At 32.0% G+C, this 72,089-nt stretch overlaps 3 long non-coding RNA genes across 3 annotated transcripts in view; 1 reads left to right on the top strand and 2 right to left on the bottom strand.

Moving 5' to 3' along the window:
- The window catches only part of LOC108459850 (uncharacterized), a 940-nt gene extending 907 nt beyond the window's left edge, over positions 1 to 33 (bottom strand). The window contains exon 1 of the long non-coding RNA XR_001867427.2: positions 1 to 33. This exon is cut by the window's left edge and continues 174 nt beyond it. This is a non-coding gene — a long non-coding RNA (uncharacterized LOC108459850).
- Positions 34 to 14,044: 14,011 nt separating this feature from the next.
- LOC128295272 (uncharacterized) lies at positions 14,045 to 16,168 on the top strand. The gene is made up of 3 exons (XR_008285619.1): positions 14,045 to 14,165; positions 15,036 to 15,278; positions 15,976 to 16,168. It is a non-coding gene; the product is annotated as an uncharacterized LOC128295272 (long non-coding RNA).
- Positions 16,169 to 21,443: 5,275 nt separating this feature from the next.
- Positions 21,444 to 22,918, bottom strand: LOC128295131 (uncharacterized). The gene is made up of 2 exons (XR_008285450.1): positions 22,790 to 22,918; positions 21,444 to 21,814 (listed from the first exon to the last, which is right to left on the bottom strand). It is a non-coding gene; the product is annotated as an uncharacterized LOC128295131 (long non-coding RNA).
- Between the last annotated feature and the right edge of the window lie 49,171 nt (positions 22,919 to 72,089).

Raw genomic sequence — 72,089 nt, 5'->3', positions numbered from 1 at the left:
CCATTTCATTTCCTTTAGTTAACTAAAACGGTACCGTTTGAAGAAGGAAAATCCACGTGGAAACCCAATTCAAAAGCCAAACCTGCACCTTTTCATTTGAAATGGAAAATTTTCGCGTTACATCCTTCTCTTCATGCAAGAATTCAATCGCGCCACATTTGTTTTACTTGGTCTTTTTTAATTTGGATCTTTAATTCGTGTGTGTTTACGTTTTAGTCTGCAGTACAGCATTGTGTTTTGGTCTTGGGAGTATTTCCAATTCTAGTCCTCATACGTTTGTGTGGATTGTTTGTTGATCTTGTCAAATACCTTAATGTAAAGTGTTGTCAAAATATTTATATATATATGTTGATACATAAATTATTCAAAATACTCCTTGATTTATAATACACTTAAACGTTTTATGTACATATGATACGATTTCGAACTCTATCTTTGTATTTATAAAATTGTTATTTTAAAATGTGTCTCCATGTTATGTTATCCAAGTATGTTATTTAGTATTTCTTATAAATATTTTTAGGTAAAATGATATGTATATAATCTATATGATAATATAATTTCACGTGTATTTATTTTTATATGTATGTTTTTTGAATTAGAAAATCTATTATGTGCGCTATACCTTGCCATGTATTATTATTTCTTCATATTTAATATATTATTTAAGTTATCATTAAGCATATATTTTTGTATTTATATTGAATTTACATACATTATCAAAATCATGATATTTTTAAATATATAGTTTTTAAATTTGTACCTAATTATTTTTATTAAATGCATAGTATGTAATAAAATTAAAGTTAATTTTATAATTCACATTTTATTTCCATGTTATTTAAATATACAATTATTTCTAAAGTGTCTTCACATGTATATAATCTATATTAAATTATTTTTACTATGGTGCATGTTATTATTCTCATATAACTACATGTAAATATTTTTATATGTATATATCCTCTTTTAAAGTTATTTATGTGTATAATATATTTCTTTTAAGAACCATATTTTAAATCATATAATTTATTTATTGTATACACTCTCATATTTCATTATCCTTATATGTATTATTTATATGTTCCATCACTCTAAATCAATTTGTTTCATGTAAAATTATATATTATTTGTTTCCAAATTCTCTCTATAAATATAATTTTATAAATACATATCACTAAATTTATGTGAAAATATAGTTTTGCTTTTTGTATATGACCTTGTTTTTTAGAAATTTTGTTACCTATATAACTTATATATTTACTTTGTATTATACCTAATTTTACTTGTATATACATGTTTCATAAATTTATTATGTATATTATTTTATATCATGTATTGTCATTCCTTCATATTTAATACATTATTTAAGTTCTCTTGTGGATTATCAATTTTGAATGAATTTGTGTTTTAAATATTTCATATATAATTTGATTTGAACTTTGTATTTTATAATAACTATTTCAATAAGCATGTATCCCAAGTTTTTATGCAAATTTGTCAACTTATATATATATATATATATATATATATATATATTATGTGATCATTAATTCAAGATTATGTTGAAAATGTCTTATATTGACTTCTAATTCCATTTTGCTTCATACAATTTTTTGGCATCATTTTATTTTGTGTCATGTTAATTATTGTGTATATTATTTTGTATTAATTATTCACTATCCATGCTTAAAGAATTTTTGGTTACATTATACTTAGAATAATTGTATATAATTGTTAGATGTATTAAGTGAGGTTTATTGTACTTTATGTATATTATTTCATATTTATGAACCCTTTATATATATATATATATATATATATATATATATATATATATATGTTTTGTTACAATGCATTAAATATTTCATCTATTTTAAAACAAATAAACGTGTTTTTGAGCAAATTTCTAATTTTCTGTTATTCAACAATTCTGAAATAAGGCAATATCTAATATTTGGGGAATTCGGAAAATCGTGCTCAATCGTACTGGGTATGACTTTTTCGGTGAACCAAATATTTGGATAACCTTTTATAATTTTAATGTATGAGTTTTTCAAAAGTCGAAAATCAATCGCATCTTAAAGGTATAAGGGATCGTATCCAATCGTACTGGGTATGAAACCGTATATCTTTGAAACGAGAGATTTTTGACTGCTAATTTGAGCTATTCAAACATTTTAAAAAACAATCATACTTCGGAAAATCTTTTCTTTTAAAACTTTTGACATAAGGACAGTATCAAATCAATTTGGTACCAATTTTTGGGCGTAATGAGGGTGCTAACCCTTCCTCATGCGTAACCAATTCCCGAACCCCTTTTTTTTATTTTACATGAACCAAATTTATTTATCATTGAATAAAGCGTTTTAATAGGTGGTCCAATCACACCTAAATCAAGAGATTGGTGGCGACTCTACATTTTTGTTTTCACAAGTCGATCCCTATTGTTTTCAAAATAAAAAGGGTTTCGACAGCTTGGCGACTCCACTGGGGATTGAACAAAGAGAGTTAGGCCATAAAATTGATTATTTGTTGTCCTTTTGTCAAAGAATTGAAAATTTGTTTTGAAAATCATGATTCTTTTAATTGCATTTGTTTGTATGATTATTGTGGTTCGAGTCTTATAGAATAATATGGTATTACATTGCATGACCGCTATGGTTATACCCGTTAAGTGGGAGTAATAAACTAGCTTTCGTGAGGTTTTCACCTTCGCATGGGCTAGTGGATTGCTTCCGGGATACATCCGTACCTATGATTTCGTGAGATTTTCATCTCTGCATGGTCATAGGGAAATGTATTCCCCTAAACCGAACTCGATCCATATGAGCTTATAATAGGTGAGAATTGAGGAATTTGCTGGTTCAGGTACCCTTTCTCTAGAACCGAGCTACATATAGTGAACCTTAAGAACCCATCTTAAGTAGAACCTTGCCCAAATTTAGTGATTACCTGAATAGGTACTTTATTTGATATTTATCTCACTTGTACTAACGTGTTTTGTTTTTGTCTTGTTTATAATTTCATTGCATTACATCATCATAGAAAGGGCGTGTTGATTCATATTTGATTTCTAAATAGAACAGTTTGTCATAAGAAAATGAATTTCCTGATAAAGTGGATTACAATACAGTTGTTTGAATTGACGGAAGAAGGCTGACAGTTCGTGGAGAAAAACAAGTCTTTACCTGAAGATTCAAGCTGATAAAGATTGTTTGGGAGCCGTTGCATCTCAATTTTCTTAACAGAGCTAATCAACGTCGTGAGGATAATGAGTCGTGGCTTGGATCAAGCAAAGAAGAGCTAGTGGAGGCATTTATTAAAGGCTTGAGAGATTTGAATTTCACGAAGAAAAGGGATCGGTGTCCTTGCTGGGAATATGAAAGCAAGGCCGTATATGTAGTCCGTTTTATGTAAAGGAATTTGTTTTCTAGAAAAGTTGTTCTAATGGAATTAAACTCAAAATCAACACCTCTCTTTCTTTTGCATTCATCCCATGCATTTGCATTGCATTGCATCATTTCATTATTTGCATTAAATTTTCATAAAATGGGTCCCAAATTAGTTGAAATCATTTCAGTTAATCTGGGGACCAATAAAAACTTACCAACCAAGTGTCGTTATGGTACCCATGCTAAGATAAAAGATATGGACGAAAGATTGGAAAGACTTGAACAACTTCAAAGAGAGATGCAAGACCAGTTACAAATACAGATGCAAGAGCAACTGGCGAAGATTAGGTAAGATAAGAGAGATCTGGTGCTAGAGTCTCAAAGGAATATGTTGAACCAGTTGTCTCAATTGCTGACAAAGAGGCTTGAAGAAAGAAAAAGTTCAGTGATCAATATTGGGAAAGACAATGAGGACCCTCCGGGTTTTACCCCGGCAAGTGCTCAGATGTATCTGCAAGGTGTACCTATTGTCAAAACTGAGCAATATCAGCCGGTACCTTTGATTATCCGACAGGTTCAGGCTCTAATCCGGGGGCAACCTAACTAATCCTAAAGTTCTTGATCTAGATAAAATGGAAAAAATAGAGAGGGATTTGCCAAAACAACTGGAGGATCGGTATAAGTGGTTGGAGGAAAAATTGAAGGCAATGGAGAATGTTGACTTCTATTTTGGGATTGACGCTAAAGATCTGAGTTTGGTTCCCGATCTGGTACTCCCCCCAAAATTTAAAACTCCAGAGTTTGAAAAGTACAATGGGACTAGTTATCCTGAATCTCATATCACAATGTTCTGTCAAAGGATGACAGGATATGTTAATAATGACCAACTGTTAATCCATTGCTTCCAAGATAGTCTGATCGGGTCAGCAGTTAAATGGTACAATCAATTGAGCCGTGTTAAAATCTATTCATGGAAGGACTTAGCACAAGCTTTTATGAAGCAGTATAGTCATGTAACAGGCATGGTACCTGATACAATTACCTTGCAGAATATGGAAAAGAAGCAAAATGAGAGCTTCAGACAATATGCCCAAAGATGGAGAGAGGTAGCAACACAAGTCCAACCGACTCTTCTGGAAAAGGAGACCACGATGCTTTTTATCAATACTCTAGAAGCCCCGTTCATTAAGTATATGTTGGGAAGTGCTACTCTGAGCTTTTCAGATATAGTGATGTCCGGTGAGATGATTGAAGATGCGATAAGAAATGGGAAGATAAATATGGAGAAAGCTCCAAAAGGTTAACCCCGATTAACAAGGAAAATGAAGTAAATATTGTGAGCATGCCTTCTAAACTGGTCAACATAGGCCAGCCAAGGGTTATAACCACTAATCATCAAAGAGAATCTGAATGACATATCCAAAGAGAGGTCTAGGGAATAAAGGTTTCCAAACCCTTATGTAATTGGGGGTGTTTTAAGCAATGGGACTATGGAAGAAATCCCTTGTATTTTTAAAGCTAGTCCAGAGTAATATTCAAAACACATTTGTTACCTTAAGCCTAGGGGCAATAAGAATCCTTTTGTTAAATAGGCTTGTATCCAAATTTTTTATTTCAATAAAATGCATTCTTTTTGAATAAATATTCTTTCATTCTTTATATATTCTTTTGTTCTTTGGACTATTTTCTTTTTAAATATGCTTTCATCCTTCATTCACGATCATACCATACAAATAACTATCCTTGGAATTTGCCTTTGTACCTACTATAGGTCCCCAAATATCAATGACATGAACAACGCTGTAACTGACTCCCTTTTGGGGTGAGATAAGAGTTTAAGCAGATCTCAGGACTTTGAAGATGACATAGATTGTGACTTATTTCCTGATTTGTTAAGGATGGTAGAACAAGATGAAAAACAGATCCTACTTTACGAAAGGTCAATGGACATTGTGAACAAGGGGCAAAGATTGAAACCTGAGTCACCACAGGGATAAAATGAATTGTCTTTGAGTTACTTCAAGAAATTCAATGATGTTTTCACATGATCATGTCGAGATATATTTGAGCTATTAAGATCTGTGGATGATACAAAATGTCTATACAGTGCCAGAAGGACACTGTTAAAGGTTTCATGGTAGCCACGCTAATCATGAGGTTTGGGTATTGTTGATCCACTATGGAAGGGGATTGCATTGGTTAAAACCACATTCATTTCTTCACAGATTTTCTCTATATGGGGCAAAGATGTTATCAGGCCATTCTCATCTAATATACATTTGGAAAGTCATTGATTAGTTCATGAAGAGGGTGAAGGTCGCTTCATATGTCAATATTACAAGATTGATAGTCATCAAATCTCAAAAAAAAAAAAAAGGGGTTGCTAACAAGTAACGTCAGAAATGATCATTTCTAATACAACTGCACAATGTCAAAAGTTTGCAGTCTGTTCAAAGATCAGAGACTATATCACAGTGCAGCAAAGGCATTCAAAAAGGAAAAAGTACAAAAATAGAAAAAAGAAAAAAGAAAAGGAAAAGCAAACAATAGAACAAAGGTCATAGCGAAAAATGACTGAGTCTTGTAAGGATTGACATAAAGAAGTTATCATTTACCCTCTATGTTTATCAAACGTGGGCCGGAACCTTCACTAGGGCAACACATTGATTTATAGGACTGAAACAGTTTTTGAAAACGAGATTCCTTTTCTTCAAGTCTTGGCAGAATTAAAGTTGGATGAATTAGAATGGGTTCAATCCTGATATGATCAGTCAAATTTAAAGGATATCCGTCACAGTCAGATGATGTGGGTTTATGACAGAAAGGTTTATCCTCGAGAATTCCATGAGGGGAGTTTGATATTGAAGAAGATCCTTCCTATACAAAAGGACTTCAAAGGAAGAAATATGCCAAACTAAGAGGGACCTTATGTAAAGAAGGCCTGTTTTTGATCGAAAGGATTTGCCCAGTTCGGGGAATTCAAAATGCAGTCAAAGAGTGTTCTATGGGAGAGGCCAAGATGAAAACCCGCAAAGGGCGCCTTGAGATCTTAAAAAAAATCAAAATAAAAAAAGAGAAATAAAAAGAAAAAATCAAAAAAAAGAAAGAAAGAATCAATAAAAGAAGTTGAAAAAAGAAAGAAAAAGGAGAGGCCAGGGTGAAAACCCGCAAAGGGCGCTTTGAGACCAAAGGGGATTTGAGTTGAAAACCCAAAAAGGGCGGCTCAAATTTGGATTAAAGTGGGGTATACAATAGTCTTGCTATGCCTAAATTAACAATGAAAGAAGAATGTTACGTCTTGGGGCATTGACAAAGTACTCCGGATCCCATAAACACAGATTGAGCTCAGAATGGTCCTCAAGAAGTTGGTACAGAGAAGCTCAAGCTGCGATATTTGGGGCACCTAGCTTTCCATTTTTACCCATTTTTTGTTTGTTATCTTTGATTACCTTGTTCTTTTCAGGTCACGTCCTAATAGATTTCTTTCTTGGTTGCATTTGCTTGTTTGTTTCGAGCTATGTTCTCAATTAATTCCTTTTTTGTCCATGGTTATGATCTTTTTCAAGCATGTTGCATTGAAATAACGATTTTTAGACTAATAATACTTTCATAAAGGAAGTTTCGCATATTACTTTGGGGAGTTTCTAAATAATACAGGAACCTGAAACAAGACTATTGTTTAAAACTCACCAAGCTTAAGGGTTGGAAATATTTAAGCTCAAATTGAGATTATCTCCTTGGAGTTTCTGTCAAAGATATTAATTGGTGTTATAATCCTGGCAAAGAATGAGCAATGGGATTTTTCGTGAAGAAAGAAAATGGTATTCTGTATTCATGCAGATATCAAGCATATACGTCTTTTTATTACACCCAGGGAATGGTGTAACAGATCAAATTGATTGAAGATGATGTGAATCCTATACTTCTGAGTTGTCACAAGATGGATAGAGGAAATCAAATGATTATTCCCCTGAGGTTGCAGTGGGAAGTTCAAACTTTATGTCCTAGAAGTTACAGTGTAGGGGACTTTGAAATTACAGCGGGCAAGCTTGCTGAGCAGAATGTGATTGTTTCTTTGGGTTTTCTATCAAGAATACCAGTCGAACAAGATGGCAGCATAATAAATCAGTGATAGTACTCTGGTGAACAACGAGCGATGATCTTTTAAAAAAAAATCATTTAAAAAGATCATTCTCATTTTTGCATTCATTCATAACACATCTAGCTAGGAGCATTTGATTCATTTTGATCGTAGCATCCTAATTATTTGACATCGCTCATATCTCATTTAGTTAGAAGCGTTGGATTCATTTCAATCATAGCATCCTAATTATTTGGCACAAACATTCACATATAACATCAAGTCTACAGGACATGTTCCCTAGAAGACAGTGTAGCGACATTGGTGAAGTCAGATCTTGTCTCCCTGAAGTTGCAGCAGAAAAGATCGAAGATTACAAACCTTATCTCCCTGAAGTTGTAGTGGAGCAGGTTGAAGTGTTAGGTCTTATCTACCTAAAGTTGCAGTGGAACAGACCAAAAATGGCAAATCTTATCTCCATGTACAGGCAATGGAGCAGATTTTAGCCACTGGCCTTATCTCTCTGAGGAAGCAAGAAAGTAGGTTGAAGATGGTAGTCTTATCTTCCTGAGGTAGCAAGGAAGCAGACTGAAGATTGAAGATTGGAAGAGGCAAATCTTATCTTTATGTATCGGCAATGAAGCAGATTTAAGCCTCAAGCCTTATCTCTCTGAGGTAGCAAGAGAGAAAGTTGAAGATTGAGTCTTATCTTTCTGAGGTAGCAAGAAAGCAGACTGAAGATTGAAGATCTTATCTCCCTAAGCAGTAGCGGAGAAGGTCGAAGATGGCTAGTCTTATCTCCATGTATCGGTAATGGAGTAGATTTTAGCCACTAGCCTTATCTCTCTGAGTTAGCAAGAGAGCAGGTTGGCGATTGTAGTCTTATCTTCCTGAGGAAGCAAGGAAGCAGACTGAAGATTGAAGATCTATTTCCTTAAGCAGTTGTAGAGCATCAAGGATGGCAAATCTTATTTCTATGTATTGGCAATGGAGCAGATTTAAGTCCCCAAGATTTATTTCCCTAAAGTTGCAGCAGAGCAATTTGCAGATGGTGAATCTTATCTCCATGTATCGGCAATGGAGCAGATTTAGACCATCAGCCTTATCTCTCTGAGGTAGCAAGAAAGCAGGCTGAAGTTTGGGTCTTATTTTCCTAAAGTGACCAGGAAGCAGACTGAAGATTGAAGATATTATTTCCCTAGAGCAGTTGAGGAGCAGATTGAGGATGGCGAATCTTATCTCCATGTATTAGCAATGGAGCAAATTTAAGTCACCAAGCCTATTTCCTTATAGTCAGAATTCAGCAAAACCGGGCAAAATTGGCCCTATTTGAAGTCTTTGCTCTATTCTCGTTACACGACAATGAGCAAAGAGGGGTAACTGTAAGACCCAATTTGTGCCTGGGCTTACACAAAAACTAAAAAAACAAATCAAAATATAAAAAAAAAATAATAAATAATAATAATAATAATCCAATGTCCATTTCTTACATAGCCCAGCAACCAAAATAACGGGCTCAAATTATTAAACTTAACCCAACTAGCCTAAATAACCCAAAATACCCCAAGCCCAAAATACCTATGGAATTTTTAGAGAAACCTAAAGCTTCACCACCGGTTCTTCCACTCGTGCCATGCTCCACTAACGACTCCTCCACGCCATACACACCTGCAACAGAAAATAACCACAAGCAATGGACAGCAAATGACAGCAAATGACAGTGATGAAATTTGTATTTTATTTATTTATTTATTTTCGTTTTTCGGCTATAAAATCGAAGGAAAATGATGTAAATAGGGGGATCTAGGGGTTTTTCCTTTTATTTTCTTTTTTATTTTTCTTGATTCGGTTATAAAAGAGAACCGATTATAATTTAGGGTGGATCTTCTTCTTTTTCAGAAATACACATTGCTTTAAAAAAAAAAGGGTTCCTGAAATTAAAAGGTGATTGAAAGTTCTTGAGGCTCTTGATTTTCTTTTCAATTTATTCTTTTGTTCTTTTTAGTTTATTTTTCGCATTTAAAACAGAAAGAAAGAAAGAAACAAAAGAAGAGAAAAAAAACTTATCGTGAGAATATGCCATGGATTTCTTCTCTTTGTTTTGTTGAAATCGAATCAACAGAGATTCTGAGGCTTAAAGGTTCCTCCAAAATTGAGAGCATTATGTGAAAATGAACCGACAGATAGAAGAAGGGAAAGGCTAGGGATTTGCTTCGGTTGATTGAAGGAATTGGCTGATTGCCATTTCATTTCCTTTAGTTAACTAAAACGGCACCGTTTGAAGAAGGAAAATCTACGTGGAAACCCAATTCAAAAGCCAAATCTGCACCTTTTCATTTGAAATGGAAAATTTTCGCGTTACATCCTTCTCTTCATGCAAGAATTCAATCGCGCCACATTTGTTTTACTTGGTCTTTTTTAATTTTGATCTTTAATTCGTGTGTGTTTACGTTTTAGTCGCAGTACAGCATTGTGTTTTGGTCTTGGGAGTATTTCCAACTCTAGTCCTCATACGTTTGTGTGGATTGTTTGTTGATCTTGTTTGTGATTATTTTTATTTGTAAATTATCCCTGTTATTTTGACTTCAATTTTAATTTGGTCTTTTATGTGTATAGTTTGCTAATTTAAAATGCGTTTAATATTTTTATATGTATTAATCCATGTTACTAATTTTGTTTGTTTATATTTGTTCAATTATTTTGAGATATTTTTATCTTATTATTTTTACACTATGCATCCTATTTCTTTAAATATTATACATATATGGTTACTAATCGTTCTTATTATTATTATTTTTTATAATAACTATTATTTTGTATGTTTAAATTTTCATATTACATTTATAAATACCTTAATGTAAAGTGTTGTCAAAATATTTATATATATGTTGATACATAAATTATTCAAAATACTCCTTGATTTATAATACACTTAAACGTTTTTATGTACATATGATACGATTTGAACTCTATCTTTGTATTTATAAAATTGTTATTTTAAAATGTGTCTCCATATTATGTTATCCAAGTATGTTATTTAGTATTTCTTATAAGTATTTTTAGGTAAAATGATATGTATATAATCTATATGATAATATAATTTCACGTGTATTTATTTTTATATGTATGTTTTTTGAATTAGAAAATCTATTATGTGCGCTATACCTTGCCATGTATTATTATTTCTTCATATTTAATATATTATTTAAGTTATCATTAAGCATATATTTTTGTATTTATATTGAATTTACATACATTATCAAAATCATGATATTTTTAAATATATAGTTTTTTAAATTTGTACCTAATTATTTTATTAAATGCATAGTATGTAATAAAATTAAAGTTAATTTTACAATTCACATTTTATTTCCATGTTATTTAAATATACAATTATTTCTAAAGTGTCTTCACATGTATATAATCTATATTAAATTATTTTTACTATGGTGCACGTTATTATTCTCATATAACTACATGTAAATATTTTTATATGTATATATCCTCTTTAAAGTTATTTATGTGTATAATATATTTCTTTTAAGAACCATATTTTAAATCATATAATTTATTTATTGTATACACTCTCATATTTCATTATCCTTATACGTATTATTTATATGTTCCATCACTCTAAATCAATTTGTTTCATGTAAAATTATATATTATTTGTTTCCAAATTCTCTCTATAAATATAATTTTATAAATACATATCACTAAATTTATGTGAAAATATAGTTTTGCTTTTTGTATATGACCTTGTTTTTTAGAAATTTTTGTTACCTATATAACTTATATATTTACTTTGTATTATACCTAATTTTACTTGTATATACATGTTTCATAAATTTATTATGTATATTATTTTATATCATGTATTGTCATTCCTTCATATTTAATACATTATTTATGTTCTCTTGTGGATTATCAATTTTGAATGAATTTGTGTTTTAAATATTTCATATATAATTTGATTTGAACTTTGTATTTTATAATAACTATTTCAATAAACATGTATCCCAAGTTTTTATGCAAATTTGTCAACTTATATATATATATATATATATATATATTATGTGATCATTAATTCAAGATTATGTTGAAAATGTCTTATATTGATTTCTAATTCCATTTTGCTTCATACATTTTTTTGGCATCATTGTATTTTGTGTCATGTTAATTATCGTGTATATTATTTTTGTATTAATTATTCACTATCCATGCTTAAAGAATTTTTGGTTACATTATACTTAGAATAATTGTATATAATTGTTAGATGTATTAAGTGAGGTTTATTGTACTTTATGTATATTATTTCATATTTATGAACCCTTTTATATATATATATATATATATATGTTTTGTTACATCGCATTAAATATTTCATCTATTTTAAAACAAATAAACGTGTTTTTGAGCAAATTTCTAATTTTCTGTTATTCAACAATTCTGAAATAAGGCAATATCTAATATTTGGGGAATTCGGAAAATCGTGCTCAATCGTACTGGGTATGACTTTTTCGGTGAACCAAATATTTGGATAACCTTTTATAATTTTAATGTATGAGTTTTTCAAAAGTCGAAAATTAATCGCATCTTAAAGGTATAAGGGATCGTATCCAATCGTACTGGGTATGAAACCGTATATCTTTGAAACGAGAGATTTTTTACCGCTAATTTGAGCTATTCAAACATTTTAAAAAACAATCATACTTCGAAAAATCTTTTCTTTTAAAACTATTGACATAAGGACAGCATCAAATCAATTTGGTACCAATTTTTGGGCGTAATGAGGGTGCTAACCCTTCCTTATACGTAACCGACTCCCGAACCCATTTTTTTTTATTTTACATGGACCAAATTTATTTATCATTGAATAAAGCATTTTAATAGGTGGTCCAATCACACCTAAATCAAGAGATTGGTGGCGACTCCACATTTTTGTTTTCACAAGTCGATCCCTATTGTTTTCAAAATAAAAAGGGTTTCGACAGTCCCTACACACCAATTTCATGTCATAAGAAATTTGAGTTATTTTCTCTTATGGCCCTTCAATTTTTCTCATGTTTATACTTAATTCTCCCAAATTTTAAATAATTATACTTGAACCTCAAAACTTTTTACATCTTTACGATTGGATCCTAACTTTAATTTAGTATACTACAACATGCTTTTTAATTTAACTTTCTTTGATACTCCTCAATCTTCTCTTTTATCACTTTCATTTCCTTATTTTACTTTATCGAGAAATCAATTGTACACTATCTTGATTTATAATTACTTTTAAAATATAAAAATTTTATGGGTGTTACAAGCAACATTTAAAAAACTAATGATTTCTTCTTCTCAATTTTGTATGACAGACAAAAACTATAACCACCAATTTGTATCAATCTAGCATAAAGCCTATCCCTAATTGGTTGCTTTAGAATTGTAATCCAAATTATCAATGAACATTTTAAGATGTGAAAAGGAACCCCAAACAAATTTCACCAATTGACCTTAGTTGCTTAAACTCTAATTCCATTCCAAACTTTGCTCATTGGAAATTTTTTCCATGATACAATGAGTTCTCCTTTTTGGGTTTCTATAATATGCTCCATCCAATACCTCAACTTCAGAAGTTCCTCTAGGTCCAATTACTACTTTTAAAAAGAGAAACCTGCAACAAGTTTTTTCCCTTAAGCACATAATCTTGAATCTAACCAACCCATAGAGATTATGCATGATCTAAGATAGACCTCAAATTTTATATTCTGCAAGCTTGATTCCAACTATCAAGATCCTTCAAACCTAAAACACCTTTAAATTTAGACTTACAAATTGTACACCTTCCCACTCTTTCTCCTTTTCCAACCACATTTTGCCATTTCTAGAAAAATCTAATCTAGAGCTAATTGACAACATTAAGAGTCTATTTTTTTACTTGTAAAATGTTTTATGGAAAATATTTTCATTGTTTTCCCATGTTTTTATAAGAGTTCTTATATGATATTCTGTCGTACATTGATAAGTTAAGCATCTTCCATGTTTTACATGTGGTGTGATGGAGGTTAGGTTGGGTGTTAATGGAGAGCGTAACGCCCCAATTTTCGGGAATTCTGTGAATGTTGGCATAGGTTTAATTATGTTAGTGGGCCTCTAGAAGGCCCAAGCTTAAGATAAAACCCGTCAATTTTAGTTAATTTTTGTTCCATAAGAAAAATGGGGTGAAATTATGAAATATGACCTATGTGAAAATGTTTGAAAATGCTATAGGCTAAATTGAAGTAGCCAAATAAATAGGAGTGCAAAATAGGAGGATTTGCATGACAAACCTCCCATTTTACATGAAGTGGCCAGCCATCATGTTGTTGTAGACAATATGAGCACTTGATATCCATAATTCATGGTACAAATTGATAATAGGTTAGGTAAATGTTTCATGATAATGGATTAGGTAAATATTCCATGATAATGGGTTAGGTAAATGTTCCATGATAATGGTTTAGGTAAATGTTCCATGATGGGCATTTCATGTCTTTTGTATTAAGGAATTAAATGGATGAAATATGAAATTTTATTAAAAGAAAAAGGGGTGAAAAGAACAAAGTTTTGTCCATCTTTGTTTATCATAGCTGAAAGTTAGAGAAGAGAAAGGAGAGGAGAAAGCTCTTGAATGTTCGGTCACTTGGGGAAGAAAATTGAAGGTAAGTTCATGGTAGTTTGCTTCTATCTTGATGTTCATGAGTTCTTCTTTATTCTACCTTAACTCTTGAAGCATATTTTGGTTTTTAGTTGTGTTGTGAGCATTTAGTCATGAATTAAAATGAAGGAAATGGTTGTTGTTTCATGTTCTTTTGATGAAAAATGGAAGATAGGTGAAGTTGAGCCAAACAAATGAGCATGCATGTGCCTTAGATGCTAAGGGGAAAAATCGGCTAACATGTTATGCTTTAAAATGATGAAATGGAGATTATACTTAAGTAAAATCATAGATATGTGATGATTGATTGGTGATATACATGTTTAAATAACAAGCATGCAAGTTAGGTGTGAAAGAGTGATTTGATAATAAATGCTTGGGACGATGCGAGAACGTGAAATTGGAAAATCACCATAAATTGTGGGAGATGAGTTAGAAGCTGCATAAATTATGTAATTAAAGCTTAATGAGTATGGTTTCAAATGAAATAAACAAGAACATATTTTGAATTCTGTACAATGAGAAATTTGATTCGTAATGAAGAATGGTCAGATTAGTCAAACAGTGAAACATGCGAAACTTTGAGAAAAATCTGGTATTGATTGGCTAAACCAAAAATTCTGAAAATTTTATGGATAGAAGATATATGAGTCTATTTTCAGGGAAAATTAATGGCACTTGATTTGAGGTTTCGTAGCTCCAGTTATGATTATGATTATGTGGTAAACACTGACAAAAATTTGTTAATGAGTTGCTTATTGATTTCTTATAAGCTTACTCTGATCTGTAGGTGTGGTTGGCCGAATATTGTAAGGGGTTAATACGTAGTTTGTATTTGAATAGTTAGATTAACGTGTTAGTAATCCAATTGTAGGCGGTTCGTGTGTGGATCTCGTCAGCATATCGTCGCAAACAAGTGTGTAACTAACACCTTCTTATAGACTAGATCGGCAAAAGCCGAAAAGCTGGTATTTTGAGAACTTGCTAGTGTACGAATGCTCGTGATGTATATGGTAAATTAAAGTGATAAGACTGCAGAGTGTGCGATTCCGTGTATTTCGATGTTTTTGGGCTTAATGGGCCAAAAACGGGATAATGGGCCAACGGGCCCAAGTAGGTAAGAAAATGCAGTAAGTGTTTCTGATCGTATGTAAATGGCTATGATATGCATGAAAACCTTAAGAATAGTTAAATTACTTGAATACCCCTATGTACGGAAAATTACTGTTATACCCCTAGGTGCAAAATTACCATTATACCCCTAGGGTTACTTTTGACTGAAAAGCATGACGATCTGATTCTGTATGATGTATGCCATTATTATATATCTATTGCATGGGGACATGGGTTATATTATGGAGGAAGCGTCCTGGTGGCTATGCCACAATTATCTGATCTGGTGGCTCTGCCACATATATCTATTCTGGTGGCTATGCCACGGTTATCTGATCTGGTGGCTCTGCCACATATATCTATTCTGGTGGCTCTGCCACAATATCTGTATCTGGTGACTTCGTCACAATATCCGGCACCTCATTGTGATTTACGTAGTGTGTAGCGGTTGGGTGGGTCGAGTAGTCTCCCCACATGGTGTAAGGCTGGTACGGGGGTGTTATGGATGAATCTGGGTTGGGTTTCTGCATAAACATGTAATATCTGTTACGTTCATTATGGGCCTATGGGCTTTATTCAATTGCATTTCTAGGCTAAGGCCAACTTATTTTATTTCGTGGTTTGAGTGATATAGGCTATGGTTGGGTTAATTTACACACTGAGTTTCTCTAAACTCACCCCTTTTATTTTCATCCATGCAGGTAATCCCCAACCATAGTGGGCTTGGAGCTGTTAGGGAATTCGGAGTGGCCACCTATTCTGAAAGTTTGATTTTCTTCTGGTGAACTGGATATCGTTTTATTTACGTTTGAAGTTTTGGGTTTTTAAATGTAATAAGGCCGCTTAATTATTTTTGATGGTTTTAATATTTATTACTAAGATAGGTATTACTTATTTTAATTGTTGAAATTGGATAGCTTTAGGGCGCGTTTTCAAAAACAACAATTGATTTCAAAATAACACGACAACAAGCAAAGCTTCCGCAATGAAAATATTTTCCAAAATTAATCACTTTTCCTAAAAAGGACTTAATCAAATCGGTTTCCTAGAAATATACATGACGTTAAGGTGTGGCAATGGCGGTGTGCATGTCTAGGATTGGATCTGAAGGGAGCTTGGTACTTAAGTTGTCTGATGGACTCACCTCCTCTTTTTCGGTTTCCTACCTGGTGCACAGCTTCCATCCACTTTAACCTATAATGAAATCATCTTTTAAAACACTAAGTAAGTTTTTCTGGATCAACAATATAAAATGTTTTGAATGCTTCGATATGGCATGTCGGATCCGACCATAACGCCTGGGCCAGGTTTGGGGTGTTACAGAGAGTCACACAAATGGGTAATGTGGTGTTCCATAACTTGAGTTCGGTGACTGGATTAGGTATGGGATGTTAAAAACATAATTAAAATTCAATAAATAAGTAATGAAATATAAATAAGTAACACTTATAAATGTATACATAAAACATTATAACCATTAACCACATTTTACATCAACTACATCAACCATTAAGTTTCCATAAAAAAATTAATAAGACACCATATGAGTATCTAGTTTACATCATTTATATCCATAATACCGATGCACCTTCAGGTAATTAGCATCTTATTTTTCATATCATGATTCGATTTCAATAAATCATTTTATAAACATAATCAAATATCGCTTATACATATTACATTCAATTTATTAGTTTAGCCGTCATTAACTGACTCAAATTTTAGGATAGATATATGGATCAATCCACCATCATGCCTAAATATGCACCAAAGAGTGCGTCGAGAATAAATGCACCAATCCTACCAACCACACTAGTATAACGCGCATAAAGCACTAAATCAAATATAACACATGTAGGGCGATGAATATAACACGCAATAAACGTTGGATATAACACTTATAAAGCGTTGAATCTCCACCTCTCAAATGGACCCTATGGCTTGAAAACTAAACCAGTGACTCTATCCAGCACTGTTAATAGGGCGTTATTTTCTATATTAATAATTTATCCAAACACATCATAATCAAATGATTTATCATTTTCGTCATAAGACATCACAATCTTAAATCATATTCTAACATAACACAATCGAGAATGAGTAGTTTTATTCGTACGTACCTCGCATCATATTATAACACAAATAATGTTACGATATTCTTTATCACAAAGTAAACATTTATATACATATATTGACATAATTCGATCAAATAGTACATACCTCAAACCACGTTAGACTTAAATATTATTCAATTGTATGGCAGAACTTATATCCAACAAGATAACGATCAAATATCACATAGCAAGCATATACACATCCATTAAACATATCGAGTAATCTATTATGCACATACTTATTTAACATACCTCATATGTATCAAGGAGTCAATGATATACATACCTTTCAAATATGTTCGTCATCGTTATCTTTTTAATTTCATTTAATTCGACATATTTTCCTTTAAAGTGTCCTATATATATAGTTGTTGGAAAAATTGTAGCACCCAAAACCCGGCCCAGAAGTTATGGCCGGATCCGGCATGCCACATCAAAAACGTAAAAAAATTTTCATTCTAAGTCCAGAAAATCGTACTTGATGTTCAAAAGATTAATTCATTAAGGTTAAAGTGAATGGAAGCTGTGCACCAGGTAGGAAACCGGAAAAGAGGTGGTGAGTCCATCGGACTGCTTAAGTACCAAACTCCCTTCGGATCCAATCCTAGACATGCAAACCGCCATTTCCATACCTTAACGTCATGTATATTTCTAGGAAACCAATTTTATTAAGTCCTTTTTAGGAAAAGTGATTAATTTTGGAAAATACTTTCATTGCGGAAGCTTTGCTTGTTGTCGTGTTATTTTGAAATCAATTGTTGTTTTTGAAAACGCGCCCTAAAGCTATCCAATTTCCACAGTTAAAATAAGTAATACCTATCTTAGTAATACATATTAAAACCATTAAAAATAATTAAGCGGCCTTATTACATTTAAAAACCCAAAACTTCAACGTAAATAAAAGGATGTCCAGTTCACCAGAAGAAAATCAAACTTTCAGAACAGGTGGCCACTCCGAATTCCCTCACAGCTCCAAGCCCACTATGATTGGGGATTTCTGCGTGGATGAAAATAAAATGGGTGAGTTTGGGAAACTCGTGTGTAAGGAAAACCCATTTAAAGCCCAAGTCAGCTCAAGCCCATTGGGCCTAAGCCCATTCAGTAATGATGGTCTTGGGCGAGCCCTTTTCAGATTACAATAAACCGGGCCTTAGCCCTTATTCAGATAACAAGATGGCCCATAGGCCCATTTCAAAATACATGCAACATCAATAACATATGCAAGCCCATTTGGGAGACTACTCAACCCACCACCACTACACTCCATCCGTACCAGCCATACACTCCATGTGGGAATAGCTCAACCCACCCATTTCAACACTCCACGATTCTTGCCTTGCTCAGCTCAGTTATCGATAGAATTGAGGCAAAGCCTCCGAGACGTGGACAAGCCACTTTCAGTACTTCCTCCGTCAATATCCCATCCCATACATCGATAATAACAACATGGCATGCGATAAATAACAACAATCAAACATGCATTTAGGTCAATTTAACCTAGGGGTATTTCGGTAATTTATCTCCTAGGGGTAAAACTGTAAATTTTCCACTTTTAAAGGTATTTCAAGTAATTTATTTATTTTAGGGTTTTTCATGCATATTCCTACCTTTCACGTACTAACAGAATCACTATCGAGGGTTCTTACCGAATTGGGCCCTTTGGCCCATCATTCCAATTTTGGCCCATTAAGCCCAAAAATATCGAGGGCACAGAAATCATGCACTTTGTAGTCCAAACATTGTAGCTTACCAAAAACATTAATCGATTTACCTCACGAGCATTTGCACACTCGCAAATCTACAAAATACCGGTTTTCGGCATTTTGGCTTTTCGGCTTTTGCCGATCCAGACTAAGAAAGAGGGTGTTAATTACACACCTGTTTGCGACGATATGCTGACGAGATCCACACACGAACTGCCTACAATTGGATTACTAACACGTTAATCTAACTATTCAAATATGAACTACGTATTAACCCCTTACAATATTCGGCCAACCACACCTACAGATCATAGTAAGCTTATAAGAAATCAATAAGCAACTCATTAACAATTTTTTTGTCAATATTTACCACATAATCAAAATTTCACTGCAAGCTGTCTTCCTAAGCAACAGTCACTAAATCATTTATAACTGCAGCTACGAAACTCCAAATCAAGTGCCATTAATTTTCCCTGAAAATAGACTCATATATCTTATATCCATAAAATTTTCAGAATTTTCGGTTTAGCCAATCAATACCAGATTTTTCTCAAACTTTCCCATGTTTCACTGTTTGACTAATCTGACCACTCTTCATTACGAATCAAATTTCTCATTGTACAGAATTCAAAATATGTTATCGTTTATTCCATTTGAAACTAGACTCATTAAGCTTTAATTACATAATTTATGCAGCTTCTAACTCATCTCCCACAATTTATGGTGATTTTCCAAAGTCACATTACTGTTGCTGTCCCAAGTAGATTTATTACCAAATCACTCTTTCACACATAACTTGCATGCATGTTATTTAAACATGTATATCACCAATCAATCATCACATATCTATGAGTTTACTTATGTATAATCTCCATTTCATCATTTTAAAGTACAACATGTTAGCCGATTTTTCCCTTTAGCATCTAAGGCACATGCATGTTCATTTGTTTGGCTCAACTTCACCTATCTTCCATTTTTCATCAAAAGAACATGAAACAACAACCATTTCCTTCATTTTAATTCATGACCAAATGCTCACAACACAACCAAAAACCAAAATATGCTTCAAGAGTTAAGGTAGAATCAAGAAGAACTCATGAACATCAAGATAGAAGCAAACTACCATGAACTTACCTTCAATTTTCTTCCCCAAGTGATCGAGCATTCAAGAGCTTTCTCCTCTTCTTTCTCTTCTCTAACTTTCAGCTATGATGAACAAAGATGGACAAAACTTTGTTCTTTTCACCCCTTTTTCTTTTAATAAAACTTCATATTTCATCCATTTAATTCTTTAATACAAAAGACATGAAATTCTTATCATGAAACATTTACCTAACCCATTATCATGAAACATTTACCTAACCCATTATCATGGAACGTTTACCTAACCTATTATCAATTTGTATCATTTTGTACCATAAATTATGGATATCAAGCAGGGGCGAAACCAGGGGGGCAGGCATGGGCCCCGGCCCCGGCCCCCCTAAAATGGGAAATTTTTATTTAGGCCCTTTAGATTTTTTTAAAATTTTAAATTAGTAAAGGTAAAATTTCACTTTGGCCCCCCTAAAATTATAAAAATTCAATTTAATCCTTTAAAAATTATAAATATATAGACTATAAAAAATTAAAATTTCCTTCGGCCCCCCCAAAATTTTTTTATGGCTTCGCCCCTGATATCAAGTGTACATTTTGTCTACAACAACATGATGGCTGGCCACTTCATGTAAAATGGGAGGTTTGTCATGCAAATCCTCCTATTTTGCACTCCTATTTATTTGGCCACTTCAATTTAGCCTATAGCATTTTCAAACATTTTCACATAGGTCCTATTTCATAATTTCACCCCCTTTTTCTTATGAAACAAAAATTAACTAAAATTGTCGGGTTCTATCTTAAGTTTGGGCTTTCTAGAGGCCCACTAACATAATTAAACCTATGCCAACATTCACAGGATTCCCGAAAATTGGGGCGTTACAAAAATTATATTTTATGGGAAATTTGATGCATATTCTCAATAGTAAAGGTGGAAAGTTGAATAATAAAATCATGGTTTCATATTCTACTGCATGAGACCTTTACAACGGTATATCATATGCTCAAAATGGTTGAGTGATGAATGAGAAACTAATGCTCAAAGTAAGCAACTTGGAAATATTTGTTGAGAAAAAGTAAAAGTTCAGATCCCACATTGGTTAAATTCTAAGTGTGAAATGTGTATATATATGGGAACCCTCTTAAATGGTGATTGAATGACTATGCTTGGAACCTTGCCTCGTGCATAAGAGGTTGTAGGTATAAACCTGTCGATGTGAGGGACATGAAATATTTTTTCCTCAGACATACAAAATCTATTTCAAAAGGACATTTATCTTATTCTATTTGATTCCAATCAATTTGATTTAATTTTAATCAAATTGATTTATTGGCTCCTTTAATGGCGGATTTTGTGGAAATTTCCAAGATTCCATCATATTGAATGCCTATAAAAGGCTATGAATTCTGAAGAATTTTTTCTACACTCAAATTCTCTCACACCAAATTTATCTTTCTCTCAAAATTCTTCTTTTCCTCTACATATTTTTTCAACGTTCTGGTGATAGAAAAAAAAACAATGTTTGTTCGTTGATCGTTGCAGAGGTACTACTACTTGATCATTGTGTTGGTGTATCTTGGGAGACATTCGACCAACGTTTCTCCAAGTACCGTAGGAGCGGCCGAATCTGTCTTAAAGGAAACTATGTTAAATAGGCATCAACGGTTAGTAAATCTCTATTCTTCTTTTTGATTTCAACTTTTTGTTACGGATTTTATTAGATTTATGTATTTGACAATTTAAATATAAATTATTCTATTTATATTCTATTTTATATATAAATAATTATTTATTTATATTTATATATTTTGTTCGCTAATATATTTTGTCAAACAATAATTCCCTCATGCTTACCTATCAACTTTTCTAAGTTCTCATATTAACAAAATTTGCTCATTTATTTATCTTTAGATCTAACAATTACCGTTTAAATATTTAATCAAAATTAGAATTCATAGTCAAAACAATAATTAATATTAATGTTTTGACAAGCCAAATATTTAACTATCTTATGCAAAGAATGCAAATTATGCTAGCAGAAACTGATTTCGCTATTCGTCTCCCCGTTTTCACCCTCTTGACAATCTGACCTTGTTTCAGCTACGTTCGATAATTGATTTACGTAATAGTATTAGTTTTGCAACCAATTAAAACATAATCAAAACCAAGCATAATTGCATATTTTATAAATAAGTTCCTTTTAAATCTTTATACCGAAATGCACTTATCTCATTGTTTACCTGATCGAATCAAAATCCTACTTCTTATTTATTCTATAAGAACCTCAAACTTTTAATCTATCACATAATTCTTCAATAACTTTCATTCTATTTAATTTAGTCCCTAATAACATAAAAATTAACTATATCTTAACTTAAATTCAAGCTTAATCCTCTATTTCCTCTATATTATAACATGGCTTTAACATAGTTCAAGCTTAGCATTTATTTATTCATTACTTATAAGCTTCAGTCTCACCAAGGTTAACTATGGTAATTTGAATTAAACTTAATAATTTCAAAATCCAATTGATGGGTTCAATTTACCTACTAAGTTAGACTAAAATTTCATAAAAAATCAAAAGGAATAAGCTTATTCTTACCTTGTGGAAGCCACGGCTATGGAAGGAGAAAACCATGCAAATTTTTTTCGTTCTTCTTTTGTGTTTGTCGTCTAGGGAGAAGATGAATGAGTCACTAATTCTTTCATACTTTTATCAATTTCCCTCACCTAAAAATATCGATATAAGTTCTTATCATGTGTTAATCAATGGCCATGATTTCATTTTAAGTCACTTAGTGGAATGTAATGGTTTGGATCATGTTACTCCACTAACACAACTTTGAATTGGTTAAATTGCTATTAAGGCTTTGGCTAAATATCATCTCAAGGACTTATTTAATCACCAATTTAATCTCTCTAATTTAATCACTTTACAAATTAATCCTTGATCACTAATTGCTAGTCTTTTAATCTAGTCCCTATACTTAATAATTTATCTAATTTACTTACTAAATATTTTTATTTCTAATTTAATTATTAATATTTTTATTTTCTAATCCCGCACTCATTTTGTAACTGCTCGATTAAAATTTCAGGGGACTTAGCTTAATAAATTTGATCCCACAATTAACTATTTCGAAACGAAAATCAGGTTGTTACATTCAGGCTCGAGCAACCTAATGCTAATAACAACATGACACTACTAGCATCCTATTCAATGAAAGCCCAACCAAAATCTACGAATTTAGTTCCATGCCGATGATTTCATTTACCCTTAAGAAACTCTCCTTCTTCGACATAACATTTTTCTTACAATATATTTGGATAAATAATTGTAAAGGAAAAAAAGGAAAGTGAAGAATGTTTCATTACATTTGTTTGGTTAAACTGTGAAATATTTATAATAAAACAACTTTCAATTATATCCTTCTTATAAAATAACTTACCTAAAGGTTAATACGATAAAATGAAATTTTGCATATTAGAAAAACATACTTTTCCTTACTTAAATTGAAGTAATTAAAATTGAATAACTCAAGGAAAAATAAAAGATATTCAACTCCCTTTATTTTACCTTAAATAAATAATAATCCAAAAAGCGAAACCATAATGTTTCCCGTACTTCCCTTTTATTTCTCTTGTTTTATTCAATCCAATCATAATTGGGAAAGGGAGCAAAGGATTAGTTTTAAAGTCAACATTAATTCTCTCAATGATAACCATAATGTTTTTCATTTTCTTTTTTTAGCTTAATGCTGGTTTTGGCACCTAAATTATGCTTGTTTTTTAATTTTGGTTCTTAAAATTTTTTCCAACTCACTTTGATATTTAAAAATCATCATTCTGTTATTTAGTTCAATCCAACTTTATAAAGGTGCTAAGAAATTCGATTGACATTTAGCATCAACTAAAATATACCACATGACACATCTAACTAATTTGAATGTGGTACGTGGCATTAAGTTTACTAAAATAAAATTTTGAATTTAAGTTTAAATTCAAAATTAGAAAAAAATTAAAAATATTTTAAAAAGTATCTTTGACTTTAATGGGTTGTTGACTACATAGATATACCTTTGACCCGTCGTCATTGATGTTTTATTTAAAATTTAAATATTTTCAAATTTTCATAATCATTTTAAAAATAATTTTTTTGAAATTTTCTAAAATTATAAAAATTATATATTTTGATTTTTAAAATTTCAATTCTTAAGTTAAAATTTTCCAATTTTTAATTTCTAGACTTTATATTTTTAAGTTAAACTTTTTCTATTTTTGAATTTTGATTCATTTTTTGAATTTTTGAATTTTTAATTTTAAAAAATTGATATTTATTACAAATTTTTATAATATATATTTTAAAAATTTTAAATTTTTTTGCAACTTTATAAAGCTTAAATACTTTTTTCATTTTCTGTAGCCTGGATTCGAGTTACAATTCACCAAAATTTTTATATTTTATAAAATTTTAATATTTATATATTATTATGACTTTTTAAAATTATATTTTAATTTTAAATTAATTATATTATATATGATTTTTAAAAGTTTTTCAATAAATATAATATATATTACCAAAAATAAAATAAAAATGATGTGACACATTGTAATAGCACCATGGTCTGTCTTTATCCTTTTTAACAACCCGTGGGCTAATATGAAAATGAAAAATATTTTAAATATTAAAAGAGAATAAAAAAATAAATAGTAAAATGAAAAAAGAATGTATAATTCAGAGACCAAACTTTCTTTTTCCTGAAATATAAGCAGAATGAAACTGTTTGTAATCGAATGATGGATGACGACAATGTCAACTTTCAATGATTATCAGTCTGAAAGTGAAGGAGAAAATTTCGACTTTGGTTAATAGCCTGTCTTCTCACAGGGATATCAAATTAGAATCCATCCCTCCGACTAATGGTGGCACTTCACCAAATTCCATCGCCACCCTTAATTTCCATGCAACTAATTAAGATTGCTTAATTTCCATGCAATTGCAAGCCACTGTCATTATACCAATAGGTATCAATGATTATAGACCTATACTACAAACAATCAATATTAATATTATTTTCAATTCAAGAGAATATTTGATACTTTTTTAATGTATGAAATTATTAGCGTGATATACCGTTATTGAATAAAACAAAAATAAAAGATTTATAAATAAATATTAATAAATTTATTTAGAGAATTAAATAATAATTATAAACAAATATTAAAACCTAGAATTGATGCTTTCTTCAATATCAAGTTCAACTGAGCACCTAAATATGTGTATGAATTTTGGTTCATTAATTTCTGATAGTAATTTTATTAAAAGCTTGAAGAATTGAGGTCAATGAAAGTGGTGATATCAATTCGTTGGAGCATGATTTACGTTTGCAGAAAACCAAATATAGTAGTATCCTGTTGAAATGCAAGATGAAAATCGAAATACTTATATTAAAGCTAGTCCATATCAAAGCAACCTTACAAGAGTTTCCAAAATCTAAGGAAAAACACTAATGAAGGTTTCAAGCATCCTAGTTTAAGCTATTTTTTTCATGGTCAAACTATTCTCTAAGTAAAGCTATAACATTTCATCTTTCATGTTTTTTATTCCCTAAGGAAAATGGTCCTTTCGGATAGAAGTGGAAAAGGTCAGAGATAGTAAAAGTTGAACATTATTAGTTCATATTAGAAATGATCACATTTCTCCTCATCAAAATGTTGAAAGAGCCTGTGCGAATCTCATAAATCAACCTTCACATGTTCAAAAACAATTGAACACTTTTTCCCTTCAGTATGTTTTTAAGAGAATAGAGTTTGATTACAAGCTTCAATTGATGCCGTTAGGTGGCTTACAGCTGAACAATGCGTTTTTAATGGTGTTGATAAAACTAAAACATCAAAAAGGTTGGGGAGTTTTCTTCAATTGCTTAGCTTGATATCATCTTCAATGATGAGGTAGCAATAGATATAGAAAAAGCTAAAAAAATGCTGCACATACTTCACCAAAAATAGAAGAGGAAATTTTGCAAGACCTTTCAACCAAAGTGAAAAATGCTATTCGTGAAGAAATTAGTGGTGCCAAGTTTTGTATAATAGTAGACGAAGCTCAAGATCAGTCTAAAAAGGGAAAATGTCTATTGTCTTGAGATATGTGGATAAAAATTGATATGTGAAAGAGTGATTTTTGTGTTTGTTAAGGACACTATTGCACCTACATTGAAGGATGGGATATTTTATGTCCTCTTCCAATATAATTTGGATATTCATAATATTTGAGGACAATGATACCATGGTGCAAGTAATATGAGTGGAGAATAGAACACCTTACAAGCTTTGATTTAAAGTATGTCTATATGTTTATTATGTTCATTGTATGTCACATCGTTTGCAATTAGCATTAGTTGTTGCATCAAAAGGAGTTATCCCTACCCACTATTTCTTTAATAGATTGAATTACATTATTAATATCGTTGGTGTCTCAACAAACGTAACGATCAATTAAAAGCTGCCGATGTTGCAAATGTTGCTCATTTACTTGATACTAATGAGCTTCAAAGTGGAAAGGCACTTAACCAAATCAATATTTTGCAAAGGCCAAGAGATACATGATGGAGTTCACATTTGAAATATGTTTCTAGCTTGATCAATGTGTTTGCAACTTGCGAAGTTTGTTCAACTTTATTAATGATGGAGCTACTTTAGTTGGACCTGTTGATGCAGATTGTGATATTTTATATCTGACTAAGTTGTTGAATTCAAATATAAAATGTAACATTTCATTACCAAAACAACTCATTTTTCCATTTTTTTCTTGAAAAGGAAACGTAGTGGTAAAATTATTTTATAAAAATATCGACAGCATTTCTACCTATTTTACATAAAACCCCCTGCAAAATTTAGATTTCACAAAATATCCACATTTAAATTATCTCCCAAATCAATTCCCAGCATGATGATTTCTCAAAACATATCAATAAATTAGATTTCTACGCTTTACTATTTTATCAAAACGTTAGTTATAAAGTACTAGCAAAGAAAACATAATGAAAATATTTAAATTCAGTTTATGACATAATATTATGTATATATACAAGCCTAGGTACATCCCATTTACATAAACTATAAAGTAAACTTTTCACCAACATTGTTTGAGCTAAACTTCAGTTCTTCGAATGCTGCTGGAACGATCTAGCGAATCTAATTATCTGCGCGTGAAAAATTAGACAAACCATACACTGGACAATTTTTATACTCAGTGGTGCTAATATCATATAAATCATTACATAAGTATTGAACATAAATTAATTGATAGAAATAAATTAGAACATGATTATAAATATCATTAATAACATCACAATAAAAGAAAATTCTAATATTAATAAACTTTAATATTTGGATATTGACAAATCAAATAAAGAAAATAAGTTTTTTTAATCAAATTCAAAATCACACAATTAATTTAATTCACACAATATGAAAATACAAATAAATTCAATTTTTATTTTTGCTTTTCTTTCAATTTGGACCTCGTACTAAAGTTTAGACTCATAACCAGATACACAAATCCGCCACCCTGAGTTGTTCGGCAATGATGGCTATCAAAGTAGTCCACGACCCTCTGGGAATTGATGAGTTCTAAATCCTCTGATATAAAGACTCTATGGTATGCCAATTATATCTGATTTAGTCTAACAAAGTGTAACGGGGTAAAAATCAAGTTTCATGATTTGTTTCAATTCAATTCCATTTTCATATCATTCTCATTTCAATTTCATTTCATGTTCAAATCATATATCTTGCCTAATGTAAAATTAGGCTTCCAATTTGAAACATATTAAACATTTTCTTGATCTATCATCTAAAATCATAATACTCAAATCCAAATCATAACCATGAATTTGCTAATTTTATCTTATGAAAACATAATATTCATCTCAAACATAATTTTATAAATATTAACTAAATCATTCAAACTCATCCAAAACTCATAAAATAAAATAAATATAACTAGCCATATTAAACTAAATATTCTAAAGCTTTATGTAATGAAAATAAGATATTAGCACAAACCGAAGTTTCAATCGCTTTACTCCTCTTCACATTTCTCCTTCAAGATGCTGGCTTTGTTTTTAGCTATAATAGGAGCAGTTCAGTACGAAACAATGTCATTTATCCATTCTAATACTAAAAATAATAAAAACAAACTTAAATATGCATGGTTAATTAAGTTAGCAACTTAAGTTTCCTAGCCCGAAATTCGCATATCTTTCGACTTGATTATCCATTTTCAATTCCGTCTTCACAAGAGTATCCACTGCTTCACAAACTATCATTTAGTACAAATATTACACAAAGTGGTCAATGTTCTCTATTTCCCCTTTAACATGGTTAAATATACCAAATAAACTTTCCATCCATTTTTATTTCTTTTTCACACTTCTAACAAGCTATAACTCTATCTTCTAATCATTTCTTAATCCGAAAAATATACCTAATTTACTTATGTTTTCTAAGCTTCCATCAATGTCCTTTAATGACAACTTTCAAAATAATTGATAAAATAAAATAAAAAAACTATTGGTACATATATGTAAAACAAAATTCAAAGATTCAAAATCTATGAAAAATTTGAAGAAAAATCATACCTTAAGCTTGAATTTGAAGGAAAAATAATGAAAGAAGTATTTTTCTTCCCTTTTTGTTTACGTGAAAAGAAGAATGAGATGAGAAAGATTTCATATTTTCTCTCTTTTCTCTTTTATATATTATAATATTAAAATATTATTATTAATAAAAATATCGTTTAAAACAATCATGAAATCATTGATTTTTTAAGTAATTGTAAAATTTTCATTAAGTCCTTTCCAACAAAATAAAAATAGAATAATTGCACTTCAGTCTCTATACTTTTTTAACTTATTCAATTTAGTCCCTGAACTCGATATCAAATTTTTAACTTAACCACATGCTCCTACTAATAATCCTCTGTTTTTTTCATATCTGACAGTTTCCTCTAAAATTGATTATAATTTCTTATACTACTATTTATTTATAGATAGCTTATTCGAGGACTCCTACCGTAAATATTCTTCTCTCTCTCCCTCTCTCTCTCTCTCTCTCTCTCTTTTAAGTAGGGATGTTACAATTCTTCCCCCTTTAAAAAAATTTCGTCCTCAAAATTTACCTGAAGAGTTGTGGATATTGTGATCTCATTATCTACTTAGGTTTCCAGGTAGCTTCTTCTATGTTATGATTACTCCACAATACTTTCACCAAAGGAATTCCCTTGTTTCTTAACTCTTTTATTTCTCTTGCTAAAATTTGTATTGGTTCTTCTTTATACGATAAGTCAGGTCGTACCTCAATGTTTTCCACTGACATGATATGAGATGGATTCGATCTATATATTCAGAGCATCGATACATGAAACACATTATGGATTCAATTTAATTCTGGTGGCAAAGCTAGCTTATAAGTAAAAGATCCAACTCTTTCTATAATCTTGTATAGTCTAATGAACCTCGGACTTAATTTCCTTTTTGACCAAATCTCATAATCTTTTTCCACGAAGAGACTTTTAGAAATCCTTTATCTTCCACTTTGTATTCAATTTCTCTTCTCTTCAAATCAGCATATGACTTCTGTTGATTCGAAGCTGTTTTTATTTTTTCTTTAATTAGTAGAACCTTTTCTTTAGTTTCTTGTATTAATTCTGGGCCAACCATCTTCTTTTCACCAAGTTCAGTCTAGCACAAAGGAGTATGGGATTTACGTTCATATAGAGCTTTATATGGTGTCATTTGAATACTTGATTGGAAACTATTGTTATATGCAAATTCCATAAGTGGTAGATAATGTTCCCAATCACTATAAAAGTCAATGATACAAGCTCGTAACATATCTTCTAACAATTGAATCACGTGTTATGATTGGCCATCTATCTGAGGATGAAAAGCTGTGATAAAGTTCAAATTGGTTCCAAGTGATTCATGTAACTTCCTCCAAAATCTTACTGTAAATCGAGGGTCACGATCAGAAACAATAGAATTTGGCACACCATGCAATCTCACTATCTCAACTATGTATAATTTTGTAAGCTTATCTAATGACCAATCCGTTCTTACTGGTAGAAAATGAGCTAACTTCATCAATCGATCCACTATAACCTATATTGCATTATGCTTCTTGCGAGTGAGAGGTAAATCATTGACAAAATCCATAGTTATTCTATCTCATTTCCACTCGGGAATCAATATAGGCTGAAATAATCCTATCGAAACTTGGTGTTTAGCTTTCACCCTTTGACAAGTTAAACACTTTGTAGCATATTCTGCAATCTCTCTCTTTATACCTTGCCACCAATACAATTCTCACAAATCCCTATACATCTTGGTACTTCCTGGATGCATAGCATAAGGACTATTATGCACCTATTGAAGTATCTCATTCTTCAATTCAACCTTGTTTGGCACATAAATTCTTCTTCGAAATCTTATACAACCATTATCTTCAATATCAAAATATTTCAAGCTATTGTGCTCAATTGATCTTCGTTTTTCCATCACCTTATCATCATTTTGCTAAGCCTCTCTAATTTGCTCAATTAACTGTAGCTTCACTTTTAATTCAGTTAACAATTCACCATCATCACAAACACCTAATTGTACAAACAGTGATCTCCAATCAACAAGGGATTTTCGACTCAAAGTATCAACAACAACATTTGCTTTACCTAGATGATAATTAATCACAAAATTGTAATCTTTAACAGTTCTATCCCACAATGTTATCTCAAGTTCATTTCTTTCTAGGCGAGAAGATATTTCAAGCTTTTATGATCTGTGTAGATGTAGCACTTTTCACCATATAAACAGCATCTCTAGATTTTTAATGCAAAAACCACTAATGCCAGTTGTAAATCGTATGTCAGATAGTTGTGTTCATATGGTCTTAGTTGTCATGAAGTATATGCAATAACTTTTCTATCTTGCATCAAAACGCAACCAAGACCACTAAGTAAAGCATCACTATATACCTCAAACTCCTTTCCCGATTCTAAAAGTGTTAACATTGGAGCCTCAGTCAACACTTTCTTAAGCACATCAAAACTTTCCTAACACGCTCATCTCATTTGAATGGTACATTCTTCTGGAGTAGTCGAGTCAGAGGCAAAGCTATTTTTGAAAATCCTTCAACGAATTTCCAATAGTATCCCGCTAATCTCAAAAGCTGCGAAACTCTGAAATATTTTTAAGTTGTTTCTGTTCTAGAATGGGCTCAACTCTCTTTGGATCTACATGGATACCTTCGGCTGAGACTATATGCCCTAGGAACACTACCTTAGATAACCAAAACTCACATTTGCTAAGTTTCCCATAAAGTTGCTTTTCTCGTAATTTTTACAGTACAATATTTAAATGTTGATCATGCTCCTCCTCAGTCTTTAAATAAATTAAACACTACTACAAACTGATCTAAATATGGTTGAAAAATGTGATTCATGAGATCTATGAATGCAGCAAAAACATTAGTCAGCTAAAATACATCATCAGAAATTCATAATGTCCATATCTGGTTTGAAAAGTAGTCTTCGGTATATCACTTTCTTTCACCTTCAATTGGTAATAACCAGATCTCAGATCAATTTTAGAAAATACTGCTGCCCCTTTCAATTGATCAAATAAATCATCAGTAAGAGGCAAAAGATATTTATTCTTTATTGTCACCTTGTTTAATTGTCGATAACCGCAACGAACCATTTTTCTTCTTTACAAACAACACTGGTGCGCCCCAAGGTGATACGCTAAGTTGTAACACCTCAATCTAATAAATCTTGCAACTATACTTTCAATTATTTCAACTCTTTTGATGACATGCGATAAGGGGCAATAGATACTGGAGTAGTTCCCGGATAAAATTCAATTGCAAACTCCACCTTTCGATTAGGTGGAAGTCCTGGTAATTATTTCAGAAACACATTTGGAAATTCACACACCGTACAAATTTCCTCCAATTTTGAACTTTTCGCAATTGAATTTATAACATAAGCAAGAAACGCTTTACAACCCTGGTTAATCAACTTACCTACCTTTGTTGTCGAAATTATTCGGGTAAGACCAACTAGTGTAACAGCCCGATTTAGACCCTAATTAGAATGGTGATTTTGAGACCACAAATCCGAGTCAGAAAAATATTTTAAAATTATTTTCTGTGTTTATTATGTATGAATTTGTGTGTGTGAAATTTTCATGATTTAATTTTGTCGTTTGAGTGCCCGATTAAATAAAAGGACTTAATCGCGTAAAATGAAAATTTGATGGTTAATATGAAAGTGCTTAATTGTGGTTGTCTTTATAATATGAAGAATTTATGTTGCAAATACCATTCATTTTATGTATGGACGGTCATGACCTTAGCATATAATGTTTTTATATTTTATGATAAGGTTAATTAAGTAAAATAAATAATAATGTTAATATATGTTATATTATAACATAATTAGAAAACCAAAGTTTTATTCTTATTTCTCATGATCGAATAACATAACCAAAAGAAAAGAAAAGAGAGCTAGGGTATTCGACCATTTTTGAGTTTGATTAAGGTATGTAACTAGCTTGGTTTTTGATAATTTTTACGTTTTTGAGATTGTTGCTAAGTTATCTACTAGACCCATGCTTGAATTTTTAATTTTGGTGAATATTTTGAGTTATGCCATTGTTGAAAGCTTGTGATTTTTGTTGTTTGATGGTAGAAAATAAAAGATATGTGATAGATTAACATGTTTTGTATTGGAATTTTTGATGATTTTGAGTAATTAGGACTAAATTGCAAAAATAATAAATTGAGGGACTAAAATGTAAAATAAATGAAATATATGGACTATATGAACACTAGGAACATTCGACCAAACATGGGTATATTGAAATTTTGCATATTTTGTGTTTTGTGTAATAGGGACTAAATTGTAAAAATTTAAAAAGTAAGGGCAAAAGTATAATTTTCTCATTTATGTGTTTTTGGACTAAATTGAGTGAAAATATGTTTGAATGAGTTTAATTTTAATATGTTTAGATCAAGAACCAAAGAAATCGGATTTGGATCGGGGGAAAACTTAAGTTGTCGACTAGTTGTGCCGTCCCGATTTTTCATCATCCGAGGTAAGTTTATAAGCAAATAGACGTAGTTAATTTTAATTAAATGTGAGTTATATATGCTAAAATGAAATATGTGAATATATATATGAGTTAGCCGAATGTGTACAAGCTTGGCAACTATGTTTATGAATCCATTTTGACTGAGTTATGACGTCCGAAAGCCCCTTATGAACCTTAGGAATAGCTAGGATACATATGTCATGACATAGGATTCCATTATGTGATGTGCGAGTAAGACCATGGCATCAATATATATGTGTAAGTAAGACATTGTCTAGGACAGCGGCATCGATATGTGATTACATGCAAGACCACGTCTGGAAAGTTGGCATTGTACGATATATGTGATTATCCGAGTGCCCTATCCAATTTCAAATGGTTCATCTGGAAACAATAAGTAGTGATTGAATGTGCAAAACGAGCTAAAATGACTAGGTATGAGTTAGCTTATTACCTACTTGAATTAAGGTAAGTAAGTTACTTGATATTTGTTGCAATAAATGAAGAATGTATGTGAATATGGGAAGTGTATTCGGCCTTTTGAATAAAAATATGAATATTTTTTAAATGATTCTTGAATATGTGATATAAGATTATGTATATTCGGCCATATAGTAAATGTATGTACACGATGTTATATTTTGATTCATGAGCTTATGTATATGAATGTAAGTATACTTTGTTATATAATGACATTTTGGCTTTGATAGTTGAATGATATTTCATTAATATAACTATATGAGCATTCACCAAGGTAACATCTATGTATGAAAGTATAGATACTATTTATGGAATTGTAAGTTTGAGATTAAATATGATAATGATATTATAATTTGGTTTAGTTTAAATGAGTTAGTTATATCATTGAGTTGTTTATTTGCTTATGACTTACTAATCTATGATAGCTTTATTGTGTGTGAATGCTGTCTTTATTTTATAGATTTTGAAGTCAAATTATGAGCTCGGGGATCATCGTCAAAGTTTGTCATACTATCGACTGTTTCTCGGTATTTTATAAGCTGCATTTTCGAACTTATGGCATGTATAGGCTGAATAATATTTTGAAATATTGAATTTTGGTTTATGTATATATATTAAGCCATGTGAAAATGGCTAATATGCTATGAAAGTATGTGATGCTTAGCTAAGATTATAAGTGTTATATATATATTGATAATGGTTGGTGATTTGGATGTGGTTTGAATGAATTGGCCATGGTATGAACATAGGTATGAGTTATGCTTGTTATATTACTCTTGGTTATAATGATTTGGTTATAATTTGTATTGATAATAACAGTTTAATTTGGTTGAGAATAGATGATTTGGCGCTTGCACTTATATATCTAAGTATATGATGTTTCGGTTTGATATATATTATTTCTCGGCATATTTATAAAGGTGGTGTTTGGATATATGAATTTGGTTTAAGTGAAGTAAACATGGTTGATTGATGTGTTTTGGTTGAGGTTTATTAGTGACTTATACTTTAATGTACAATTTAAATGTTATTTGGTAAATAAATTGGATGATTATTCATAAACCAAATAATTTGATTGTGTATATGCATTTTAGGCATGATAATTAGCATGTGTATTGAGTACACTCTAAGTCATATTTGTGCTCTAAAATGGTTAATTTTATATAGATGATTTGAGTATAATTTTTAGTATGTGAATTAAGCTTGATATGTTTAAGTATTAACGATTCGAAAATAGTCCAAATTTGATGTGGTTAAATGTGCACAATGTTTCTATTGATTAATGAAATATATATGATCATTTGGTGAAGTTGTTAATGCTGTATATACTAATGGAAAAAATGCCATGTGAAATGTTTTATTTGATTTAAAATGTGCATGTAAAGAAATATGAAATAAAATGTTTGATTTTTACTAGGTATTTGAATATCATTAAAGTGTTGAATATATGATTTGTAAATTTTATTATGATTAAGAAAATCAAGCTTAATATTTAATAAGACATATGCCTATAGATTTGAATATCATTAAACTGTGCTTTTGTTCAGTAATACCTCGTGACCTTAATCTGGCGACGGATACGGGTTAGGGGTGTTACAACTAGTTTCATGCCTTTCACTTCCATCTCTTCACCATTTGAATCCTGTATCATAAGCTTTTTCTTCTAGCAATAAAAAAGTACACCATGATTTACTATCAAATCACATCAAATCCATCAAATGGCATCAATAGCAAATCACCGAAAATATTTTACCCTGAATCTCAATAGGGCACCGCTTACATACTTGATTTACTATCATCAAATGTCCCATCAGATTTGAAATATTAATTCTAACCTCAGATATCTTAACTATTAGTTTCTCTATATTAATCAACCCAGTTCTCATGTATAAATGTGTAGAACTTGGATCTATCAATGCATGTATAAATACAAAAAATAGAGAAAAAATACCAGAAATAACATCGATGGTATCACCTTCCTCTCTAGTCCTGACAATATAGAATCTGGTAGGAATGGTAGCCTTTGCATGAATCGCAGAACTCTCCCCTGACTGCCTCTGCCACTTGCACCACCTTGGGTACTACCACGACCTCGATGTGTAGAAGTTGATCTCTGAGATGACACCAGGGTAACATCAAGCGACTTAGGACAATCTCAAACATAATGCTCCATTGAACCACATCTAATACATGCTCCAGTCTTACGCCAGACTCTCCTTTATGACTCCTTCCATAATAATCGCACTTTAGTATCCAAACAGTATGACCAGGATGATCTGTTCTAGCTATTGGAGCAGATGACTGTCTAAATCGACTTAACATATCTATCCTAAATTTGAATGGTCATTGTGTTGCAAGAAAAGGAATAGGTCACCATCAATGAGTAGAGATTACATTAAAGCATCATTATAATATTGAGATTTGTTGCCCTTAGTGTAGTTGTTTCGTTATTAATGCTTGTAATTTTTTGTTATTAATGGGGATTTCTATTGAGAGCATTTCTAGTGAAATTATTGTACTGAGTTCGTTGGGGTAGTCTGTTCGGGTTAGTAAACTTTATAAATATGTTCCGTTAGAAGTGCAAGCGGTTGTATTTTTTGCAAATCTGATGAAGTTACTATTTGGGGAGTTCAACTTAATTCTGGGTATGGACTGGTTTGTTGAGCACTGAGTTAGTTTGGATTGAGCGACTAAGAGGGTCATTCTGAGAACCGAGGATGATAAGGAAGTGGTTGTGATCGATGAGCGTTGAGACTATCTGTCTAATGTGATCTCCGCTCTTGTAGCTAAGAAATTGGTTCGGAAAGGGTGTGAGGTGTATTTCGCTTATGTCAGTGTTTCTATTTCTGGGGACTCTTCTGTCGGGGATATCAAAATAGTAAGGGATTTTTTGGATGTCTTTCTTAAGGAGTTATCGGGTTTACCTCTGAATCGAGAGGTTGAGTTAAACATTGAGTTTCTACTGAGTACAACTTTAGTGTCCATCGCTCCTTACCGAATGGCATCGAATGAGCTTATAGAGCTTAAGACTCAACTTCAAGAGCTTCTAGATCGTGGTTTCATTCATCCTAGTGTGTCTCTATGGGGGGCACCGATTTTATTTGTTAAGAAAAATGATGGGACCATGAGGATGTATATTGATTATTGGCAACTGAATAAACTAACGGTTAAGAATAAGTATTTCACTCTCGAAGATCGATGATTTGTTTGATCAGTTCTGAGGAGTTTCTATGTTTTCGAAGATTGATCTTCGTTCTGGGTATCATCAGTTGAGAGTAAAGGAAGCCGATGTTCATAAGACTGCATTTAGGACTCGTTATGTACATTACGAGTTCCTAATTATGCCTTTTGGTCTGACGAATGCTTCGACTGCATTCATGGATCTGATGAACTGAGTATTTCAACCATATCTAAATCAGTTAGTCGTGGTCTTCATTGATGATATTCTAGTTTACTCTAAGACTGAGGATGAGCATGATGAACATCTTAGAGTAATACTTTAAATATTCTGTAAGAAACAGCTCTATGCTAAGTTGAGCAAGTGTGAGTTTTGGTTAAGTGAAGTGACCTTTCTAGGGCATGTGGTTTCTGCTGAGGGGATCTGAGTTGATCCTAAAAAGATTGAGGCGATACTTAATTGAAAACAGCCTAAGAACATATCTGAAATATGCAGTTTTCTAGGTCTTACGGGATATTATTGGCGGTTTGTTGAGAGGTTTTATCTAATTGCAGCTCCGTTGACCAAGCTTCTGCGTAATGAAGTTCTTTTTTTCTAGACTGATGTGCAAAAATTGAGCTTTGAGAAGCTCAAGTCTATTCTAACTTAGGTTCCTATTCTGATACAGCCTAAATTCGGTAAAGAGTTTGTGGTTTACAGTGATGTGTCGCATGTCTATTTGGGATGTCTATTGATACGAGATGATAAGGTTGTGGCTTATGCGTCCTATCAACTTAAGACACACGAAGGAAATTATCCAACATATGATCTTAAACTTGCTATTATGGTTTTTGAGTTAAAAATTTGGAGGTATTAACTGCACGGTGAGATATGTATCATCTACACTAATCACAAGAGCTTAAGTATCTCTTTACTTAGAAGGAGTTGAATCTTAGACAGCATCGATGGATAAAACTGCTTAAAGATTATGATTGAATGATAGAGTATCATCCTAGTAAGGCCAATGTGGTGGCCGATGCTTTTAGCCGTAGAGCGAGGACTGATCTGGTAATGATGTTCGCTCATCTTATCTGTTCGATAATAGGAGTCTGTTAGCCGAGTTGCAAGTTAAGCTGACTTGAATTGATCGGATTTGGGATAAGCAGTTAGGGGATGAGTCTCTGGGTTTGCAGTTCCGTCAAATTGAGAGTGGCAGTACTTTGAATTTTGGGCTGAATAAAAATGGAGTTCTGTGTTTTCGAGGTCAGATCTATGTGCCGAATGATTTTGATTTGAGGCAATTGATTCTGAGGGAGGCGCATAATATCCATTATGCTATGCATCCTGGTTGTAATAAAATGTATCGGGATCTCTGTGAACTGTATTAGTGGCTGGGTTTGAAATGTGAGGTTACAAATTTTTTATACTCGATATCTGACATGCCAGCAAGTTAGGGCTGAGCAACAGTTGCCTTCAGGTTTGTTACAACCCGTTAAGATTCCTTTATGGAAGTGAGAACGAGTAACGATGGACTTCGTTGGTGGGTTGCCATTGACACCCACTTAGAAGGATTCTGTTTGGGTCATCATGGATCGATTGACCAAGTCTGCTCATTTTATTCCGATTTGGATGGACTACTCTCTACAAAAGCTAGCGAAGCTCTATATAACTGAGATTGTAAGACCACATAAGGTTCCTATTTTAGCTATTTCTGAAAGATGTCCTCGTTTCATTTCTCGATTCTGAAAAAAAATTGCATGAAGCTTTGGGCTTGAGGTTGGACTTCAGTACTGCATTCCATCCTCAGACCGATGGTCAATCTGAAAGGGTGATTCAGATACTGTAGGACATGCTTCGGAGTTGTGTAATTGAATTTCGAGGTAATTGGAAGGATTTTTTGCCACTAGCTGAGTTCGCCTACAACAACAGTTTCTAGTCTAGCATCCAGATGACACCTTACAAGGCTTTGTATGATCATAAGTGTCGTACTCCGCTATGTTGGACTGAGTTGGGTGAGCACCAAGTTTTGGGTCCTAAGTTGGTTTCTAAGATCAAAGATAATGTTAGACTGATTCAGGATCGTCTGAAGGCAGCTTCTGATAGACAAAAGTTTTATGTAGATCTAAAGATGAGGGATATTGAGTACTTTGTGGGAGACTTCGTTTTTCTTAAGGTTTCTCCATGGAAGAAGTTTTGAGATTCGGTCGTAAGGGCAAGTTAAGCCCTAGGTTTATTGGACCGTATCGATTTTTGAAACATGTGGGACTGGTCGTTTATCAGTTAGAGTTACCTTTGAAGTTGGACCATATCCATGATATGTTTCATGTCTCGATGTTGAGGCGGTATCAGTCTAATCCATTTCACATTGTTTCTGTTGAGGAGATTAAGATTAGACTGGATTTGACTTTTGAGGAGGAGCTGATTCAGATTCTGGACCGTGATGTTAAGGTTTTGAGGAGAAAGTCCATTCCGTTAGTAAAGGTTCTATGGCGGAATCATGGCACTGAGGAAGTTACGTAGGAACCTGAGGGCTCGATGCATTAACAGTATCCTTATTTGTTCTGATTAGGTAAATTTTGAGGTCGAAATTTCTTTAAGGGGGTAGAGTTGTAATGCCTTGAGTAATTTATGTTTGCTTTTATAAATATCCGACATAAATATTTGTCTGCTTCAGTGGTTAAGTGTTCTAGGTGTGTCTGATAAGTCTTGGGTTCAAGTCTCACATTTGCCAAATTTTGTTATTTTTTTATCCAAGCCTCACCCTTGTTGGGTGGGCTTATATAAAATTGTCTGTTAACCCATATCAGAATGAGTTTGCTGGTTTGAGTGATAAGGAGTTAGTGTGTTAGAGGTTTTGTGTTCGAGTCTCTGCGTGTGCGTAGTTGATACTTTTACTTCGGTGGTGGTTAAAAGTTCAGTGGTAGTAAGATTTTGAGTTAGTAGGTGGTTATGGATGTGGATGGAGTGGGATTTGGGTAAAATTTATTTTCCAAAAATCTCCGTCTTCTTGGAAAAATCTGACATTTCCTTTTCTTCCTCTTCCATTTTTTCCCTTTTCTTTTCAAGATAACTTTTTCTCCTTTTTTTCCTTGTTTTAACAAAAATTGTGTTTCCTTATTGTCGTATTTTGAATCGTTGTGTTTATTCGTTTGGTAAGTAAAGGTAGTATGTTTTGCCCAGGTAGGGAGTATTTCTTTTAATCCGTTTGGAGTTGTTGAATTTTCCTTGATGTTGAACTTGTGTTTTGACAGCAGTGAATCTAGAAAATTGTGACTCTTCTTTTGCGGAATTGTAGTCAAAATTGTTTGGGGTGTTGGGGTAAGCGATAAACATTTTTTTGAATTGTTGTTAGTTCTGTGGTTACAGTTTAATCGTCTATTAAGTCTAATTTTGAGCGTTGGTATGTCAATTTTTAGGTTCTAGAGGATTCGTGTTTGCAGTAGCATCAAAATCGTACCAGGTGTGTACCCAAAATGCAGGAAATTAAACTTCAATAATAGCTGAAAAACTGTTCCTTCGACACCACATGGACGTATGGTCGCTCATGTGGTTGGCTGTGTGATTGACGAAGGCTTAACCGTGCGCAAGACACGACCGTGTGGCGGTGTGAGTGTGGCTGTGTGGGCCACATGTTCTAGGCCAGGTTGGGTGTGTGGGCCTACACGAGCATACCACACGAGTGTGTGGTGGTTTGGGCCAGGCCGTGTAGGCCACAAGGGTAAGGCTAATCTGGGTGTGTAGGCCTACACGGGCATATGGGCCCATAACTCTGAAATTTTTCCTAGGGTCGCACGGGTCTTTCTGATCAATTGCAGGCCTACCGTAGGGTCGGTAAGGTCTAACCAAACCTTAAAACTATGTGATCTGTTAGTATGATATTTTGATCTGAATATGATACTGTTGTTCATGTCTGATTTGTCTGATGTGTGTATATATATATATATATATATATATATATATATATATATATATCTGATATCTGTATTTGAACATGTAAGCATGATAACTTTGATTATATATATCTGATTAGGGTAAGATTTGTATATGTGGAGGAAGTGTTCTTTATGGCAATCATCATGTATATTCTGGTAGCTTGGCTGCACATTATCTGACATATGTTGTAATGACACGATATGGTGTGTAGGGATGGGTGAGTGTTTTTAACCCCAAATGGTGTGATGGGATGGTCGGAGTTGGTGTGTAGAGGATAAGGGTAGGACTCTGTATTTTCAATCTGCATATCTGTTCTGTTATTTGAATCTGTAAAGGGTTTAGGTCCAAATCTGAATTTGTATCTGACTGTGCATGAGTTTATTGAATGTATTGCATGTATATTTCTATTGGGTTACACACTGAGTTTACGAAAACTCACGTCAGTTTGTCTGTTCTATTCAGGTAATCCACAGACTTAAATGGGTCGGTGCAACAAAGGCTCAGCAGTGACCACTTGAACGAGAACTATTTTACTTAGTAAATTATGTTTTTTTATTTATAATTCTAGTTTTATTTGAGAGTTTATAATTTTTGGGACTCTCCAAACTATTGGTTTTTATTTTGGGTTTTGGAGGCCGTTTTTGATTTTCTCATTACGATGCATGATGGAAAACACGGTTTTACGAAAACAAAAGTTTTTCTGAAAACACGAACTAGATTTCTAAAATCTAAAGGTTTTAAAACTTTCGCTGTAAATTATGTTTTGGTAAATAAATGAATTAAATAACACTTTCAAAATGGTTATAAACAAATATGAACTATGAATCTTGAGTGGTTTGACGAAACGGCCCTATTTTCAAAACTTTACCTTGTGACAATTCCGGATTCGGCCATAACGTCTAGGCCAAGTTTAAGGTGTTACATGATCTATTGTTAAAGTGAGATTCTTTTCTGAATCGGTTAACATATCTATCCCAAATTTGAATGGTCATTGTGTTGCAAGAAAAGGAAGGGGTCACCATCAATGAGCAGAGATTACATTAAAGCATCATTATAATGTTAAGATTTGTTGCCCTTAGTGTAGTTGTTTCGTTATTAATGCTTGTAATTTTTTGAATATATTGGTTAATAAAATTCTATTATTTAAATTATTATGTTGTCTATCAAGTCCAATTAGGGAGATATCTCGTCTTGAGTATCAAAGTGGAAAACTTCCGAAAGATAGAGATATAGGTGTGATTGTCTAGATGGACAATACAATGAACAAAAACTAAGTTGAATCTATCCTAGACTCGTTTATGGATTTATTCACTTGTTACCTTCATGATGTGAGTTACCTCAATCCTAAGTAAGTATCTGATTATGTGAAGTAACTCGTATACTTTGATATATTAAAAGCATGAGTTCATTTTGTAATAGAGTCAAAAGCTGATATGTTGGGTATACGACTTATGTTTGGCGTAACTTTGCTTACAAAAGTGGAAACCATGGCCCAATAAAAGGTAAATGATGTTCTCTCACTGGGATTGTATGGTTGATGAAAAAGAAATGTGACTGCAAGTCATTTTTTTAGGATGAATAATTTCATTATTATATGTTATTAATAGATTTTTTCATAGTGGAAGATGCAATAGTTACCATGAAATCAAACAGATTGAACCTAAAGGGATTAAAGGTACCCCATGAGTGTAACATACTAATGACAACGTTACTAGTCAAACAAAATTATAAGTTGTTTTCAAAATGGTATATAATAAAGGAGAGTTTAGTCATAATACTTCTAGTGAGGTTGACTTCATGACTAAATAATGATGTAATTAATAGATGAAGAGTCAGAACTTAATTACAAATTATTTGAGCCCTAATTATGTTGTCCCAGTATCTCTGCTAACTCAATACAACCCTTTATGGATTGCATTTAGAATGGATACGTTAAATAAATGAAAAAGACAAAAAGAGAAATATATTACATGTATTAATATCCACAGTAAATGCAATTTCTCGCAAAGGACAAGAGATGACTTAAGAATTAATTTAATTTCATTGGATTATTATTTAATTTGTTGTAATTAAATAGTTGAGTTCAAAATGAAAATTAAATTAATTAGTCATTGCAAGTTCACAAAACAAGATAGGTAAATTTGTTTACTCATAGATTCTACTATAGTAAAGTTGTCACGATTTTAACATAATTAGAATTGGGTTGAGAAAATAATTTAATTGAGAGAATTAATTAGTTTATTTTGATTAATTAAATAAATAATATTTGGGGAATAAAAACTTGTTATTGGGTTGGATAAATTGTAAGAGTTGGTTTAAAGATTGGATAACATGTATAATAGTGTCAAATACATAAAAAGGCCTAATAAAGCTCACTTGCAGTAGGGTGGGTGGCACACAGGGATATTTCTAGTGTATCTGGCTCTCATCATGTGATGTCCTAAAAGGATTCAATGTTTTCTATTAAAATATTATTATTTTATCTATTGTTGTTCAAGTAGAACTCTTGTGATTTTTTTTTTATATATAGGGGTTAAATAAAAAAAGTACACATTATTGAGCGTAGTTACTCAACCAAAATATAGTGGGATTTTTTTTCCAAATAAATTTTATCTTTCATGAGAATTTAAGTTTTGCCTAAAGGTTTCTTTATCCATACAAAGAATTCACTTTACCCACTAGAAAGTTAAAATTTTCATTGCGTGTTCAGTTTGTGAATCAGAGCCCACTCTCTAAGCAAACTGAAGGCTTAAAAATAATAGAGAAGATTGTGTTGGTTGAAAGCCTGGAATCGATGAATATCGTTAAGTGAAAAACACAGGTATTAACCAGGAGGTGTTATGTACTGGTTGCTCATCTCATCCCTTAACCATGTGATCTTGGGTTCGATCCTCACTCATGGTAATGGAGCACATTTCATGGCCAACCGTTTACCTCTTCGAACAGCATCTATGACGAAGAGATTAGTCATTGCTGTCGACAATAGATACCCTAATTACAAAAAAAAAATCTAATTTGATAAAGTTTATTGTTATAAATAACACAAAGAATTCGAGTTTTAGAAAAAAATTAAAATTCAACTATACAAACTTTTTACTTTTCTAAGTCGATTTTTCCAACATATAAAATAGACATTTTTAATACTGAGATTAATACTCAATTGCAAGAATTGAATGATAAGTTTAATGATCAAAAAATAGAGTTGCTCACTCTTAGTTCAACTTTAGATTCAAAGGAGATGCACACTTCATTTAGAATTTGTGAAATTTGTTAATTAATCCACAAATTCTATCATTTGGACTCTTTAGAACATGAGATGATGCAATTAAGGGTGTAATTTGAGCATTTTGATAATTTATGGCAATTTTCAGATTTAAAAAAAAATTGGCAACAAATTTTTTTATTTATGTCAATGTTATAACTCATTATTAGTATTTCAGTTTGATAACTACTATAGACTGATCGTTTTCAGCGATGAACATCATTAAAAAAAATATATATCGTAAAACGATTGAAGATGAATTCCTATTTAATTGTTGGCTGCTATATTAAAACATTTTATCTTGGTTTCAGCTGTGTTGATAATATATCAAATGTTATTCTTTTTCAATTCATAGTTATTAAAATATTATTTAATAATAAAATAATTAATATTTAATGTAATAATAATGTATGATTACGTGAACAATCAATAAATTAAATGCTGAAACAAGACATCTATAATTTTTATTTTTAGCATAATATAAACAAACACATAATAACCTTTTAATTCAATTTTATTAATCTAACTTATGAATCTTTTAATAACTAATTATTTTTTTTAGGAAATTGTAAGCCTATACATTATCCATCCAATATTTGTGCTAATATCTTTCTAAGTTAAATAGTACCAGTGTATTCAAAGGAGATGATAATTGACCTTTATGTGCAATACAATTACACAAAGGAATTAAGTTTTTGGTACAGTCGACACGAATGACAGATCCCTTCCTGATAATCAATCAAGTCAAATCAACTACCATTTTTTCTTTTAGAATGTCGTCAAGATAATACGCTACTAATTAATGATGCTACCGTAAAACTCAAACTACAGTGACGACATATACCAATAAATTAGGTTGTGATTTGGGATGTCGCTCGCAACTAGTTCCATTATCCAAAACGAGAGTCCCACTTTTTGCTTGCAGGGGTTTGTGCCGACTCTCAGTCTCATGTTTTTGGGATCTTTGCCTTCCGTTAGTGTTTGACATCTTTTTTAAATCGTATTTTTAGCTTGGTAATTTTTCTTCCATGTGAATTTTTTTAATTTAAATTAGGTCGTGAATTTAATAATTGTTTCTATATTGGGATTTAATTTTTTTAAGTTAAACTCTGAATTTGGTAAATATTAAAACTTGAATTTTTAAATCCAAGTTAATTATTGAAAACCTTAAACTTTAGTCTTCATATGAAAATAATTGTCAAGTGTTAGAAAATATAGATATCACATATATAATAAGGAAATTATATGTTATTATTTACTATCATAATAGGTTAGCCTAATTTAAAAGTGATCTAATTTGGTTAAAATTTTATTGAGATTTAATTATTAAATAAAGTATGAGTCAAATATGTGTAGATATTCTAGCAATTAAATTCTAATCAAATTCTAATTAATGATGGCTAATTAGAGTTTGATTAGAACTAATAAACCAATGTTATAAATATTAGGGTTATGGTCCTTAAATTTTACACAAGATATCTTTTCTAATATCCCATCATTAGGAAAGAGAGTGTAACACCCCAAACCCGACCCAGACGTTACGGCTGAATTCGGCGTGTCACATTGAAGTGTTTTTCGAAAATCATTGTAGAGGCCCAAATTTGCCCGGCCCAACAAATTAAAATCAAACCTAAATCCTACCCAATTCACAAACCCAATTACAAAATCAGACCCAAAACTAAGCCCAAATAATAAAAACCCTAGCCCAATACAACCTAAACTTATTTAAAAAAAAAAAAAAGACAAAACCCTAGCCACCTTCACTACAGGAAAACAGACTTTTAGCGGCGCTTTTAGGCGCCACTAAAACTTTTAGCGCTTTCTAAAATGCCGCAAAAACGCCGCTATATGTAACGCCATTAAAATTTGTGGCGCTTATTGAAAAAACGCTAAAGGTCAAGGCTTTTAGCGGCGTTAGGAAAAGCGCCGCTAAAGGTCAAGGCTTTTAGCGGCGTTTGTTGAAAAGCGCCGCTAAAGGTCAAGGCTTTTAGCGGCGTTTAGCGTAGTTACCGCTAAACATCTAAGCTTTTAGCGGCGCTTTTTTACAAACGCTAAATTTGGCAGATTTGTAATATTTTTTTCACCAATATCCAACCTTTTCGCATTAAAATCCAACCAAATACAACAAATATAATATAAAATGCACCAAAAACAAAAATTTAACATAAAAATACAACCAAAAATATTAATTCTAAATGATACTTCAAATTCAACTAAAGATATATGATATAATTAATAATAAAGTATAATTTAAAATATTTTTACAATAATGTTAAACGTGACAAAACTTAAAACATTCTTACAATAAGAAAACTAATGTCTAAGATTATGACTTTTGCGATTGTTGAAACATATGCATCATCTCGTGAAGTCTGTAGCTGGAGGTCATCGTACTTTTGCTCGCTCGCTACCATCGCCGTGCCTCTACTCTCTCATTGCGCTGCCTGCCTCCCTCTCTCCGCCTCTGCTCTAAGTTGTTCTTGGAGTTCTTCATATTTTCGTTGAACCTCGGCAATTTGCTCAACCGTGTTCGCTTGCATCCGAGCTATCTGGTCTCTTAACCTCTGAATTTCACTTGAGCTTGACTTAGGAAGGCATGGATTCTTGGGAGCCGGATCCAAAATATTAGGTCGGGTAACACGGATCCTTGAAATCGAATCCGACCGTACCTTTCAGACCCAAAACTTCGGTGATAATTCATTATCAATGTTCTCAAGATTAACAGAACTATCACTCAAGCAATCGCTTCATATTCCTCCTTCTTATCCTTTAGTTTCTCCTAAAAATCAATTAAAGAGTTAGAAACGAAATATATAATAAAAGAAATGCAACATAACTTAACATTTTTAAAACTACTAATGATGAATTGAATTAAACAATTATAATTAAAGATTATAAATATTTAGAATAAATCAAATATTATTAAGTGAATATACCATAATTTCTCCACTTGGATGTCATAGGCGATCCATCTTTCTTCCTATCGTAATCTCAAAAAGTCAAGGCGCCCAACTTTTGTCCGGATTTGACTTCCTACAATATAGTAGTAAGAATATTATTTAATAATAGAAAGTTATTAATATTTGAAAGAATTAATAAATTCATAATACCTCGGCCTCATTCTGAAGCAAAACTTCTCGACCTTGCGTGTGCGTGAATTTTTGTTTTGCTCACGCTTGTTCCAACTCGCCACGGTCCTACATAATAAAATTATTATTACGTATATAGTAAACACTATATATAAGAGTTTGGAAATACGCAATACCTCTCCTTTCTTTGAATTCCAAAATCTAACCGCATCTTCCCATTGATACCTCAAAGATTCTGGCGGAACATTTCTCGATTTTTCCTCGAGGCTTATGTCTTTCTTAAAATATTGTTTCTTTAAAGTGCTTTTATTGTCTCTCCATCTTTTACCTAATGCCTTCTTGATATAATCATCGGAGACTTCTAAAGCAAATCTCTCCTAAAAAACATAAGTTTAGAATGTAAATATAAATGAAACTTAAACCAAAGTATTATAAATTGCATTCACATTTTGTTACCTTAATATTAGCGAGAGCTCGATTTTTGTTGCTATCGGGCATGTGATGCCATGATTCGTAGTTGATGGGCAACATATTTGCATTTCGTGCTAAAATGCCCAAATAGCCTGCTAAAAGTCAAGCTTCAGATCCAACAGTGACCATGAGTATTTCTACTTACTTTAACACGCTCAACAGGATCTAAGTCGATAAATCTCTAAGTAGCGACGTCCTCGAACTCAAGCGCCCCACCACTTTCACTGAAAAATGATATACTATTATTATAGTAAAATTGACAAATAATTCAATAATAAAAGTCAACACATGTAAAATGAACATAATATTACTTTGAAATTGTTCAGCTCATCAAGTGTCTCCAGCATATTCAAGATCCAACAACCTGTCTGCTGTTCACTATTTCTTTCTTCCGAATTTGGAGTATTCGGACAATACTTAAATCTCGTACTCTTCTTCTACGCATTTTTCCTGCAATACACATAAAATAATTAAAGTTTTAGTAACAAATTACAACAATAGTAGTACATATAAAATAGTTAAATTATATAGCATGACAAAGATTAAAATTATAATATTACATATAATTAAAAATTGTAAAATCTTACTACATCATTATTCAGAATATCTTCATCCACATCATGTCGAACCCATTGATGTTGTGTATTAGTACTAGGGATATTTTCATCTAAGTTTTGTTCTGGAAAAGGTAATGTTTCTGATCTTTCGACGATGTCATCTCTACTTCCATTACCCATGTCAAACAAGTCTCTAGGGGTGTTCCGGAGTACAACATACCAACCCTCATCAGTTGGATCTTTCGAATAAAAAACTTGTTTCACTTGAGAGGAAAATACATATGGCTCGTCCATCAATTGTTGTCCAGTGTGAATCAAGCGAGAGAAATTCACCATTGTAAACCCAAATTGATCTTTTTTAATTCCTCGAGCAGTATTAACATCTGCCCAATCACACCGAAATAAGATAACTTTCCATCTGCCATAGTAATCCAACTCAATAATGTCGGTAAGAAGTCCGTAATACTCCACATTACCCTCAACCGGATTATTATCCCTAGCACTAGCATAACTTGTAATTGAAGAATTAACAACAACTCCACAATTTTGAGTTCTCCTCATTCTCTCGCGATACTTTGTATGAAATCTGTATCCATTGATGAGGAAGGCACTATATCTTTTTATTACTCTGTTCGGACCTTGGGAAAGCCATTTAACTTCGTCATTGACGCCCTTCCCACTCAAACCTATTGAATCGAAAGTAAATTAAATAATTAAAATGTATTATGTAAAAACATTCTTATTTGATTAACTAAATTTCGTAATTATATGTAACTTATTAACTTTAGTTACATACCGCTTGACTTAACCATTCATGAAAAGATTCGTGAATAACTTATTAATCTCTCGATGTTGTAATCTTGAGAGCGTGCACGAGATCTCAAAATTTGTTTGTACTCACTATATTAAAACAAGTTTAATTGGTTAGAAGATAAACAAATCAAAGCAGCGAATATGTAAGACAATTTTATAACTTACTTAAGAACGGTTCAATTGAATCGTGGTTAAAAAGTACATATCGATGTGCTGTATCCACGATATATCATCTAATTCTACAATTTCAACTTTGCCGATTGGTTCTCCATAACTTTGAAATAAATAAGTTTCGCCAAGTCATTATCATTGAGCCCAAGATTTCTACTTGGTCTATTCAATCGTGTTTCAAAGATCTTCTAAATATCTAGAATGAAGGTCATGCACTCTTTTGCCAAGTAGCCTTCAAAGAATTGATCCTTCCGGATAACGCTTATTGCGATAATATGACTTCAATTTGCTTAGGAACCTAAACACGATATACAATATTTATCAAAAGTCGTAACTAAATGTATAGAGGTGAATGAATGAATACTTGAGAAATAAATTAGCACCTTTCTATAGGATACATCCATCGATAAAAAACCGGTCTACCAAGGATTGCTTCGTGAGGGAGATGGATTACCAAGTGCACCATAATGTGAAGAAGGAAGGTGGAAAGATCTTCTCTAAATTGCATAAAGTCAAAGCCGCTCGATCCTGTACTTTCTCAAGTTCTTCGACATTCAAAACTTTGCCACAGATAGCTTTCATTATATTGGATAGTTCAATTATACAGGACGTTACATTTTTTGACATACAGCACCGTAAAGCAATTGGGAGTAAATCTTGCATCAAGATGTGGTAATCATGTGATTTTAATAAATATAATCTTCTATCTTTGAAACTCACACATCGAGATATATTTGACGACACGCATCGGGACCTTTATATCCTTCAACACCATGCGTAAAACTTCTTTTCTTTCTTTGACATTGAAAAATAGAAGGCGGCAACCGATATTTCCCATTCGGATGTACTTGAGGATGAAGATCACGCTTGATTCTCATGTCAACTAAATCAAGTCGGCTCAAGATTGTCTTTTGATTTTCCATCGACATTTAAAATTGTCCCAATTATGTTCTCGCACATTCTTCTCAATATGCATGACATCAAGATTGTGGCGTAAAATGTTGTGCTCCCAATAAGGCAACTAAAAAAATACTCCTTTTCTTCCACAACTCCGCCTCATTAGGATCATCCTCTTCGCCGATTCATCATCGATTCATCCTCGATCTTCTCCTCGTTTGCGTGATAGGTGGTTGATTCATCTTCCGTAACTAAAGTTGATATCTTTTAACATAAACAAGATTTCAGATCCAACACCGCTCAGAGCTCCTCGTACTCTTTCAAGATCAAATAGAGTCCTCTCAAATCTAAATTTATGATTTTCATCTAACCACCGACGATGACCCATGTAAGAGAACTTCTTCCCATTATACAACCACTTGAACAAGTTTATGCAAAGACAACAAGGACAGCATAACGTCCTTTAGTACTCCAACCCGATAAATTAGCATAAGCCGGAAATCATTAATTGTCCACAATAAAGTCGCACGTAAATTAAAGTTCTCCTTTCTCAATACATCATATGTCTCAACACCACCATAATTGTTTTAACTCTTCAATAAGTGGCTGCAAATAGATGTCAATATCATTTCCAGACCTTTCTCTCGTGGATAATCATTGATAAAATAAATGAAGATTGCTTCATGCAAATCCATGGAGGCAAATTGTAAGGAACAAGCACTACAGCCAAGTAATCGCATGAAGTACTCATGATTTTAAATGGATTAAAGCCATCACCGCTAGCCCAAGCCTCACATTCCGAGGATCGCTTGCAAAGCTTGGAAATTTCTTGTCAAATGATTTCCAAGCTAAAGAATCCGCAGGATGTCTTAATAATCCATCATCGGTCCATTGATCATTATGCCACGCCATAGATTCTACTCTTTGAGGACATGAAAAGCCTTTGAAGTCTTGGTATCGGGGAAAATATCGCAAGACCTTGATGACTTCTTTCTTAATCGTGCCCCACCTTCATCCGTATTCACATCTTCGTCATTACTATTCATCCAACGAGACTTACCGCAAACATGACAAGATTGTTGGTTTTTTTTATCACCCCAGTACAACATGCAGTCATTTGGGCAACTATGAATTTTATCGCACCCAAGGCCCAAATCTTTTATTAGTCTCTTCATGTCTTGACAAGACTGGGAATTTTTGCAAACGAAACATCTCTCTTAGAAACTCTAGCAAGATTGTAAAAGAGTTTCCGGTCCACCCTCCCAAACATTTTAAATGAAATAAACGAATGCAGAAGGACAATTTTGAATATTTTGATCCCTCGTAAAGTTCTTCATTCATTTCATTAAGTAAATTGTAGAACTTAGCCGCTTCTTCATTTGGCTCCTCATTAGGTGCACTTGTTCCGTTCGCAAAAAACATTTCCACCAATATTACAATCCTCGATATAATAAAGTCGTGGAAACGATTGCTCACCATGACTACGCATATTAAATGCATCCCGCAACATATCTTCCATGTCATCTTGTCTAACATATCGATGGTAATCGAGATCGGGATAAGCCGGATTAATCGTTGAAAAAGTTCCACTAGATGTACACTCTCCATGGAAAATCTATTATTTATACCCCCGAATAAAGCCATCAACAATTAGATGTTCGAGACAACTTCACGAAAATGCCGAGATGTTGCCACACTTCTTACACGGGCAAAGAATCATATTCTCTTGGCTTGCATTTTGAAATGCAAAATTTAGAAAAGTTTGTACTCCATTTTGATAGGCATTGCTTACCCTTGACAATTTCATCCAACTCCTATCCATTTTGTAGTTCTTGAAATCTAAAGTTGGCAACATATTACAGTTACTTAAATGTTCTCAATTGATTTAAATCATATCATTATACTAAATATCAAGTCTCTAATGGGTATAAACTAATTTAGGCAAGTTGCAGGATTTTCACTATAGATTTATGTATTATGTAAGTTAAGTAAATTTTGTAAACTAGTTATGTATGATATGATATATATTTAAGTATTATGTAAGTTATGTAATTTATGATATGATATATATTTATGTAAATTATATATTTATCTAAGTTATATAAGTTATGTAAGTTATGTAAATTATGATATAAAATATATTTAAGTATTATGTAAGTTATATATTTATCTAAGTTATATAAGTTATATAAGTTATGTAGGTTATATAAGTTATGTAAGTTATATATGTTATATAAGTTATGTAAATTATGATATCAAATATATTTATGTATTATGTAAGTTTTTATTTCACAATGTGGAAAATCACATGGATAATACATATCAAATATCAAGTATCTACAGGTAAGTAAGCGGGATTAAATAATATTTAATTAAATAATATTTATAAAAATTATTTTAATGAAATAATATACATGTCGCTCGCTTTTATTTGACAAATCACATGTGCAGTTAAAATAGTCCACACTTAATTTAATTTATGTTTTACAAGTCATCTTTTCTTAAGTACATATTAAAGCACTTGTGTGGACATCCGTATTTAGCTTAAAAGCTATGATTTAGTTTGAATAAAAGTTTAACTTAAATGGTAAAACGGACGATAATATTTGTAATAAAACGGAGAATAATATTTGTGATAAAACGGACGAGAATATTTCAATAATAATTTAAATTTAAGTTAAAACTATATAAAATATTTTATTAAATATTTGTATATTAGATGGGACATATTAAATTGAAACATTTGAATTTTTAAGATTCATCATACGTGGCGTTGTTACATCTAGGAGGATCCATTATATCTTGCAACTCGATATAAGGCAACCCGTCAAAGTTTCCAAACCTATATACTTTGAATCTTTAAAATATTTAAAATAAGGTTGAGAGAAGATCACTATTGTTGTAATTTTGATAAAAAGTAGTTATAACTTTTAAAGAAATTTAAAATATTAAATATTAAAATAAAACATTATTAATATAAAAAATAGTAATTTGAATATAATAATATCAAAAAAGAATCGTAGTTTAATTTTTATAAGTAAATTGGAAATAAATTAAGGTTATATAAATATTCAATAGTAAATGAGCTCGATAGAACTTTTTCAAGTTTTTTGAATTTTTAAGATTCATCATACGTGGCGTTGTTACACCTAGGAGGATCCATTATATTTTGTAGCTCGATATAAGGCAACCCGTCAAAGTTTCCAACCTATATACTTTGAATCTTTAAAATATTTAAAATAAGGTTGAGAGAAGGTCACTATTGTTGTAATTCGATAAAAAGTAGTTATAACTTTTAAAGAAATTTAAAAATATTAAATATTAAAATAAAACATTATTAATATAAAAAATAGTAATTTGAATATAATAATATAAAAAAGGATCGTAGTTTAATTTTTATAAGTAAATTGAAAATAAATTAAGGTTATGTAAATATTCAATAGTAAATGAGCTCGATAGAACTTTTTCAAGTCTTTTGAATTTTTAAGATTCATCATACGTGGCGTTGTTACACCTAGGAGGATCCATTATATCTTGTACTCGATATAAGGCAACCCGTCAAAGTTTCAAACCTATATACTTTGAATCTTTAAAATATTTAAAATAAGGTTGGAGAGAAAGTCAGCTATTGTTGTAATTTTAATGGACAAGCAAGCTACACGGTAATAAAATTAATTCATACCTATTCATACTTAAGTTGAATCAAATAATAATTAAGTTGAACCAAATATTTAAAATTAATTTGGAAACAAAATAGTTCTACTCCAAATGAACTAGCAATTAAATCTTTACAAAATCGCAACCCCAAAATATTAATTTTTCCAAAATCATCATGATAAAACTATTATTGATTAGAATTTTGAAATAAAGCCTACCTTAATAAAACGACGGTCTACTCCACTCTCACCAAAGAAGCAGAGGTGGAGTCAAAAAGTAATATTTGTTAAGTAATTTAAAGTGAAAATGCATAGAAATAAGGAAAAATTTTAGCAACGAAACTTGTACGCACCTAGAACAAATGCCAATGGTCGTGGTGTATTTAGTTGCACCAAATATTAATTCAGTGCTCGATAGTACCTAGAATGATGTAAGATTATAAGAGTAGCACCAAATATATTTCAGTTTAAGCAAATATAGAAACTTTACCTATATCAATTTTGCAAGTGCCCACTTGTACCAGGATCAAAGACACCGCCAATGAAGCTATACACCTTAGCAAAATATGGCAACACCGCACAAGAAACACATAAGTTGGATAGAAACATGAAAATGCACCAAAAGAACATCTAAAAACAAAAATGGAATCACCATTAGTATGTAAACATGAAAATGCACACTTTAAACAAACCAACTTTGCATGTGCGTAATCATACTCCACAAAACTCATAAACATTAACTTCTCCTAACCGTAATACCAACTTTATGTTTACAGAGGCCTTGATCAAAACTAACATAATCATTGATTTATAACTTATCTAATAAGAATCACAGAATATGCGAGAAAGTACCGAGCATTTAATTTCGGAGAACCATGTATTCAAGGAAAAGAGCGAGAAAATGATCAATGTATGCAAAACCCGGTCTATATTTCAAAACCTGGAGTAAAGCTTTCATCTAGTACCAAATACATACATATATAGAGACACAAACACACTAATTCATACTTAAGTTGAATCAAATAATACTTAAGTTGAACCAAAATATAAAAACTTATTCATACTTCAAATAATAATTAATAATACTATTTTGAAAAAATTAGTTATAAATTTTAAAGACATTTAAAATAATAAATATTAAAATCAAACATGTTTAATATAACAAAATAGTAATTTGAATATAATAATATCAAGAAAGAATCGTAGTTTTTAAAGTGGAAATAAATTAAGGTTATATAAATATTCACTAGCGATAGAACTTTTTCAATTCTTTTGAATTTTTAAGATTCATCATACGTGGCGTTGTTACACCTAGGAGGATCCATTATATCTTGCACTCGATATAAGGCAACCCGTCAAAGTTTCCAAACCTATATACTTTGAATCTTTAAAATATTTAAAATAAGGTTGAGAGAAGGTCACTATTGTTGTAATTATAATGGACAAGCAAGCTACATATATGGTAATAAAATTAATTCATACTTATTCATACTTCAAATAAGTGATACTATAAGGTCGTTTCCACTTATATACTTTGAATCTTTAAAATATTTAAAACGTACCTTAATAAAACGTACTGTCTACTCCACTATCACCAAAGAAACGGAGGTCGGAGTCCAAAAAGTAATATTTGTTAAGTAATTTAAAGTGAAAATGCATAGAAATAAGGAAAAAATTTAGCAACTAAACGGCTCAGACGTACCTAGAACAAATGTCAATGGTCGTGGTGTATTTAGTTGCACCAAATATTATTTCAGTGCTCGATAGTACGAGAATGTATGTAAGATTATAAGAGTAGCACCAAATATATTTCAGTTTAAGAAAATATAAAACTTTATCTATATCAGTACCAAATTTTAATTCAAGATTAAATGGCGCTTCAGTTGAACCAATACTTGCAGGAGGATAAGGAAGCAATAAATGAAGTTGTACCTCAAAAAAAATCGCAAATCGCACATCTTTTCAAACCATTTCGCAAAAAATACAAAATCTTTTATGAGCATACAAATGACTTCCACCTCTGCAAAAAAATTATAAATACAAGGCACATAACACAATTAGCAAATCCAGTCAGCTGTTTCTTCAAACCTTGACTTTCTTAAAGTGCCCAAATCGAACACATTATCCTCCATCTGAAAACAGGTTTCAGAATAAGTACAAGCAAATACTAGCATGCTCATTCCCACTCACACATGAATCAGAGCATCATAGGAAATAATATCAATATTCTAAAGACAGAAAGCATAAGAAAAACTCCAATACTAACAATTTCGTTTAAGGACAACAGCCACCTCTTGTTCTCTTAACTCTCATCAAGAATTTTCAGCATGGCAGGCAATTCTCTTCTTTTTTGGTTCATTACCAACATTTCAGGAACATTATTTATAAAATTTCACAACCATCATTTTTATTAAGTTCTAGGTTTGGTGAACAAAAACAATATAATGAAAAAAATATCTTAGAACTTTTGACTTTGTCTCACAGAGCACTTCCTTTTGGTAGTATGGAGGGTATGAAACTAAAAAGAATCCAACAGAAACAAGTGAGGATAAAATGATTGACACAGAACTAGACATGAACAAAGTTAACAACCCAATGTGTAGGTTCCCAAAAGAACATGAAAATTACTCTCGCAAGCAAGTAAAGTGTCTTTTTCTTGCATGCTAAAATTCTTTATTTGATTCAAAATGCATGAAAAGGAAAAATCAATATTAGGCTAGACTCTAGAGACAATGAGGAGAAAATTAGAAAGAATCTTCACATAATTTCAAGAATGGTGAAATAGAACATAATGTCAATAAAATCAGAATTCATATAAACTGGTTTTATTGCAAAGATTGAAAAACCAAACAATGACCCAAGAAGCTCAAATCAAAAGGTCCCTTTCGGGACGCAGAACAAGAAATGCGCTTTTTAACATTCAAGACCGTGCAAATAAATGCAGAACTACCCAGGACAATTCCAATTCAAACAATAAAAATAATAAACAAATGGATAAGAAATCGGTCAAAGCACAACCAATTTCTTCACATAAGCGAAAGAAAATGAATAGAGGAATTCAACAATATAAAACGTGAGCAACAAGACAAAGAATAAACTCTTAAATCAATCTAAGTCCACACTAAACACATAAGTTGGATAGAAACATGAAAAATGCATCAAAAGAACATCTAAATAACCAAAATATAACAATTTTATTATATAAAACGTGAGCAACAAGACAACAATAAACTCTTAAATCAATCTAAGTCCACACTAAACACATAAGTTGGATAGAAACATGAAAATGCACCAAAATAACATCTAAATAACCAAAATGGAATCACCATTATTATGTAAACATGAAAATGCATGATTGAAACAAACCAACTTTGCATGTGCGTAATCATACTCCACAAAACTCATAAACATTAACTTCTCCTAACCGAATACCAACTTTATATTTACAGAGGCCTTGATGGAAACTAACATAATCTGTTGATATATAACTTATCTAATAAGAATCACGTAATATGCGTAAAGTACGAGTATTTAGTATCAAGAGAACCATGTATTCAAAGGAAAAGAGCCAGAAATTGATCAATGTATGCAAAACTTGGTCTATATTTCAAAACTGGAATAAAGCTTTCATCTAGTACCAAATACATACATATATAGAGACACAAACACACAGGCATACATCTTCCATTACCTAAATCTATTTCTTGAAAATAAAAGATAAGTAAGCTTCTACAGGAAACTTAACGAAGGAAGCCAAATCGAGACAAAACACAAAAAAGAGTGGATGAAATAAGCTTAAAAATTTAGGAATGTAATTAAAATGTTAATTAAATGTTAGGAAAAACATTAAAACTTTAGGAATGTAATTAAATGTTAATTAAACATTGAAAACATAAAAGGAAAAACATGTTGAAAGAAACATAAATGTTAGGAAAAAAATGTTACCTTGATTGAAATGGAAATGTTTTCTTGAGGGTTTATTTAGAGATGCTTGGGATTGATCTCTAATAATGTCGAGAAACTTCCCTACTCATTGCATTTGAAGAACAAAAGTCTGTTTCTGGTCGAAAAAACAATCAAATGAGTTCTAAAAATAAACAACATTTAATGATTGGTATAATATTAATTATATTGCATAATAACAGATGGGAATAAACAAATAAAATGATTAAAAAAAATAGCCAACAATATGGTATAACATTAACAGGAGAAATAGGACCAAGCTCAATACCATTAAAAGACAAGAAGTTACATTGTATACATATTAAAAGACAAGAAGTCGTTGTTGCTCCAAAGAATTTGAAAGTCTGTCCATATATTTGGGAACATAGTAGATCAATATATATAAGCACTAACAATATTATCAATTAATGCCAAAGACCGCTTTTTACTCTCCGTGAGAGGAGCTGATCCTCAAACACCAAGTTATCCACAGCTTGTCAGAGAGAAAAGTGAATAACAGGGAAAACCAGAACCAAATGAAGACCAAATATAATTCAAAGCAGTGCTAAAACGAATTCCCAGATTCCTATCAAAATTGGTCAAAATATCACCTTCGAGCTCATTGTATATAGGTTGAACATTGAAATGGCAAACATATGCATTATTCATAATAGGGATAACTACTAGTAAATCCAAAATTGCCATTTTCGATCCAAAATCTAGGCTCCTCCTTGGAGCCTCTATCTTCCTTCAATAAGCTTAATGAATGCAACAAGAAAGCAAACCACAATTAAAACAACAATGAGAGCTATCGAAGCAGCCAAAGTCATGCTCAATGAATCAATCCTATCTAACACGCAAAGTGGAGCAAGAAAAACAACCATAACAACCAAAACCAATAACTTCCTATAATCTCCAAAACTAGTCCTAACCACTGATCGAGAACCCGAATATGACGAACCGAACCAGACATAACATCACCTAGACATTACGAACCGAACCAATCCTAACCACTGATCGAGAATCCCTAAAACAAGCCCCAGAACCTTCATAGTAGCAGGTAAAGCCATGATTCCAAGACTAATAATTGTGGTGGTTCGGTTCAAAACAACACCGTAAACACCGCACCGCTATTGGGTTTACTTAAAACAAGGGTATAATCATCGAGATCAACATCAACATCAAGATCAACATCATTAATCTAAAATCCCCAAAAAATAAAAGCCAACTAATACAAGAATTACACATTAATCTAAAGGGACTAAAAACTAACCATTTAAAACCCATGAACCATCCGACCGTCGACGACGTGAAAGGGAAAACAAGTAAGGGATTTCAGAATGAGGGAACAGATTAAGGGAAAAAAGGGGACTTGGGGAAAATGTTAAGGATTTGGGTTTGGGGAATTAGGGATGATTTGGGGAAAAAAGAGGTTTTGTTTTAGGATTTGGGGAAGGAAGACGAGATGGGGAAAAGGACTTAGCAAAAAATGAAACCGATTTCGGGTAAAGGGCATAAACCTCAGGAGAGAAAAAACGACGCCGTTTCAAATAAGCAAAATTTGTGGCGTTTTTAGCAACGGGCCACTAATAAGACCTTTTGCGGCGTTTTCAGCAAAACGCCACTAATACCTATTTTATATACACAATAAAACGACGCAGTTCTAATACACGTTGTGGCGTTTATTATAGAAACGCCGCTAAAGCCACTACTATTCAGAGGAAATGACGCCGTTTTACTGTAATGTATAATGAAATTTTGTGGCGTTTTCTAAAAAAATGCCGCTATTTTCTATCTTTTGAGGCGTTTTATGTATAAACGCCACTAATACTGAATATTTTATAGAAATTGATCAAAATTTAAAACTATATATTTAGAATTTCTTTTAAAATATATATAAACCCTAAAACCCTAACTATAGTTGAAACTTTAATTTTGATTTAATACACATTTTAAAATACATATTATGTATGCATATAAATTAATTAATTAAATAAAAACATGATGTCGTTTATTATATCAATAACGTGTAAATTAATATTTTACAAGATCTAGATCAAATTACAGTTCATGTACACAATTGCACACTAAACCACTTTCCATATATATATTTATATATTTTTAAAATAATATTTTATATATATTTATCTTATATACATTTATCTTCTAAATTAAAATTCAAAATTATACTCTAAATTTGAAACCTTAAACTCGATACTCTAAACCCTAAACCTTAGACCACAAACAAAAAACCCCTCACCCCAAACTTTAAACCCCAAAACCATTCGGTAACCCCTAAACCAACCATAACTCCTGGACCATAAAGCCCAAACTATAAAGTATATATACTCTAAAAAACTGTTAACCCTAAATCATAATAAACATATTTTTGGGAATTCGTGGCCAATGTTAATGTAGTACAAATTAAAACACATATATATATATATATATATATGTTTATATTCTTATGAGTACGTATATACAAAATAACATGAATCTTAGTAAAATCCAAATTATGTTCTTCATTAATATCTAGCTAATAGTATCATTTCCTTAAACCCTTAACCTAAACTTAATTTTTAACATATTTTATTTCGTACATTCTATTTAATCTAAATATATTTAAACAAAAAATAGATAATTAAAATACACAATAGCATTATTATTTATACAAAGTTACATAACTTTAATAAAACAATTAATTCTCTATTGGAACACTCTAGTTATAATGTCCACTTTGTAAGATATTTCTATGTTATATAAGCTTGGAATTTATACATAGTTCAACAAATGCTAATTCCACATTCAAAATCACCCTTTCTTAATATATAGCATCCTAAGTAAGAATCTGGAAAGGAAATTATCTCTTAAGAAGATAATAATAATTGTCCCACTCTAAACTTTAACCCTAACCTTTAAACCCTAAATCATAATCCATAAACCCCGAATTTATCATAAACCTTCAAATATTAGTTAACTCCTAAACCTTAAACCATAGTTAACGATCATAATTGAACCTGCTTAAACCGTATATCTTAAACCATAATCCTTAAAATATAATGATAATTAATTTAATATTTTAAATTCAATACTATCTCTTTTATGATTATATAAGAAAATATTCAATATATTGTATAATCATAAATTTTAATAATTATTGTTTTAGAGGTTAGAGATTAGTGTTTATGATTCTTTTTGAGGTTTAGTGGTTATGGGGTTTTTAGCGGCGTTTTACCTAAAGCGCCGCTAATGCTCTGGTTTTTAGCGTTTTACCTAAAGCGCCGCTAATGCTTTGTTTTTAGCGGCGTTTTAGTAAAAAATGCCGCGAATGCTCTATTTTTACCGGCGTTTTTTTTGGAACGCCGCTATTGCTCTGAATTTTAAAATTTTGGCGGCGTTTTTTAATAAAACGCCACTAAAAACGCCGCTAAAGCCCTATTTTCCTGTAGTGCTTGCCTCCCACTTGCACCTACTCCACCACCTTGTCTCCCACTTGCACTTACACCATCAAATGGAGAAGAGACATAGAATGATAAGAAATGTATGTAAGATGGCTATAAAAGCAAAACCAAAAGATTGTAAAAAAAATAAATAAATAAGCGGAGGAAAGAATTGTATTTTTGAAAGGTTTTTTTGATAAAAAAAAAAAGAGAAGAATGTAAAAGCAAAAGGTTTGCAAGCAAATTTGAAATAAAAAAGTGAGTATTGAAGAAGAAAAGATTCAAACGCGTTAAGGTTTTTATTTTTTTTCCTTTTATTTTCACTTTTTTTGTACATATAAACATTTTTCTTTTTTCTTTTCTTTCAAAAATAGTATACATATATTTAGATATAAAATAAAAAGAAAACAAAAATAATACATTTTTAAATTCGACCATCACAGCACGGTGGCATGACGGTGGTAAAAGACGGCATGACGGCCTCGGTCCGGCATTGGTACCTTAACGGACCATGGCGGAATGGGGAAAGAGGAGAGAGTTGAGAGCTTTGTTTTATTTTTTTATTTTATTATTTTACTATTATTTATATTATTATTATTATTTCTCATGTATATATTATTATTTATATTATTATTATATTATATATACCTCTCCATATTTATTTATATTATTACTATCATTATTGTTACTTCTATTATTTTTATTTCGACTACTATTATTATTATATATATATATGTATTATTGTTTGTATTATTATTATTATTATTATCACCCTATTGTTATTACTTTACTTTTGTATTCTAATATGTTATTAATATTACTCATATTTTCATTATTTTTGCTATTACTATTATTATATATTAGTGTATATTTTATGTATATATATATATATTTATATATAGTATTGTTTTTTATTACTTTAATTTAATATTTTATTATATTTGCTTTTTGCATTTCTATATTTATTATTATTATCATTATATAGTAGTGTGTATTTCTATTATATACATATATATATTTTATATATAGTATTATTATTTACTTTACTTTAATATTATTATTATTATCATTATATCCAACCCAATAATAATTCTTTCATAAAAGTAATATTCAGTATTTGGTAATTCGAGACAATCGTGCCCTAACTTCTGGGTTTCGATTTTCTCCTTTAACCTAAATAATGAATACTCTTTTAAATCGCGACATGAGTTTTGAAAAATGCTTATTTTCGGAGATACGAGGTGTTGTGCCCTAACTTACCGGGTATGGCATTTTGTTACCTCGAAATAAGATTTTTACAAGTAAAGGCAATATTCGGTGTTCAGAAATTCGAGGAAACCTGCCCTAACTTACTGGGTTTCGATTTTCCTCGTTCACCTTAACTAACTGAATAACCTTTTGAAATACACGAATTTTTATATAAAAGGCAAGCTCGTTCTCGAAAATTCAAGATGTCATGTCTTAACTTACTGGATGTGACATTTTATATTGTGAGATGAGAAAGTCTTTAACATTTGAGCATTTTCTTTACAAAAAGGGGTCGTATTTTAAATTCTTTCAAGTTTTCAAATTTTCGACACTAAGACACTAATTAATCAACTAGGTACCAATTTTGGGCGTGTCGAGGGTGCTAATCCTTCCTCGTATGTGAATCGACTCTCGAACTCATTTTCGATTTTCGAGACCAAAAATTATCGTTTTAGTAAATCTTAACTTTTATTAAAATGATTAATTTAAGGTGATCCGATCACACCTCATCAAAAAATATTGGTGGCGACTCCTCTATTCGTTTTCATTTCCAAAAATCTAAGTCGATTCCCGTTTTTTCAAAAAAAAAATGGTTACGACAACCATGTTTTCATTGAAAACCCTTCTTGATGTAAAACTCATTGGAGCATTATTGTAAAACTCATGTTTTAATTAAAAATATTTGAGAAGAATATTTTCGTTATAGATTAAAGTGAATGGAAGCTGTGCACCAGGTAGGAAGCCAGAAAAGAGGAGGTGAGTCTATTGGACTGCTTAAGTACCAAGCTCTTCATGGATCCAATCCTAGACATTCACACATCCATTGCCACACTTAAAGCATATTACTTGTCCACGAACAACAAATTAAGTTTAAGTCCATTTAAAATATTTATTTCCTTTGAAAACATTTACGTTGCGGAAGCTTTGCTCAATAATCATGATATTTTGAAAATAAGTAACTTTTATAAAACGCGCCCTAGAGCTAACCAATTTAATAACCCAAAATATTAAAAAAAAAAAAGAGCGGCCTTATTACAACTTAAACCAGAATAAAAATAATCAAAATAATAAATGCGAAACTTATTTTAAAGAAAACATAAACTTAATCTTCGTGGCCACTTTGAATCCCGCCCAGCTCCAAGTCCACCAACTAGGGCTCACCTGCAAGGATGGAAGAGAAAGGGGGTGAGTTTGGAAAACTCTGTATGTAAAGTATCCTAACCAGAGCCCAAATCAGTTCAAGCTTTACTGGGCTTAAGCCCTATTCAGAAATCAGTGTTAACTGGGCCTTAGCCCATATCAATATTAATCTGGGCCATAGCCCCTTACAGTATCAGAGTATATTGGGCCTAGCCCATATCAGTATCAATTTGGGCCGTAGTCCTATTACAAGTCGAGATATATTGGGCCTTAGCCATATTAACATAGTTGGGCCCATTTCAATACAGTTGGCCCATAACAAAACAACCTCATATGATTAATGCATGATAACCCCATCCAACCCTGCACTTGCCTCTGTCCATCCCTACACTTCCTGTGGGGAATAAATCACCCACGCCATCTTTACACTTACAGTGTTAGCACCAGTTGCGGCACTAACTATAATCCGTAGCAAAGCTGCTTATATCAGAATATGTGGCACAGCTACAAGAACGGGTTCTTCCTCCATAACATAACCTAGATCCCATGCAACAGATATACATGTCATGGCATACAACAAACAGAATCAGAAAATCATGCATTTCAGTCAAAATTAACCCTAGGGGTATAACGGTCATTTTGCACCTAGGGGTAAAATGGTAATTTTCATACTTAGGGGTATTTTAGTAAAATTCACTATTTTAGGGTTTACATACATCCTACAACCATTAACACATCAACAGAGACACTTACCGAGCGTCTTTACTGAATTGGGCCTGTTGGCCCATTAAGCCCAAATATACTGAAGTGCACGAAATTGCGCACTCTGAAATCATACTGCTTTAGATTACCAAAACTAACAAACAACCATCTTACGAGTGCTCGCACGCTCGCAAGTTCACAAAATGCTGGCTTTCCGGCATTTCGGCTTTTCGGCTATTGTCGATCTAGTCTATGAGTGGGTTTCGTTTGCACACCTATTTTTTGACGAAACGTTGACGAGTTCCACACACGAGTTGCCTACAATCAGTTACTAACACATTAACTATGAATCCATAACAACTTGACACATCAAACCCTTACCATATTTGGCCCTTAACACCTTAGGCACTAAAGTTCTTACCTTTGCCGGAAAAATGGACTAGATCTAATTCTGGTCGTTCCAAATATCCAAGCCCTCGATTAGTAGCCTTCCACACTAGAGCAAAACAAATCAAATAACACCACTAAACCCTTTTAGTTTAGTCGACAGGCACCCTTTGCATATAAGGGTTTTCGGCTTTTCTTTAAATCCCGAAATAAAGAATGGAAATAAGATTCCGAGTACTTACCACCAATGATGTACTTGTCAAGAGCGTTTCAAACACTTCCCCAATCTCAGATCCACAGTGAATCTAATCTTAAAATGCGAGTAGAGAATAGAACTAGATATTAATTCCCGAATCACTATGACTTATGAAGGTTTCGGCTTTTGTGAGTGATCGGTTAAGGTGATTGAATGGGAGAGGTTTTTTTCTTTTATGATTGGTGAAGCAAAAAAGATGGGAAGATGACGATAAAAGAAAGGAGAGGAATGGTTTAATGGCTTCGGCTTGAAGAATTAAGAGAGCAAGAGAATGAAAAGAGAAGAGAAAAAATGAATCATAAAGGCCAAAATAAATGGCACTTATTTGCTATGGCGAATGAGTGCATTCAGAACGCCCTAATTTTCGTGAATTTCGTGAATGTTGGCATAGGTTTAATTATGTTTGTGGGCCTCTAGAAGGCCCAAGCTAAGATAGAACCCGTAATTTTAGTTAATTTTTGTTCCATAAGAAAAGGGAGTGAAATTATGAAATAGGACTTATGTGAAAATGTTTGAAAATGCTATAGGCTAAATTGAAATGGCCAAATAAATAGGAGTGCAAAATAGGAGGATTTGCATGACAAACCTCCCATTTTACATGAAGTGGCTAGCCATCATATTGTTGTAGATAATATGAGCACTTGATATCCATAATTCATGGTACAAATTGATAATTGGTTAGGTAAATGTTCCATGATAATGGATTAGGTAAATATTCCATGATAATGGGTTAGGTAAATGTTCCATGATAATGGTTTAGGTAAATGTTCCATGATGGGCATTTCATGTATTTTGTATTAAAGAATTAAATGGATGAAATATGAAATTTTATTAAAAGAAAAAGGGGTGAAAAGAACAAAGTTTTGTCCATCTTTGTTCATCATAGCCGAAAGTTAGAGAAGAGAAAGGAGAGGAGAAAGCTTTTGAATGTTTGGTCACTTGGGGAAGAAAATTGAAGGTAAGTTCATGGTAGTTTGCTTTTATTTTGAGGTTCATGAGTTCTTCTTGATTCTACCTTAACTCTTGAAGCATATTTTGGTTTTTAGTTGTGTTGTGAGCATTTGGTCATGAATTAAAATGAAGGAAATGGTTGTTGTTTCATGTTCTTTTGATGAAAAATGGAAGATAGGTGAAGTTGAGCCAAACAAATGAGCATGCATGTGCCTTAGATGCTAAGGGGAAAAATTGGCTAACATGTTGTGCTTTAAAATGATGAAATGGAGAATATACTTAAGTAAACTCATAGATATGTGATGATTGATTGGTGATATACATGTTTAAATAACATGCATGCAAGTTATGTGTGAAAGAGTGATTTGGTAATAAATCTGCTTGGGACAGCAGTAGTAATGTGACTTTGGAAAATCACCATAAATTGTGAGAGATGAGTTAGAAGGTGAATAAATTATGTAATTAAATCTTAATGAGTCTAGTTTCAAATGAAATAAACGAGAACATATTTTTAATTCTGTACAATGAGAAATTTGATTCGTAATGAAGAGTGGTCAGATTAGTCAAACAGTGAAACATGGGACACTTTAAGAAAAATCTGGTATTGATTGGCCAAACCAAAAATTCTGAAAATTTTATGGATAGAAGATATATGAGTCTATTTTCAGGGAAAATTAACGGAACTTGATTTGGAGTTTCGTAGCTCCAGTTATAAATGATTTAGTGACTGTTGCTTAGGAAGACAGCTTGCAGTGAAATTATGATTATGTGGTAAGCATTGACAAAAATTTGTTAATGAGTTGCTTATTGATTTCTTAAAAGCTTACTATGATCTGTAGGTGTGGTTGGCTGAATATTGTAAGGGGTTAATACGTAGTTTGTATTTGAATAGTTAGATTAACGTGTTAGTAATCCAATTGTAGGCGGTTCGTGTGTGGATCTCGTCAGCATATCGTCGCAAACAGGTGTGTAACTAACACCCTCTTTCTTAGTCTGGATCGGCAAAAGTCGAAAAGCTGAAATGCCGAAAATCGGTATTTTGTAGATTTACGAGTGTACGAATGCTCGTGAGGTAAATCGATTAATGTTTTTGGTAAACTGCAAAAATTTGGACTGCAAAGTGCATGATTTCGTGCCCTCAATATTTTTGGGCTTAATGGGCCAAAATTGGAATGATGGGCCAACGGCCCAATTCGTAAGAACCCTCGATGACGTGATTCTCGTTAGTACATGAAAAGTAGGAATATGCATGAAAAACCCTAAAATAGATAAATTACTGAAATACCTTTAAAAGTGGAAAATTTACAGTTTTACCCCTAGTAGATAAATTACCGAAATACCCCTAAGGTTAAATTGACCTAAATGCATGTTTGATTGTTGTTATTTACAGCATGCCATGTTGTTATTATCTGATGCATGGACTGGGATATTGACAGAGGAAGTACTGAAAGTGGCTTGTCCACGATCGAGGCTTTGCCTCGGTTCATCGTTAATCGAGCAGCAAGGTCAAGAATCGTGGAGTGTTGGGTGGGTGGGTTGAGCTATTCCTACATGGAGTGTATGGCTGGTACTGGGTGGAGTGTAGTGGTTGGTGGGTTGAGTAGTCTCCCAAATGGGCTTGCATATGTTTACTAATGTTGCATGTATTTTGAAATGGGCCTATGGGCCATACTATTATCTGAATAAGGGCTAAGGCCCGCTTTATTATAATCTGAAAAGGGCTCGGCCAAGACCACTATTACCCAAATGGGCTTGCATATGTTTACCGATGTTGCATGTATTTTGAAATGGGCCTATGGGCCATATTGTTATCTGAATAAGGGCTAAGGCCCGCTTTATTGTAATCTGAAAAGGGCTCGCCCAAGACCACTATTACCCAAATGGGCTTGCATATGTTTACTTGATGTTGCATGTATTTTGAAATGGGCCTATGGGCCATATCATTATCTGAATAAGGGCTAAGGCCCGGTTTATTGTAATCTGAAAGGGCTCGCCCAATACCACTTTACTGAATGGGCTTAGCCCAATGGGCTTGAGTGACTTGGGCTTTAAATGGGTTTTCCTTACACATCGAGTTTCCCTAAACTCACCCCTTTTATTTTCATCCACGCAGAAATCCCCAACCATAGTGGGCTTGAGTCGTGAGAGAATTTGAGTGGCCACCCGCTCAAAGTTTGATTTTCTTCCGTGAACTGGACATCCTTTTAATTACGTTTGAGGTTTTGGGCTTTTAAATGTAATAAGGCCGCTTATTTATTTTTGATCGTTTTATATGTTTTATTAAGATAGGTAATATTTATATTTAACTGTTGAAATTGGATAGCTTTAAGGCGTTTAAAAAAAAGAATTGTTTTCAAAATAACACGAAAACAAGCAAAGCTTCCATAATGAAGATATTTTCCAAAATTAATCACTTTTCCTAAAAGGACTTAATCAAATCGGTTTCCTAGAAATATACATGACGTTAAGGTATGGCAATGGTGGTTTGCATGTCTAGGATTGGATCCGAAGGAGTTTGGTACTTAAGCAATCCGATGGACTCACCTCCTCTTTCCGGTTTCCTACACGGTGCATGACTTCCATTCACTTTAACCTATAATGAAATTATTTTTTAAAACACTAAGTAAGTTTTTCTGGATCAACAATATAAAATGTTTTGAACGCTTCGATGTGGCATGTTGGATTTGGTCATAACGTCTGGGCCGGGTTTTGGGTGCTACAATTTCGGTATAAATCTTCCTTTCAAATTCCAATCCCCTGAATTGCTCCTTGATTCTTGGCCAATTTCAAAGTTTGAATTTCATTCAAACTCCTAACCGCTGATCTGTAGCCTTATACACCGCTTCATCATGCTGCTAAGAAGAGTTTCGGTCCCCCAATTGAACAGAAAAATTGGTAGCCCATTGCGCGTACAACAACTCAAACTCCAGACCTTAATCCACCCTTGCACCTACGTCCGTGCTGCTGGCCACTACACCAAGCTTCCTTCCTTACTAATATATGGTTACAATTAAATATGAACCTTACCTGCTTCAATTCTGGCCCGCTTTAAAAATAAAACGAAATTCGCCTTCCCCTGGAATTGAACTCATAACCTCACGGCAAGCCTAGCACGCTGCTGCCACTGCACTAAAGCTCTTCTTATGATGTAATCTACTCACAATTAATTATAATACTTATCTACTGCAGTCCCGGTTCGTTTAAAAATAAAACAAGATATCGCTACTTACCAGACTCGAGCCCTTAACCACATGCACACTCTTAACGCCTCCTTACCACTTGACCACGTGCCTCTTTTGTGTCACCTTTCCTCCCAAGATATTTATAAGGCCTCCTTGCGGCAAATCCTTGATTGTAAAAAAAACAACCATTGGCGCACGCCGTGCCTTGAACCCAGGCACCTCCCACGCCTTCTTAGCGTGCTTAGCCACTGGGCTAAGTGCTCCTTTATGCTAAAATGCAGCCCAAATTATTATTAAGGCCTACTGCCCAGATTCCCTAAGGTAGCATAAAATTAAAATTTTTCTAGAGTCTTAAACACCAAAACAACAATACTTTTATAAATATATATATATATTTTTTCCTATCTAATAATAATAATTATAATAATAAAATTTTCATAAAAATTTTTCAAACATATATGCAGAATATTTTTCTAATAATAATAATTTTATCTCATAATACTAATTAAAATTTTGTAAAAATTTTAAATATCCGTAATAATAAATACAAAAAAATTTTCTAGTAGTAATTTAATTCAAATTTTTTCCTTAAACGATAATATTTAAAACTTCTTAATTATTCAGGTTTTCTTCTATCCGAATCCCAGACTCAAGGCCCAATTCTTTCTAGGCCCAATTTTTGGGGCATTACAGAGAGAGCAAATATTCTCTAAATTTAATTTATTGTGTTCTAATTTAGAAGATTAAAACCCCAAGATCCAGAAAATTTCATGGAATCCATGGATTCAGGTACGCTTCCGCATATAGTTATGTTATTTATTTATTCTTGATTATTTGACATGATAGATCTTGGTTTACAGTTCTAATTTTATATTAGATATTATTTAAAATTCTAACAAGTGTCATCCGAGCTTTGTCATGTTGAATCATTGAGAATGAATTGATTCTTTATTAATTTTGGATTGATTCATTTTTAGATCTTATAGATTTGATATTTCTATGTTGAATCTTTGAAATTCTTGTAAATATTTCTATGATTCAATCTTTTTAGGTTATTTTTATTTGATTTCCATTCAACAATGAATCTTGGATTAAATATGGTTTTGATCTTTTAAGATTTTCTTGTTTAGAATGTTTTAATTGCAATTGCATAATATAGCATTCTTGATAATCTTGATTTATTATATGTAAATCTTGATTTATAATTTTCGATTAATTCGCAAATCTAATAATTTATTTTAGATTAATTTTATGGCATTATGTCAATTATTTTGCTTGTTTTAGCATGTATGCGCATATAAAACAATGCAAAATATAAAGTACTACTGAGGTTAAAATCTAATTTGCTATTTGTATATTATGCTTTTGCTCATGATTATGCTTAATAATGAATAAATGAAAGTTGTTAAGATGGTTTTTTTTCACACTATTTGTTTTAAATTTTCTATTTGTGGTTGAATCTATATGAAATTATCATCTTTTGTCTTAATTCATGATGAATTATAATCACCATTGAATTCAATTCATATATACAAATAATTACTTTTGGTTCCTGCTATAATTATTTTATTTAAGTTTTAGTCCTTATAGAACCCGACTAAAATTAAACTGCTTTGGGGTTTTTTTAATATTGTGGCTATGAATTTTCATAAGTGGTTGTGCATATGAAGACTTTTATATAATTTGGGATTCTTTTTATATTTAGTGGTTATGGATTTTTTAAAGAATTTATGCGTATAAAGAAGTTTTATGATAATGCCTTTAGTCATGAATATAAATTTGAGTTTACATGAAATATGTAAGGCAAGCCAAGATTATATTTATATTATTATAATTGTGTGTATATATATTATACGCGTATCAATAATTTTGAGGATTAATGCATAATTATAGTTTGTGTGAATAGGTATTTATAACCATTATTCAATAAGATATTTTTTATAGTTTAATTAGTGAAATTAAGTTTAGATGGATATCGTTGAAGTTGTTAAATTTTTTTTGTTATGGTTATATATTCAATTTTATGGGCGCTTTGGTGCAAGATAAATTAATCTTTAATGTTTAATGCTTTGCATCATAGTTGCTGTTGAAATTTACCAATTGTGCCGCCTATTTTGATTCCTTTTTTTGGCACAATTGCTTATTTTTAAGTTATTAATATTAGTCGATGAATTTCAATTATCTATGCTGCCAAGATATAAACACATATATTTAGTTTTAAGTTTGGTCGAATAATATTTGGGTTTGACGATTATTATTTCTAATATTCAGTTAAATTATATTGATATAGTCTATGGTATGAATTATGGGGTATGTCAACTATTATGGTTTTATTTGTGAAATATATTGACTTGAAGTTTTTATTTCAAGTATTCTTTTGAATCTCTGTTTAATCATAAATACAAATTTGGATTTACGTGATATATGTAGGGTAAGTTTTTTTTCTATTTGATTATGAATACATGTATATGAGTAAATTGCTTTGGTGTTTTTATCCATGCCAAAATTATGAATACATGTGCTTATTAATTATTTGGCTTTGAACCACTACATTATTTTTGTTTGGTTTTGATATATATGGTTTTGGAACAAAAAAGAAATAGACAAAAATTAAGGCTTTCGGTTTTTTATTGCATTATTAAGATAACCTTGTTTTGGGTTATTTCGGAGTCTATAAAGCAATGAAAAAAAATAGTTTTGACATTTGACTATTGGGGAAATTTTAAATTTGAATATTGGTATGTTTATATATATTTTAAAATAACTTAATTAAAGCAAAAAGTCACCAAAGTGATTTCTTTGTATAAATTATTTTGTTTTAAAATATAAAAGTTTGTGTGCATGTAACTTAAGTTATGTTGATATTGATCGGCCCAAATGAAGGTTAATAATATTTCATGTGCAACTATGGTAATAAACATATGACAATTATTCAGTTTTACATGTGAGTAATAAATTGGCTCAAAGGAAGATTCATTGTTCGACATGTTCTTGTTGTCAATGTTTGATTACTACAC

The sequence above is a fragment of the Gossypium arboreum genome, chromosome 7, assembly GCF_025698485.1.
Source record: "Gossypium arboreum isolate Shixiya-1 chromosome 7, ASM2569848v2, whole genome shotgun sequence".
NCBI lineage: Eukaryota > Viridiplantae > Streptophyta > Magnoliopsida > Malvales > Malvaceae > Gossypium > Gossypium arboreum.
Note: the sequence above shows the minus strand (reverse complement) of the source record. Positions and strands in the feature narration are given on the sequence as shown.